Raw genomic sequence first — 72,089 nt, forward strand, 5'->3', positions numbered from 1 at the left:
TATTATCGTTTGACTAAGTCAACAGGTGCATAATAATTAAGCATTAAAAAATTAAGTTTAATTAAAGCTCTTTTTCAAAAGAAAGAAGTCATTGATAGTGCAAAATTCCATGATGGTGATTTTTAAAAATGCATAATAATAATAATAATAATAGTAATAATAATGATAGTAATAATAATAATAACAATAATTATGATAAAAAATTAAGCTTGTATATAAGCTTTGGAAAGTATATATATAAGGTTTTTTTGGGTGACCATCATTGCTGGCCGTGGACAATAATAAAATTCAAAGTTTGGTATTAAGCTTCTTTTAAAGCTTCTATCTTTTTAAGCTTTAAGCATTTAAGTTTGAAGCTATTAAAATCTTAAAGCTTTATAGCTTTTTAAGCTCACACATAAAAAAAGAAACCCAAACTAAATGACGAGATTAACTAAAAGCTGTCGTCCCGCCGACAACAATGAGAAAGAAGAAAAGAGAGAGAAAAAAGAAAATCACTTGTCGTTTTTCTGTATGGAGAGAGGGATGGATTGAAGCCTTTGAAAAACCTGAAGGTCGAACTTGAAGCTCCTCCTTATGCTAATTTCATCTATGGTCTCTGATTTCCCTTGGGCTTCAATAAAAAATAATCAAACCAAAATTGAATTATAAAGTCTGAAATTACTAAAGCTTATATTATTAAAGTCTTGCCTTAAAGATTACAAAACCAACATCTAAAATAGATTCTCGCCTCTCAAGTTTCACATGAATTTATGGACTCAAATGTGAGGCTCGTAAAGTAAACTTGACCATCAATGAAGTACTCGTCAAAGTACCCCTTGGCCATTTTCTTATGTCTCTCTTTTACCATATGATCTTTTACCATATGATCAATGAAGTACCCGTCAAAGTACCCCTTGGCCATTTTCTTATGTCTCTCTTTTACCATATGATCTTTTAAAAGACCACCCATAGTTTTTGTAGTTACTAACAGCTAACAGAGTTCTTGAAACCCTACAAAAGGTTAAAAAAAATTATTGGCTTCTTGCACCTTAAGACTAAGATTTATATTTTTAGACTTAACAAAGCCTACTATAAATATTTACCAATTGTTTTGAGAAAGTTCTTAAGGGTTTTAAACATAATGCATATAGCGATTGAAGGTTGAAATACATGCAAATTTTAGTTTTTGCTATTCAAGACTCTTGTGCGCAGAAAAGTATGTGCCTTTAATTTAAGGATAGTCTTATTGTTTTAAATAATATATTGTTTTTTGCTATTTGAGACTCTTGTGTGTAGAAAAGTATGTGCCTTTAATTTAAGGATAGTCTTATTGTTTTAAATAGTATATTGTTTTAAAGGATAGTCTTATTGTTTTAAATAGTATATTGTTTTTTGCTATTTAAGACTCTTGTGCATAGAAAAGTATGTGCCTTTAATTTAAGGATAGTCTTATTGTTTTAAATAGTATATTGTTTTTTGCTCAACAAATATACTTTTAGTGTATTAAGCTAATTTAGCAAGAAGTTTCGATCGAGAATAGTTTTTTTTGTCGAGTTGTCATACCACACAAGATACGTAACTTTTACTCTCTCTTCCAATTTTAATCTTTCTTTTTTGGGTTCAAAATTTCAAGCATTCGTGGGATTGTTTGGGACCCGACAACAAAAGTGGTAGAGTTTGACATCACTTCCCTGACTTGAAATGCCTACCCAGATGCCTTATCTAGACTTCAGATTTTGTTTTTCTTCAACATGTTCACGAAAATACGACTCCATATCCCAAAGACCAAAGAAGAATTTCCAATTGTAGCCATTACCCTTCTCATGAATACTTTTCCTCGCTAACTCTTCAGACTATATGAGTGTGGCATATGGCATCTTTGTCCATATACAAAACTTCTCACGGTGAATTTCTCATGTTAGAAAATTATACTATTCTATATCTTCATGTACTTTTTATATGTTTTGTACTACATCTATTTTCAAACCAATTAGTTACTAAAACTTTAAATTTACTAATTTGGAATCATAAATTGACATCAACTGAGGTTAGTTTATATTTAAAGACAAGGTTCCACTCATTTAATATTGTTTCGATTTCATACCACATAATCTTGTTAAACATTATTCTTTTATTAATTATTAACATTTTTTACAGTTTGATTCATGCAAGGTATGTTTTTGATTTATCTAAAGTTAAGCTTCATTTAAAACACATTTCATTTCATCTAAGTATTTATCTATTAGTCTTGCGAATATTCTTTTCAAAGTGCCATTTCATGATAATGTCAACATTATTGATGATTCTGAAATAGTCAATTTCATTGCACTATTAACTTGAGGTAGCTAGATTCCTCGTCAAGAAGAGATTAATGAGTCATAACGGCATCAACCATCTTCAAAAATTCATACCGAATGACCAAGGGGCTTTCCATCTTTCTCTTTATAATTCTTTATAAATATTTCTATGATATTTACTTTCCAATATATATTGTGGACAGGAAGCCAGGTCCTTCACACTCCACCAAGAGCCTCCAACTATCATCTCCGATCGCTTCAGCCGTCATCACCGCCACCATCGGTGCCCTCTGATTGCTCTAATTGTCATCACCGCTGCTGGCGCCATCCGACCGCCTTCAACTGCACTCACCGTCGATGCCCTCCAACAGCTCCGACAGCCATCACCATTGGTGCCCTCCGATATCTCCAACCCATTGGGAACTCTAACTACTAGTGGCACTTACAACGTGCATGGCCAAATCCAAGGGTGCTCATGGAGGCAACACCCCTCTCTCTTTCCCAAGGCAAGGTGAGATCCTCTTGAGCACCATCTCCCTTTTCTTGACAGAAGATCTTCCCTCTACACAACATGATAAGGGTTAGGAACTCAAGGAGGAGGACACCCAAGAAGGAGTTAAGGGGAGCACTCTCTCCGGTGTACCACATCCTCTCGGAGAGGATATTTTGGTTGGTAGCAAATTCTCTAGTGTAGCACATTCTCTGTTGGAGCATAGTCTCTCTTGTATAATTCTTTTCGACATTTTGGTGTATAGTGTAATGCTCTTGTGGTGTTTGGTCTATAGTCTTATGCTCTTGTGGTGTTTGGTCTATCTCTTTGTGCGAGTGTGGTGAGTGGTCACAATGGTGGGTGTGGTGTGAGTTCTCGAGAGGCTTGTAGGGATATTGCGGTGTGAGTTCTCGAGAGGCTTGTAGGGATATTGGGGTGTGAGTTCTCGAGAGGCTTGTAGGGATATTGCGGTGCTAGGTGGTGGTCGGAGAGCATGGTAAATAGTGTAGAGGAGCATAGGTCTTGCATGTCTAGCCAGTGAGGTCGACTCATCCTTGTTACTTCCTCGAGAGGATCCACGCCCCCTTTTCCCCAACCCATAGTGTTGTGTCGGTAGTCCTCGAGTTCCCTAGCGAGGACCGGTGTAGTCATCCATAGCTAAGATAAAATTTGGCAATCACGTGGGACTCTCCTAGAGGTCAAGGATAGTCTAAAAAAAATTTCTTTTTCTTTTTTGGTGATTTTTTATCGTGGCGAGAGGAGTGTTATGTATGCACCCGAATACTAGAGCTTCTGGAGGTAATTCACCCCTTTGTTCTCCTCTTCAAAATAGTTGTCCTAGGGTTCTTCCTCGTTCTTCCCTTCCTCTTCCCTTAGCATCTTCCTCTTCTAACCCTATGGCAGCTCCACCAGTACCAGAGTCATTGGCCTCTATCCTTAACCGCGTGCAAGTTAAACTACCAACCCTCAAAGGTACCATCATTGAAGATGCGAAAGACCATGTGCGGTAGTTCCTCACTATGTGTGACTCAATAGGGCTCAACCGAGATGATGCATGCTTGGTCTTGTTCCCAACAACGCTGGAAGAAAGTATAGATTGGTGGTACAGTCAATACTGTGTCAACCACTTTCCAGATTGGACCACCCTCACGCTATAGTTCTTGGCTACCTTTAAGCCTGGGACTACTTCAACCTCATTACTCAAGAGCTCAACCAACTCTCCATGAAGGTGAGGGACTCAGTGGCTCAACTTGTCACAACAAGAAGAGCTAAAGTTTTGGTCACTCGGCTATCCCAAGATCCTGGAAACTACATGCTGCAATTGTGGGTGCTTCGTGCACTCCCTACTCAAACAACTATGAAGATGAGAGAGACCTTTCCACCCCAAGGCACCCTCCAAGATTTCCAAGACAGAGCTACACAACTGGAGAATGCTCGCCTCATGGTGGAGCACAATGCCTCTTGGTCCCCACTTATCCCTGGCATGTCTTTGGCTCCTCCAATCCTCTAGCCCTGGCGGTAGCTTCTACATCCGCTTCCCTAGATGAGCTAGCCAAGATCATGAATGAGCTTAAAGATTTCAAAAGGTCACAACAGGAGGACGCGGCCATGGTAGCATTGAGGAAGGAGATCGAGCAGTAACTCAACGCTAAAGATCCCAAGATGAGTCCATGGTGCTCGATATGTAGTTCCCAAGGCCATCTTCCAAGTGATTGTCCCACCAGGAAATATTGCTCATTTTGCTCAAAGGTGGGCCATGAGGACAAGGAGTGTTATTACCTCAAGGGCCTCCGACTTATGCAATAACAACTTAAGCAAGATGCCACCCCACTTAATCCCTTTGCCGAAGACTACATGGTGACCCAAACCAGTAGTGCTTCAACTTCCGCCTAGGTCCCTAACCACCAACCAAACCCAACACCCTTCTTGAACCATCAATTGTAATGAATAGCTACAACCCAATCCCAAGCTTATGTTGACCTTGTCACCACTAGCTTCTCCTACTTAGCTTCACCCCATACACTTCCCTCCCCTTATGTACAAACCCCTCCACCGCCCCAGGCCACATCATCTCAGTATGGAGCTCAAGTAGCCACGGTAGCATACACCAATACCCCTCATCCCGGAGCAACCCAAACATACAACCCCCTGCCTATGCAAATCCCATATCAAGTAGGCACGCTCCCAACCTATCATCAGTACTACCTCCCACCCATGCCAATCCCACAAACACCCCAAGCCTATCAAAACCCACCCCCGATGGTCTATGTGGTAGCTCCTCTAGTACCTCTAACTGCTAACAACATGTATGGGGCTCGGCCTAACCAAAGGTTCGCCAATCACCGTCCTCCCAACAACCCCACCTGGCCCCTTATATGCTTTTGTTGTTGGGGGAGCGGCCACATTCAAGCTCAATGTACTGTACTAGAGGGCTCGCTCCCATGCATACATTGTCTGGAGAGCCGAGATCACTACACCCGAGATTGTCCTAAGATCCCACTAGTTAACATGGTGGAAGCAGTGGTGCCATCTCCCAAGGGGGACACTCCAATAGTGGCGGCCGTCACCTGGTCCCAAGGAGCCCACACCAACCCCTCCCCCGGATGGTGCAGTCTACCCATCCATTGTGGAGCAAGCTTATAAGGAGGTTGTGGAGGAATTCACTCAAACACCACCAATGGAGAAGGAAGTGGCACCTACCTTGCTCATTCCCCCAACCACCACACCTTCAAAGGCGGATGAGGAGTCTACTCAACCCAAGGTTAATAATTTACATTGGGAAGCAATGTTGGTAGGGGAAAAGGTGGAAATCACCCTTCCTCAATTATGTGGTTTAAGCCAAGAAATAGGAGAGCAACTGCTAGGCTTGGTCCAGCATTGGGTGGATTCGTAACTGGGGGTGAAGCCATAGGTAGTAGTAGTGGGCGATGACCCATGCAACAAGCAAGGGTATGCCTCACCGTCCTAGGAGTGGCTGATCACCGAAGCCCACGGGTGATAGTCTCCGTGAGAGGAACTCAAATTACAGGGGCCATTGTGGATGGTGGTTTTGGTGTTAACATCATGCCAGAAGCTACTAGGAAAGCATTGGGTCTTCGAATTACCGAGCTAGCTCCCTTTGCCAGTCAGAGTGGTAGACTAGAGGGAAGTGATGCCCTTAGGACTAATTAGGCAAGTTCCGATCACTTTTGAGGGATTAGTATTTGAAATGAATTTTGTGGTGTTAGACCTCCCACCAGCTAGAGGGGCCTAGCTTGCTCATTGGAAGGCCTTGGTTGAGGGCAGCTCGGGTAATCCATGATTGGGGCGTGGACAACTTGCATATCCCTAACCCAAAGGGGATGATGACCTTGCCCTTGGAAAAAGGCCGCAATGAGAGTGCAAGGGGCACTGCCCTCCTACATGACATGATTCCCGCAACAGGAATGGCAAGGATTACCATTGGATGAGGCTTGGTATCCATTCGGCTCAAAAGGAGAGGCGACATAACCTCTATGGAATTGGTTACATTCCTATGAGGGGTTCTAGTGAAATATGGTGGACATATTGGAGTTGGACCCAGACCCCATTCAAGAGGTGTCCCAAGAAGAAGATCTCTTAGAAGAAGCAGTAGAAGTACAGGATTGGACATAATTCTTGCTCACTCTAACCTCCTCCTCTGCACCAGTGTCTCAACATGAAGTGATAGAGATCATAGGTCTAGGGGAACCAGAGTTTTCTCGACAACCTAGAAAGAAGGTTTCTCTAGAGGATCCATCAGAGGCGTTGATAACCCTTCCTAGACGCACTCGCATGGAGAGGCAGGCAGAGCACAAGAGATACCCGTTGGACTGGTGGATGGAGGAAGCCTTGCCAATACAAGAGATACCCTTTGGTTGGATGGAGGAATGTATTGGTGACTTCCCTCTAAACATCACCCTAGCCCATGACCCCTTATCTCTCCATCAAGTAGAGGAGCCATGCCCCATCTTAGTGGTAGCTTGGGTCTGGGAGGACCCTTCCACTCTTTAGAGAATCGCCAACTTTTTTAAAGAACACCAAGATGTGTTTGCATATGGACCTACAAGGATCTCCCAGGGATAGACCTAGACATTTGCACTCATAGAATTCCACTTAAAAAAGGCAATTGGCCAATCAAGAAGGGCATTTACCGCATGAATCCAAATATATTCATAAGTGGTGAAGATAGAGCTGGACAAGATGGAAGAGGCCGGTATCATTGTTCCCATTGAGCACTTGGAGTGGTTGTCACCTATAGTGGTGATTCCCAAAAAGAAGACCAACAAGATCAGGATATCTATAGACTTCAGACCCCTCAATCAGTGCACAACCAAAGATGGGTTTCCCTTGCCCTTCATAGAGTGGGTTTTGGAAGATGTGGCCAACCATGTGCTCTATTCCTTCATGGATGGGTTCAGTGTGGCTACAGCCAGGTAGTGATCGATGAGAAGGATTAGCTCAAGATATCATTTGTCCCATAGTGGGGAACATATGCCTACAGGATGATGCCCTTTGTTCTTTGCAAGGCCCCATCCTCCTTTCAGAGGACTGCCACCAAGATCTTCTAGGAGCATTTGAATGATTTCTTATGCATATTTTTGGACGACTTTTCTAACTCAACGAGGCAAAAGGGCATGCCAAGGGTGGTGGTGTTCATGAATTTTTAGGTATCGGGTCTTCGTCTCTTAACAAAAAAAAACAAAAACCAAAAATGTTTCTCACATCTCACTGCCGTCACCCCCCTCTCGCTCTCTGTCTCTCTCTCTCACACCCTCCATGACATCCCCCTCATCTCTCTCTCTCTCTCTCTCTCTCTCTCTCTCTCTTTCACAACTGCCCCTCTCTTGTTCTCTTTCACAACTTCCCCTCCGTTGTTCTCACTTCCCACCCCCTCTCACCAATCCCCCCTTCTCACTGATCAAACAAAACAACCCCCCTAGTATTTTTTCCAAAAACAAAAAAAAACCACAAAAATCCCTCTTTTAGTATTTATTTTATTTCAAAAACCAAAAACATTTCTCTCACACCTCACCGTCACCCCCCTCTCGCTCTCTCTCTCACCCTCCAGGACACCCCCTCATCTCCCTCCCTCTCTCTCTCTCTCTCTCTCTCTCTCTCTCTTCCCTCTCTCTCTCTCTCTCTCTCTCTCTCTCTCACAACTTCTCCTCTCTTGTTCTCTTCCACAACTTCCCCTCCCTTGTTCTCACTCCCCACCCCCCTCTCACGAACCGCCCCTTCTCACCGATCAAACAAAACAACCCCCCCTTAGTATTTTTTCCAAAAACAAAAAAAAACCACAAAAAATCCCTCTTTTAGTATTTATTTTATTTCAATAACCAAAAACATTTCTCTCTGACACTTCACAATCACCCCCCTCTCACTCTCTCTCTCACCCTCCATGACAACCCCCCTCATCTCCTTCTCTCTCTCTCTCTCTCTCTCTCTCTCTCTCTCTCTCTCTCTCTCTCTCTCTCTCTCTCTCGTTCTCTTTCACAACTTCCCCTCCCTTGTTCTCACTGCCCAACCCCCTTTCACCAACCCCCCCTTCTCACCGACCAAACAAAACAAACCCCCCCTAGTATTTTTTCCAAAAACAAAAAAATACCATAAAAAATCCCTCTTTTAGTATTTATTTTATTTCAAAAACCAAAAACATTTCTCTCACACCTCACTGTCACCCCCCTCTCACTCTCTCTCTCACCCTCCATGACCCCCCCCCCTCTCTCTCTCTCTCTCTCTCTCTCTCTCTCACACACACACACACACACACACACGACTGCCCCTCTCTTGTTCTCTTTCACAACTACCCCTCCCTTGTTCTCAATCCCCACCCCCTCTCACCAACCCCCCCTTCTCACCAATCAAACAAAACAAAACAAAAAACCCCCCTTAGCATTTTTTCCAAAAATAAAAAAAACCACAAAAATCCCTCTTTTAGTATTTATTTTATTTTATTTTATTTCCAAATACAAATATTCCCCCCTTTTTGCCTTTTTTCCATTACAAAAAAGAAGTCCCCTTATAGTATTTTTTCCACAAAAAAAAGAAAAGAAAAAGAAAACAAGAAACACGAAAAAAAAGAAAAGAAAAACGTCTTTCTCGCTCTCTCTCTCTCTCTCTCTCTCCTCCCCCCTCCCGACCACCCCCTCTCTCATTAGTGACCCCCTCTCTCCCTCACCTCACTGACCATTCCCTCCCCCTTACTCTCACCTATGCACCCCCCTCTCGCGGACCCCCACTGTCTTGCGCAACCACCCCCCTCACCCCCTCTCACTTGCGCGCCCCACCACCCCCTCTCTCCCTCTCCTTCGCCACCCCACCTCTCTCTTCTCCCTCTCCTTCACCACCCCACCCCTCTCTTCTCCCCATTGACCACACACCCCACCCCTCTCTCATCTCTCCCCACTGACCACACACCCCACCCCTCTCTCATCTCTCCCCACCCCACTGACCACACACCCCACCCCTCTCTTCTCCCCATTGACCACACACCCCACCCCTCTCTTCTCCCCACTGACCACACACCCCACCTCTCTCTCATCTCTCCCCACCCCACTGACCACACACTCGCCCCTCTCTCATCTCTTCCCACTGACCACTGACCACCCCTCTCTTCTCCCCACTGAGACCACACACCCCACCCCTCTCTCATCTCTCCCCACTGACCACACACCCCACCCCTCTCTTCTCCCCACTGACCACACACCCCACCCCTCTCTCATCTCTCCCCACCCCACTGACCACACACCCCACCCCTCTCTTCTCCCCATTGACCACACACCCCACCCCTCTCTCATCTCTCCCCACCCCACTGACCACACACTCGCCCCTCTCTCATCTCTTCCCACTGACCACACACCCCGCCCCTCTCTCATCTCCTCCCACTGACCACTTCCCATCGACCACACACCCGCCCCCTCTCTCTCTCTCACTCGCACACCTCCCCTCACCATCCCCCACTTCTGCTCTCACCCAACCCCACCCTCTCTCCCTCTCACCCTGCCCCCCCTCGCGTCACTCCCCATCGATCCCCATGCCCCCCCTCACCGACCAAGCCCACACTCCCCCTCTGACCGACCCCACACTCCCCCCCTCACCCAACCCCCCCTCTCCTCGCTCTGGCGCAAACCCATTCTCTCTCCCTCTCACCCGGTCCCGTTGCATCACTCCCCACACTGACCCCCACACTCCCCCTCTCACTCGACCCCACCGTCTCCCTCTCTCGACCCCCTCTCCTACTCTCTCTTGTGTAAACCTCCCCACCCGCTCTCTCTCTCTCTCACTCGCTTCCTCTGTCACCCGACCCCCCGACCCCCCGATTGTTGAGATATTGAGCTCATCTAGTGAGGCGGTGGACACTGATGACCCGCCTCGGGGATAGGCCCCACACTTACACCACTGGCATGGTTGGTGAGATCATGGGTGATATGCGGCTAGTGGGATGACAGGCTGTGTGACAGCCATTTTAGAGACTAGCATAGTTATAGCGCCAGCTCATTTAGTTGGGTTCACACTATAAAGAACCCTAGTATGTATTTGGTTGAGTACCTTTTCATTGTGTGTACTCTTATCTTTGTATATGATGTGTTGATTGTTGAGTGAAGAAGAAGAAGATTTTCAGCCTCTCACCTTGTGTGTTCTCTTTTAGGATTTTGTGAGTGCGTGTGTGCTTGCAAGAGCTCAAGCTGTCTTCTCCCTTGCATCTTTTCATGGTATCAGAGCCTGGTTCATGCTAAGGGCTGAGCTGCAAGCAAGAGGCACAGGAAGCGGTATGAGGGTAAGAGCTTCATCTACTCTTCCCTATTTGTGTTAGCGACTACACCTTTGTCAGGAGCTCTACGGGAGGCACCGGCAAACGATCTCTGATGATTGAGGAGCTTTCTTTGCGGGAGTAAAGCTATAGGGCAACTTTATTGTCCAATTGCACACAATTTTTTGGGCCGAAAACGCGTTTCGGGCACGTTAGGACCTCCGTTTTTCGGAAAGCAGACGATTTCGAGCACTGCGGTTAAGTCATTGATTCTATGCAGAACTCTGTTTAAGAACTGCAGGAAGACAGATTGGTTGTGTAGACATTGCGTGTGCTGCAAGGAGGTCAAACAGTTGCCATTGGGTGTATATATGCACATTGAGGTCACTAGTTGTGACATTTGAGTGTAGTACAGTATCGCTGCAGAAAATACATCAGTTTATGCAGGACAAACCAGAGTGCTGTTTTTGGTAAATTTGTGTGTCTGGCAACATGTCAAATGATGGCATAAATCAGATTGTTGCTGAGAAGCTTGATAAGAAAAACTTCCATCCTTGGAGGTTCAGGTTGACAAATGTCCTGATGGGAAAGGGTTACTGGGACTACATAGAAGGTGAGCATGAAGAGGCACCGGAGATTAATCCGACTGCTGTAGATGTGAAAGAGTTCAAGGATTGGAACCAAGGAGCCAGAAAAGTTATGTATTGGCTCTTTATCAGTATACAGAATGCCAAGTCCCCCAAGGAGACGTGGGACACCTTGGTAAAACTCTATGCAACGAATACCAAGGCACGAAAGATACAGTTGAAGAATGAACTTCATACTGTGGAGAAAAAGAGTATGTCTGTGAATGACTATGCATTGAAGATCAAGGGTATTGTGGAATCCCTTGCATCTATTTTTGGCATTTCAGTAGATGATGATGATAAGGTGGAAGTCTATCTACGTGGTCTCGGGCCACAATACAAGGTGTTCAAGACGTCTATTCAGACTCGGGAAAACATTTCCAATTTCACAGATTTGGTGTCTATGTTGATTATAGAAGAGAAGAGCTTGGGTGAAAACCAACAGTCTTCACAAAACAAAAACAGTTCAGAGCAATAGGCCTTCTACACAAGTTCAAGAAGAGAACGAGGTAGAGGAGGCCGTGGACGCAGCCAAGGAGGTGGCCAAACAGGTAATTAGAATTATGGCCAGCAGCAACAACAACAACAGTCCCAAAATTCACAACAACAACAACACGCAGGTGGAAGAGGCCAATTCAGAGGCAGGGGGAGTCAAGAGGTTGTGGAAATTGGCAAAGGCAGTATAATGATACACGTGGATGCTTTTATTGTGGTAAGCCTGGACATGTGCAGGTAGATTGTTATAAGAAGCAGGCTGACATGCAAAATGGGAAATTGCAGCAAAACAACTATGCATCCTCGAGCAGAAACAATGAGGATAATGAAAGGTTGTTTGTTATGTAGCATGTTGTTAATGCCATGTCTGAAAATGTTGAAGCAGCACATAAAGATGATGTATGGTATGTTGATTTACCTAATTTTTATAAACCTTTCTTCCTTATGCTAGTGGATCCGATATTGGTGTAGTCCTTATGTAGGATGGTTATCCTCTTGCATATGAAACTCATAAGCTCAAACCCACTAAAACTAAGTACAACACTTATGATAAAGAAGTTCTTGCTGTTGTCCATGCACTTCATATGTGAAAAAATTATTTTATGGGTTCTGAATTTCTCATTAAAATTGATCAACAAAGTATATGGCATCCACTTTCCCTACCTTTGATATTTGATCATCATATTAAATGGGCATCATTTATTCAAAATTTTCATCCTCTCATTCAATATCAACCTAGAAAGGAAAATTTTGTATAGCGAGCGGTAGATGCATTAAGTAGATGCCTTACCATTGCAAATATTTCTGTTTTCTTGATATGCATTCCTTTGACACTATGCATGATACATATTAGAATGATCTTGACTTTCATGATACATATTAGAATGATCTTGACTTTCATGATGCATGGTTGAAACTACATTTTAATAACTATTTGCCTATTGATAATTGTTTATACCATGATGGATTTGTTTTCTTTGAAAAGTGTTTATGCATAACTCTTCCATTTAGACAAGTTCTTATTGGCCTAATGTAAAGAATGATGTTTCAATTTTTTTTTCTGAATGTCTTGTTTGTCAACGAGTTAAGCGCGACATCATGGAAAATAGCATGGCTTCCTCATGCCATGCCTATTCTTGATCTTGGGAAAAAATTTATATGGATTTTATTACTAGTTTACCTAGTATTTATACACAAAATGATTGTTCGCGACGACCAATCAGCCCATTTGGCCGTTGCCCAAATTGTTGCCCAAACTGAGTCGGATAAGGGGATAGGGGGTAGGGGAAGACTTATCTACCCAGCTGAGATTGTAGGAAAAGAGGGCATTTCTATCTGGATAGTGGAAGACTCATGTCGGCAGGTCTACTTGGGCCCAAAGGAGAGCAACATTACTGAATAGGACAACATGGGAGTTGAATGAGCAGTTCATGAGTAGAGCTCTTGCTAAGGCATTGTACTGTATTGTTATTACTCAAGAATGGTGCATGGGTTGGTCTTTGTCTTGTTGGTCATTATCTTATTCATGTTTCTCTCTACTTATATGTGCTAATTCAGCATTCAATCTTGTGTTACGTTTGGTCCCGTCTGGATGTGGATTACTGTTTGGATTTAGCACAGTCTTAGGAACTAAGCTGCATTGCAGTCATAATCAATCTCCCCGCGCTTTGGCAGATAGGTGGCTCAACGCCTTGGTGTTAGCTTATTGCATTAGGCCCAACTACATTAGTCGCTGCTCCTCCGGGAGCCGACTAGGTGGTCCCGAACCATGTAAGTGCGGGGTCTCGACCGAACTCTGACAATTTTGGCAATCCTGTTGGGGATTTGGAACGCCAGGTAGGGGAGTAGGAAGATAGAGGCTATTTCTAGGTCAGTCCTACATAGTGAGTTTGTAGAGTAAAGCCAGTTGAAATAGGTTTAGAAAAGTGCACACATACTGGTGTCAAGAATGTTCATGAGAGAGTCATAAGAGTACAATGGGGTATGCATGGAGAATGAAGGGAGCTCAAACAAAGCAATGTGGCACTGCTTGTAGATAGGCCGAAGCTGTAGAACATGAAGGACAACTGCATCGTCCAAGAAGACTCTTAGAAGGGATTTCGTACAAGCTAGAACGACAAATTCAGGAGCCACTGAGAAATCAAGAAGGAGATCACCAGGAGCCACAAAACAGGAGGCAGGAAGCTCAAGAAGAAGAAGAACTTGTAGTAGTAGGAAGGATGTCTCTCAAGCACCCTAAGTTCAAGGGTAAGAGCAAGGAGGATCCAGATGCCCACATCTTCACCTTCAAAAGCACATTCCTAGCCACCAAAGCTCCGTTGCCGTAAGAGACAGAGTATTTTGCATGATAACTTTGGGTGGCAAGGCCACCAATTGGTATGCACAATATGATCTGGAGCACTTTCAGACATTGAAGATTTGAAGAAAGCCTTCCTGAAAAGATTCAAGAAAGATAAGGCCATAAAAAAAGTGCTAGAAAAGCTGCAAAGGCTCACTCAAAAGAAGAGGCCTACAAAGGACTATGCAGGTGAATTCTAAGCATTGCTAATGCGCCTAGATCAGCCTAGTAGACTTGCTCAAGCCATGCTAAGCGAGTGGTTTGTGAGAGGATAGAGGGAAAAGCTCTAGACACAACAAAGTGGCCTCATATGACTTGGATGCCATCACCTTCGAAGAAACTTTCGAATCGGATTTGAGAGAAGACACCTCAGAATCAGAGTCCAGCTAGGAATCGGGATACCGAAGAGAAAAAGCCCCAGAAAAAGAAAGGCAGGAAGCAGGCAGTAAATGTCCAGGAAGAACTAAAGGCCACCCTAGCCAAGATTGCCAGAGGACACGTAGGATCTGGACTCAGACCAGATGTCTGGTGCACAAGGTGTACGGATGAAGGTCACATGAAGGAGGAGTGCCAGTTGAAGAACATGTAGCAAACAGTACATATGTACTATCTGCAAAAGAAACAATCACACTGCAGAAATGTGTTTCTACAATACTCGAAAGAGGAATCCGAGAGTGATGGAAAGATAGTAGCAACAAGCCCTACCTTAGATCAACAAATGGTATGGAGCTTGTTTCTACTGCAATGGTCTGTTAGAAATGACAAGGTGTAGAAGCACAATAGAAGACACATGAAACACGAGAGTGAGAGAGAGAGATTGAGCCGAACAAGCTTGACTTGTTAGCAATGAATAGGTGGGTTTACAATGGGGACAGGGGTCACTTATATATCCACAAAAGGGAATTGACCAACCATAGGCCAATAAAATAAAATGTCAAATGGACAAATTATCCCATATGAGCTACAATAATTATAACTGCCCCTTTGTAGCTCATAGTGGGCATAGATGAGTAAGCCAAGTCGATGAAGATGCAACCATGGAAACTCTAGCACTGCAGTTACTGGATACACCTTAGAAAATGCACCAATCAACCTATCTTCACAAGAAAATGCCTTCTTGAGATTCAGCTGCCACATAGAACAATGAACTGTAGACACCTCCACGTCCATGATTCTCCATTCGTTGAACTGTGAACATATCACATCCAAAAAACCTTCGAACAATGAACTAGGAACACATCCTATCCATAATCCTTCTAAACAATGAACTCGGAACACATCCTGTCCATAGTCTGCCAACAATGAACTGCAAACAAAAGCACGTCCATAGTCTTATCACAATGAACTGTGAACAAGAGCATGTCCATAGTGTTGTCAAGCTGTTCGTCACCAGATGCATGTGCTTTGAACCCAGACACACGGTTCCAATGTACCTCTTGGGAGCTTAGATTAGCCCCCTCTCCCGCTCACGTCTCTCTCTCTGGCTGAAGCATGTGAGGGGATTCCTGCCAATATATTAGAAAGCTGCCATCCAAGCCGTGGTGGCCTGAGCCACTTTGGCTTGGTGAGTCTCCTCAGATTCCTTGGTGGAATCACTATTATTGCTATTGTCCTCCTACTTGCCTTTCTTGGAAGTGTCCTTGCCTTTGATCTTTGAGGAGCTCTTGTCCAAGTACGATCCTGTGATGACAAATGACCTTGCTTGCCACATTTAAAGCAACGACTCTTACCCTTCTTTGTTACCTGTGTAGTAAGTGCTTGATCTGAATCCTCAGTTGAACCTAAGACACGCACTTTGCCTTGGGAGAGCAAGACACTTTCTTCTTCTATGAGAAAGGAACTAAGGTCATCAAATTCCAATTACTTATTCTTTGTAACTTGAAGCCGCAACGCTTTAGAGACCACATCATACTCCGATAACTTTGTAAGAACCAAGGCAGTCAGTTGGGTACTGGACAATGCACTATTCATAGCCAAAAGTGGATCATGGATAAGCTTTGCCTTCACAAAAAATGATTGCATGGAACTGTGAGCTTGGAATTTGAGGTTGAACAATTGTTCGAGCAATGTGATGGCACGCATAGTTGAATCTCGATCAAAGAGATCCGCCAACTTGGACCATACTGCATGGGCGGTTTCCAACGTTTGAATAGCTAGAGACACCTCCTTTGTTAGTGTCTGCACAATTGTGGATAAGGCCTTGGAATTAGGAATATCCCAGTCTACGACTGACTTAAGATATTCTTCCTCTTGGAGCCGCATCCATTGGTTGTTGCCGGCGACGACAGGGCATTGGGGTCTAGTCTTGTTGCCGTCCACGATATTCCATAAGCCCTTTTGCTGAAACCATATATTCATCGTCAATCTCCAATGGGCAAAGTTTGTTCCATCATGCTTGTCATCCTTGTTCGTACACGGTGGTGCCATTTTGAAAGGAAGAAGGTTTCAGCCACACTGATTTGCCGAGGATACAAGCACATTGCAAATAAAATCCGTTGATCTAATCAACAACAATTCGATTTGAGGGCTTTGAAGAACTGGAAATCTGTGCGTGGAAGCTCTTGCAAGGAGATGAGAAAGTGGGTTCTCTAAAGAAAAAAACTTTGGAGCCTCTTGCGTGGGAACACCCTTCTTGAAGATAAATTTTAAATCTTCAAAAAAATAAATATGCCAGACGCTCCTCAGAACCTTCACAATCGAAAAAAATACAGTTCTTCTCTGCAAAAAAAAAAAAGCACGCCACTCTTAGCGTTGTCGGACTGTTGTGTGGACAAGGCCTGCGACACTCCTCATGCTCTCTGCTGCTCGTCTTTCTCTCCTCGCTTGGCTGCACGCTTGGTGCTCTTGCGTCCCTTGCCGCCTATTGCCTTGTTACAGATGCTTGCCGCCTACTGCAGCCGGCACTCCTCGCCTTTCCAATGGTCCTGCCCGCCACTGATAGCTGCTCTTCCTTTACAACCGAATGGGCTGCCAGCCAGCCTGCTTGCAAGAAGGCACGCCCCCCACAGTAGAAGCTGCTCTACGGGATTGACTTCAAAAAGAAAACAAACGCAAACTTCCTTGTCTTGTTGGGGACAAACCACACGGGCCCCGGCTTCCTCCTCCTCTACTCTCGTTTGCGCAACACGCTTGACCAAGGATCGTTTTAATGAGCCTTCAGCTCTGATAGAAATGACAACGCGCGGAAGCACAACAGACGACACGTGAAACACGAGAGAGAGAGAGAGAGAGAGAGAGAGAGAGAGAGAGAGCCCAACATGATTAGCAATGAATAGGTGGATTTGCAATGGGTCACTTATATATCCACAAAAAAGAATTGACCAACAGTAGGCCAATAAAATAAAATGTCAAATAAAAAATTATCCCATATGAGATACAATAATTTTAACATGGTCTAGGACATAGACAAAACAACTACCCCATCTTTCAATGCCATCAACAGCAGAGCAGGAAAGGTAAGGCCGCAAAAGGAGGTGAACCCAGCAGGAGCTCTAATGCAATTGTAAACATGGTAAAAACGGACCATGGGATAGGTAAAAAATAAGAAAAGCCACCAGAGGTGACAGCTATGACAAGATCACAAGGGCTTGTCAAGACGTCGACAAGCAGGAATGCTAAGCCGCCGGAACAGAAACAAAAGTTAGGATAGCGGACAGGGCAGTAGCGAGTCTGTGAGCAAATCATCAAGTTGGTGTAGAGTGCACAAGGGATGGTGCGGACAATGTAGGAAAGCCCGCTCCTGGGAGAGAATTCTGAGGAGAATTCAAACAGGACAAACCTGGTAAAGAAAAGGGAAGAGATTGCAATAGGAAAGAAGCCAGTGTGCAGTGGTAGAGGAAAGGATATTGAAGTGCCAATTGGAGCCAATTACAGCCCAAAGCAGCGAAAATGTCGCGACCGAGAAAGGAAATCCAAAAGGAATCTGGATAGGAAAACTAACAAGGAAAAGTCGAGAAAAGGAAAGGGAGGTGAAAGAGGAAGAAGAAAGAATGTACAGAGGCCAAGGGAGGCCCACTAACAAGGAGTCAAACGGCAATTCTGTAGAAGAATATGACCTATGGGAGGATCTCAACAAGATGAAACTGAACAACACACTGGACCAAATGTTGAACCTAGTTCCCAATTATTACAAGCAAAAGGTGCTTTAGGCCATAGACAAAGACTAGAGAGTTGCATCCATTGCAACACAGTGCAGCATAGTGGTTAGTTCCTCTATAAATGAGAGGCCATAGCTTAAGTGTGTGAAACTTATGGCCATTATCAGTTTTCTCTCATAATGCAATACATACTCCCATTGTACAATTGGAAAGACTATCTATAACACGGATTTCGGGTGACGACTACAAAGGGTAGGCGCTAATTGCTAAAGACTAGAGGGGTCTACTCCAAATGATATGCACCGGCCACCACATGCAACGCTAGATAAGTATGCGATATAGGGTAAATATTTACACATCATTAAATAATAACAAAACTAAAATAAACAATATTAGAGAGAAAAAATGTTTGTAACCCTCGTGGTTAACAAAAGTACAACACCATTTGTTATCGAGGCAGCTTTCTCACAGCTCGCACATGTAGCTTCAAGCTCCGTTCGACCAACTCCGTCCGATGCCTCACCGTCTCGCCAACACCACCAACGAAATGCTTAACCCAAAACGCTTCCGGCGCCATGCCCGCTTGCAAATGGAAGTGTCCCACATGTGACCGATCCGTTCATGTGCGAAAACACCCTCGCTCGACCACTGCGGGCTAGGGCACTTTTTGGCTGGACGGAGTTGGGCGGAGGTAGTCATGAGCAAATTGTACCCTGCGCTTAGCACATGGGAGGAACTAGCTTACCTAAACTGACATTGCAGGGGTGTTGGGTGATGTGGCAACCAAAAAAAGGAAATCGTGCATGTGCTGAACGGCTGGAGGAATTCAAGGCAAATTCCTCCAGCTAGCCGAGCTTCTCTCCCGGCCTCTAATCATCTTCGAGAGAGATTCAACGGGCAGTTGCCCTCCTTTTCTCTCTCCCGGCTCAGTCTTCTCCTCCTTCGTGAGATGCTGTGTTGTTGTTGATTTCTGCAGAGGTGCACTTCCACACGGCTGCACTACAGGTTAGTAAACAGGCTTTTTGAGCACCATCGTCTCTTCCCTTCCTTTTTTTTGGGGTTTTTTTTTTGCAATTTTTGATATTGTAACAGGTTGTAGTGGTTTAGTTCCCATCCTAATGCATGCATGCATATGTGTGTGCGTGCACATACACATACACTCACATGGTATGGTGTTGTGTGTGTGCAGTATATCTCACCATGAGCCATTTTAATGTTTGCATTCCCAAATGGGCAAGGGGCACAACTATTAACCAGGACACTGAAAACCTTTCTCATTGGGAAGACGAGAGTGTAGCGTGCACTCAATTGTACCAGAACAGTTCGTTCACCGCGCAATGTTAACTGAACCTTGGGAGGGGCTTCTGAATGAGACACAATCCCAAATACAAGAGGAACACTCTCCCATGTTAGGCACCATGGGCGCATGAGTGGAAATGATACTCAAGCACCAGTACATAGACAAGAGAGGGGGGCAAGAAAAACTAGTCAGGTTACAAAAAGGCCTCGAGCCACCACGAACAAGTCTGATGTGGGATGAGGTTTCAACATTAACACTACTAAAACTATATGAGGAGAGATGGTCCCATGTTAGAAAGGGGAACTTGAGACCAAAAGACTGGGAGAGGTGACAACACAAGTCAATAAGGAAACCGAGGGAGTGTATACAAGTGAACAAGTCCGAAATAGGCTTGACACACTTAGAAAGAAATACAAAAAGGAGAAGGCCAAAACATCTGAGATAGGAGGGGCACGTCTCCAAAACCAGCATAAGTATGTGACTCACTATAGGCTGTCCTATGAGGCATTCCATGACTTGAAAAGACTGGTAGAGCCTCATTTGCCTTGTTCACAAGAGGTTGTGATTGCGAGAGACCCTATTCGAGCGAACTTAGTCCTTGCAGTTGTTCTATGGCGATTTGCACACGAACATTCAACTATAGCAGTTTCTGAGCAGTTCGGTATAGGTGACTCTACCATTCGAAAGGACACGATGATTATTGTACATGTCTTATGCCGTTCATACATGTTGTCGCGAAATCAATTAGTAGTCCTGCAGGTGAACGTTTAGCACAAATCATTTCTGATTTCAAGGCCATAACAACCTTGCCCAATATATGTGGGGCTATTGATGGGTCCCACATTAAACTTCTAAGGAAACCAAGAACTTGGTACTTTCCGGCACAATATGTGTGCCAACATGGCTTTCATAGTCTCCTTTTGCAAGGAATTGTAGATGCAAAGATTTTTTTTTTGGAATATTGTATGTAGTAGTGCACCTGGGGCCACTCATGATTCCACGAACTTCAAAGGTTGCAGGATGTATGGGAAACTTAAATGTTGTGAGGTTCTTGATAGACCTCTAGTGTTTGTTGGAGGCTTGCCTATTAGGCCATATTGGGTTGGAGACTCAGCGTACAAGCCAACTAGCTTTTTATTGAAAGCATTCAAGTCAAAATCTAAACAAGACCTTGCTAAAAAGAATGAGTTCGACAAGCTGATTGCCAAGGGAAGGGTGAAAGTGGAGAATGCTTTTGGAATCCTAAAGAACCGTTGGCGTATTTTAAGAGATTTGAATGTCGAACTACCTTTTGCACCATCTATAGTAGTAGCTTGTTGTGTCTTCTGAGTGCTGCAATCTTGATTTAGCAGAGAAACTTGCAAGAATCTTGAGGATGTTCGATGTGTATAGGTAGATCATTTTCATTCTATTTGATGCTTTTTTTTCATTCTTTTTTTACTTCTCTGTGTGTGTATTTTTGTGCTTTTGTTTGGTTTGTGTATGTATTTTGTTATGTGTGTGCTAGAGTTTGTGTTTCTTTGGCTAGGGATGTGTCTGTGTGTATGTGTTACCCAAAAAAATTCTTGTGTGTGTGTGTGTGTGTGGAGGAATGGACACCCTCAATGTGATTTGGTTGTGTGTGGCCTCCATCAATGAAGTGGGCTCTCATTGATGGTTATGATTCACCTCCCATGTGAATCTGCTTGTGGAGGGCGGGGTTCGAATCCCGGGTGACTTTGACGGAGTGGACTCCCTCGTAGCACGCTTCTAAGCAACTACAAAAAAAGAAGCTCATAATTTTACAATGTGTGCTACTGCTCAATAGTATTGTAATGTATATTGAAGTCTTCATGTGTACTCGCAGGTTTTCTATAGTATTGTAATGTATATTGAAGTCTTCATGTGTACTCGCAGGTTTTCTATTAATCATCCATATGGTGAGACATGGTGTGCTTTTGGTGACATATGGGTCTTTCATAACATACTATGTGTTTTACCAATGGCCGACCGACGTGCATGTGCTGGTGCAAGCGGCAACTCTTTGGCTGGCCCTTACTCAGGCTACCCGACTTGCCCGAACTATGCGAGGGCTGGCGGACATGTGCTCAAAATGGCCGACCGGTCGGAGAATATTCGGAAATCAACCGGCCTATTTTCTCGCCCCATGTGCTAAGGCCATCTGAGAGGGTCCTGCACGCAGCAGCCATGTCTTCTACTGCAGTTTACAGAAGAGAATCTCCATCTTTGCGAGGAGAACACCTCCGTGGTGGTGGGGAACCTCAGAATACACAGGAAGCTGGCTGCTGTGATGATCGATGGAGCTTCTTCATCAAGCCATCTCCTGCACTTTCGTCATGCCAGCGGCCCCAGGTCTCTTCCGTAGAGCTGGATTCCGATGGGGAAAGCAATCTCTCATCGGGGCATGTTTTCCAAAATGGTGGAGGTCACCTGCCCACATTCCAAGTAGCACAAAAGGTGTTTCTTTGGTGTATAATGGCCCTTTGTTGCAGTCAATGTTGTTTCACACTATACCATGGGTGGGTTTTTGGTCTATAATGGGCCTTTGTTTGAATTGGGTTGCTTGCCTACCTTGGCCATGAGCAGGCTATGGTTGTGCAATTTTGCCACTTCATAGCCTGCCCTTAGGATCCACAAACGGATGATGTGTGGTGATGGGTGTACGGCATGTGATGGAAGGGGTATGGTGTGCGTGGCTTTTAGGGTGTATGATGGACCTCTGGGCAGTTAGGGTGGTCACACCATGGCGCATGTCAGCCATATGGATATACATTCCTGCCCATTGGTAGCCAACCCACAGAATGGGCAAGGGTATGGTATACTCAGTTTTGGTCATTCTTTCACACATCTGTTCTGAAACTAGATAGGTACATCTTGATTCTCCGGCAATGCTTCACAAATCAGAGACGCTGAAGAGTGGGATTTCAATAATTCCGGGAAGCAAAGTATGCCATGTACATGCAACGCAACAACAGGTTTCCATATACACTGAAGATGGTCTATCACAGCCGGGCTATATGTGCAAGACCAGCATGGGTTCTGCAGATTCTGAAGCCCAACGGCCACTCAAGGGCAGCAAGTGGGAGGTTGTTAGCTTAGAGGAGGCACTTGATAACTTGGATCGGAGGGATGAGAAGGTCTTCATAAATGATTTTATTTGCATCTTGCAGAAGTGCAGGAAAAAGAAAGATCTAGTTTATGCAAAGCGTGTGCTTGCTTACATTCAAGATAGTGGTCTGGAAGACCATAGGTCTATTGGGAACCACATTGTACCAGTGTTTGTGGATTGTGGAAGCATGCCCGATGCCCAGGAGGTTTTCGACAGGTTGGTTTATCGAAATGCTCATTCATGGACTTCTCTCATATTAGGGTATGCTCAATGTGGGCATCTGCAGCATGCTCTTAACCTTTACCAGAAAATGCAGGAGGATAAGGTGTATCCTAGTAGTTACACACTTGTGGCTATAGTAAAAGCTTGTGCCAGTCTGAAAGATGCCAGAGAGATTCATAATGAGGTTATACAAAAGCGACTTGAAGGAGATGTGTTTGTCGGGAGCACACTGGTGGACACATATATTAAATGTGGGTCGGTTTCAGAGGCACGGGAGATTTTTGACAAGCTGCCCATGAGAAACATTGTGTCATGGAACGCATTGATTACAGGATATGTTGAACAGGGATCTGGTCAGCAAGCACTAGATTGTTTCCAAAGGATGCAAATTGAGGATGTCTGTCCAGATGATATCACTCTTGTTTGCATCTTGAAAGCTTGTGGCAGCATGGGGGCCATTGAGAGGGGGCAAAAAATACACATAGAGGTCACACAAAGGGGATTTGAAAGAGATCTTTCCATTGGCAACACTTTGGTTGACATGTATGCCAAATGTGGCTTTCTATCAGAGGCACAGCAGGTCTTTGACAAGCTCCCGGTTCGAAGCGTCGTGTCTTGGAACGCCCTTATTGGAGGGTACACAGAATACGGACATGGTAAGGAAGCGCTGGAGAGTTTTGAACAAATGCAAATGGAAGGTGTCTCTCAGAATTTCATTACGTTTATTAGTGCCTTGAAAGCTTGTAGCACCATGGCAGCCATAGATAAAGGCAGAAATTTACATATGGAGATTATAGTGAAGGGATTTGAAGGGGATCTTGTTCTTGGCAGCACTTTGTCTGACATGTATGCCAAGTGTGGCTTACTGTCAGAAGCACGACATGTCTTTGACAAGATGTCAGAGCGATCTGTTGTGTCATGGAATGCACTTATTGCAGGATATGCAGAATATGGACGCAGCAAGGAAGCATTAGATTGTTTTGACCAAATGCAACTGCAAGGTGTCTCTCTAAATGCTATCACATTTGTTAGCAGTCTGAAAGCTTGTGGCAGTGTAGGAGCCTTAGACAAGGGCCTAGAAATACACAAGGAGATAGCAATGAAGGGTGTAGAAAGAGACCTATTCGTTGGCAGCACTCTAGTTGACATGTATGCCAAATGTGGCTCATTTGCAGATGCTCAGCAAGTCTTTGACAAGCTTCCAGGACGGAACATCGTGTCATGGACTGCGTTGATTGCAGGCCAAGCTGAGTATGGACTTGATCAGGAAGCATTGGTATGTTTTGAAGAGATGCAACTTCAGGGCGTTTCTCCGAATGCTGCCATGTATGCTTGTTTCTTGAAAGCTTTCAATAGCAGAGGATCCATAGAGAGGGGCAGAGAGCTTCACAGGGAGATCACAGTTAAGGCATTTGAGATGGATTCTTTAGTTGGCAACACATTGGTAGACATGTATAGTAGATGCGGCTCCCTTGCGGAGGCGCAGCATGTCTTTTATAGGCTGCCAGTTCGAGATGTTGTGTCATGGAATGCTCTCATTGCAGGCTATGCCGAGCATGGACCTCTTCAGGGTGTTTTGGAATGTTTTGAGAAGATGCAATTGCAGGGTGTTGGTCCCAATGACGTGACCTTTGCATCTGCTGTGAAAGTTTGTATAAGCATAGGATCGGTAGGCAGAGGCCAGGAGATACACACAGGAATTGTGCTCAATGGATTCGAGAAAGATATATGTCTTGGCAGCAGCTTGGTCGATATGTATGCCAAATGTGGCTCACTTGCAGAGGCACAGCAAATCTTTGATAACCTGTTAGCTCCAAATATAGTATCGTGGACTCTTCTAATTTCAGGGTATGCTGAGCATGGACTTGGTCAGGAAGCACTGAGTTGTTTCGAACAGATGGAGCTGCAGTACCCGTCTCCAAATACTGCCATATTTGCTTCTGTTTTGAAAGCGTGTGGTAGCATAGGTTCTATAAGTAGGGGCCAGGAAATACACAGGAAAATTACATTAAGGGGATTTGAAGAAGATCTTTTTATTGGTAATGCTTTAGTTGACATGTATGGCAAGTGTAGCTCTCTTGGAGATGCGCATGAAGTCTTTGAAAGCTTGCCAGTTAGAGATGTTGTGTCATGGAATGCAATGATCATGGGATATGGCTTGAATCATGAGGGCAGCATGGCTGTGCAATTGTTTGAGACCATGCAAGAAGAGGGCGTGAAGCCAAACGGGATAACATTTGCATGCCTGCTTAATGCATGCAGCCATGCGAGCCTGGTGGGCAAGGGCGAGGAGCTTTTCAAGGCAATGAAGGAGAAGTATGGCATTGTGCCCAGAATAGATCACTTTGCTTGTATGGTTGATCTTCTTGCACGATCTGGACATTTGTCTGAAGCAAAGAGGTTTCTCGAGACTATGCCATGTTCTCCATCTCAGGAGATGTGGGCAGTTTTGCTCAGTGCCTGCAAAACTCATGCAGAAGCAGAGCTAGGTCTGGGATGCTTTAAGCAGCTTGTAAAGATAAACCCGGAATTCGCTGCCCCTTACATCCTCATGGCAAACATTTATGTAAGTGCTGGAAAGTGGGATGAAGGGTTTAAAATAGAAGAGCTTAGGAAACATGCAGGTGCAGTGAAGAAGCCCGGAAGTGCAACCATAGAGGTAAACAAAGAAATGCATGAGTTTGTGGTTGGAAGTATTGAGAGTGAGGAGCTTTCAACTGTTCTGAAAATCTTGACTTCACGTCTGGAGGAACACGGGTATGTCCCTGATATAGATGTGGCCTTGAAACATATCTTTGCAGGAGCAAATGAATCCTGTGACTGAGTCAAACATCTACAAGTCCCATGTTGTAAGTATGTAATAATCAAACAAATAATTATAGATTTATATGTTTGCACTACGTATATGTGGCTTTGAATGCTCCTTGCAATGCCCCCCCCCCCCCCCCCCCCCCCAAGCCATCCAATTCAGATTGCAGCAAGAATGTGGATCAGTCTAGCGCCCAGCCTGCAGCAGATTCCAGCATCCTGGTCACAGTTTCCCCGTCTCTGGGCATACACTCGAGCTCTTCATGGAACTACCCTTCATCTCTGTTTTGTATCTTTCATTCTCATTGTTCATAGCAATTTGGGTCATTGGGACTCAATGTAGGCATGCCAAGCTGTCTAAAAACAGAGGCTCAAGAATTAGTTTTATTTGATTGTGATGCCCTCCACTAACTCTCCACGAGTCCTCACCTTCCCACCCACTGCTAGCCCTTCTCCTCCATTGCTTGTCTCCCTTCCTTCTTTTGCCTTCTATTCACCCTCTTCCTGCTGAGTGGCTCTGCCCCTCGTCAAACCCACCCTCCACAAAAGCCATCATTTGGGCTGAGGATACATGTAAGCCTAAGGGCCTTATTTTTAAGTTCATATTCTCAAGAGCCATATATAGGCTTGCAAACAGCCCATGGTCTAATGTAAGGTATGTGCTTCGGGAGCTCGAGATGTTGGGTTCTAATCATATTGGACGCTTGAATGCACAACATATGCTAATTTTTGCAAACTCGGACGATGCTTAATCGGAAAAGAACCATTATTTGTAAGGATAAAGAAAGAAAAGGATGTTGTATTTGCATTTTTAGGGTGCAAAATTTGGCCCATGAGATCAAAATTTGGCCCATGAGATCAAAACCAATGTACCATGAATATTAAAACTGTGGTGGAAGATGAATATTAACCAAGCAGTGTGGTTTATCTGAGGTCAGTCGTCAATCTTTCAATGATCTGACGGCTCTCTTTTTATCTAATTTTAATGTGATGGAAGCTTTTATTCGCCTTTTGCCTCAATTATGTATTAACAGTTTACCATCTTAGCTACAGGTTTAACGCACGATTATGCTTCTTAATAAATAATTTGGAATCCTAAAAACTTGTGGTTGTGATAGATTGTTAGGCAAGGTAGAGATCATTCTCTTGATTAGCAGTGAAAGAATTGAGTGGAAACATTATTTTTGAATGCTTAATTTATGCCACTTGGCTTATTGGGATTTGAAATTTACTTTTAACTTCATAGTTCTTATTAGCATATTTTGGGATTATCTTATTAATTCTTAATGTAATGGACGGATTCAAACCGTATAAGAATTGATTCCGATTTTTTTTTCTGTAAATTTGTTATTTCATTGTACTATTACCTTTATATTAAAATGGATATTTTCTTATATTGTAGTTTTGACGTGAGCAACTTCAGGTTTAACGTGTCTGAAAATTGAAAAAGAAAGGCTTACCATGTCGACGGTTATTTTTTTCCAGGCAGTTTCAGTGTTTTCATTGTGTAGCCTTATCTTGCCTCTTTATTTTATAATCTATTTTTTCAATATGTTGTTGCTATTCTCTTATCTTTTTGGTTGGATGTATGCAACAATTTGCATTCTTTAGTTTTTTTCAGAAATAAGGGCTTTAAATGAGCTGAAAAAAAATGTTTGCAACGATGCGTGAGGCCACACCTTGAACTTGGGCCAATGGTACATAGCTTAAGAAATTAGAAAGAGAGAGAAAAATGCCTTGCAGAATCACGCGTTGTTGGACATTGTCTTAGAGTCACAATTTCAACTTCCCCATATGGGTGCGCGAGCTCGTCCATCGCATCCTCTCCCCATTGTCACACCTTTGCCAATGGAGTGAAGGTAGAGTTTTCTATGCCTAAATGAAGGCAGAAAGAGGTCGCGAGATGGTTCTCTCGGGGGAAGAGGAAGAAGCTAATGCAAGAGGGATACCTACAAACAAACCTATCTATCATGCATTCATCAAGCAAGCAAGATTCAATAGCATACACACAAGCAACAAAAGAGAAGAGAAGAGCTCACAAGTATTCTATTGCAAGGGAAAGCTTGTCCATTGCTTAGTGTAAAAATGACTTATGTACAAGTGCCTACTTTTCACACTAGGCTGACTAAACTTAAAAATGGTTCGGCCTCTATTACTAGTCTTAAGCACGTATGTACACGGAGTCCTTGGACTTTCCGTATTTGACATTAAGCTCAAGGTAAAGTCACTTTATATGTTCCATCATCGTCTTTAAGTACTCGTTCGAGTGGGTAAGATGCAAAGTATCTTAGATTAGGAGGGTGAAACCATGTTAACCAATGGAGTGGTTAATATACCTCCCTTCCTAATGGTGACCGCGACCTTGTGTCATCCAAGTTCGTAGTGAAGCTGCTGCTACCGGGTAGAGAGGTGTGGATGGCCTAGGATACGCCATGAAATTAGCATGCGAGGCTAAGTGATATGGTTCGAAATCGATCCACAACCAGATTCAGGGCATATTGGTAATAAGCTTTGGGTAGCCCTGGGGATAGGCACTTATCGAGGCAGCAGGGAAAGTATAGGTGATGTAAAAGTTTGTCATGTGAGGCCTTCTTCTGTTGTGGAAATGGCATGGGTCCTGGGAATCAAAAATGATTCATGACTGAATACCATTCACATATAGATTTGGAGAAAGTATCAAACATTCAAAATCAATCTACGCACGTGGAAGGTACACCCAATGAGTGGTAGACCATTCGCAGAGGACTCTGTCACAACAACCCGATCTACCGCAGTCCATTTGTGTCAAAGGTGCCACAAGACACTTGAAGATGAAAAGGATAGTAAGGGGTGTGCACCTCTTCCAGAGCTAGAAGACTCTAAGAATTGGATGCATATCCTTGCTACCTTGGACATTTTGCCTAGACCCATTGGCACAAGGTTTGCTACGAAAGACGGGCAGGAGATTACATCTCTATATATGCTTAGTTCAACATACCTGCCCAATGTCGCCACCCAAGAACTCAAACAAGTTATTGGAACAGATCTATCTAGGGGTACACACCCCTATAGAACTCACAGGCCTAAGGGATTCCCTGGGCGAGAACGATACGTCTTCCCAAATGTTTCAGACACCCATTGGTTGAAGTATGTTGGGACGGTGGAAGCACATGACCACTTCAATGAAATGTGGCAAAAGGAGTTTGCCAATAGCTCCCTTCTGGTCCACACTACCATCTCACGACCACCAGGACCCACTGAGCCCAAACCAAAATCAGAAAAGCTTTGCCACTCAGCGCGCAGAGTAGGTAACAAAAAGTTGGCACTGGCAGAAAAAGAAGCCAAAAGGCTAGTCGATGAAGAAAGTGCCAAAGCTAAAGAGACCAGACGTGTACTTAAATATTTCAAGACCTTCCAGATGGCCAACAGATTTGTCCAATCTGATTTGGCGCAAAGGTCTAATAGTGGGCAACTAGGGACTTCTTATGATGGTCCAACTAAGGTCAAGGAGATAAATCTGGTAGGCTCAGGTGAAGACCCGAGACCGGTGTGTATTGGAGAAGACCTCTCTATAGAGGAAAAGACCGAGCTCATAGCTATACTGATAGAATTCCAGGATTGCTTCACTTGGAAGTACACGGACATAAAGGGTGTACCTCCAGAAGTGGTCCAGCACACCATTCTAATGGTTGAAAGAGGCAGGCCGATCAAACAACGAGCTTATCCAATGAACCCAAAATACTCCAAGATGGTCCGAGAAGAGATCAACATACTCATTGATGGCGGACTCATGTATGAAGTCAAGCATACTAAATGGGTATCACTGATTGTGATAGTGCCCAAGAAGAAGGGAAGAGTTTTAGTGTGCATAGACCTCAAAAAGGTCAATGCTGCTACCATCAGGGATCATTATCCCTTACCTTTCACAGAACATGTGCTAGAACGAGTAGCTGGTAAGGAGGCCTACAGCTTCCTTGACAGATTCTCTGGATACAATCAAGTGCTGATCGATCCTAAGGATCAGCACAAAACAACCTTTACCACCATGGAATGGGGCACATATGCATACCGAGTCATGCCCTTCGGGCTAACCAATGCCCCCGGCACCTTCCAACGTCTCTTGTGCACGGCTTAAAAGGAGTATCTTTAGAAATTCCTCTAGGTCTTTATGGACGACCTTTGTGTCAATTCCTCTTGGAAGAAGCACCCTCCATGTTTGCGCAAAGTGTTAGAAAAGTGCAAGCTGTATTCTTGATATTGAGAGTGGATTAGCAAATCTAAGGAGGATCAAACATGGTTATAGTCATGGTTAGGTCATGATTAGAAACATGATTAAGAATGGATTAGGAGATACTAATGAGACATGGCTTGGGCATAATCATGGAAATACACGAGTTTTTTTCTTCATTAGCAAGAGCCTCTTATATAGGCAAGTAGTACATGACCACATGACATCACCTATGATGTCTTACAAGCATAAGAGGCCATCTCCCCCATGTGGGTATGCCATAAATGAGCAATATTCCCTCTAGGCTATATTTGAAGTAGGCGCCCTTTTGAGGATGTGTCTTGAGTAAAGTAATCAAGGTTATATAGCCCCTTTCAACCTTTGAATGGATTTGGGTGATATATCCAACAAACCCTCCTTCAACCAAATCCATGACAATGCTACCTTTATGATGGCAATTCTAGTTACAACATACAAGAACTAGTTATGATGACCATGCTGGTGCCCGTAGGTCTTATTCCAGTTAGGTTTACAATGCTAGCAATGATGGATGATGCTAGAATACCATAGTAAAGCTTACAATGAGATAGTTATGTTTAGGATGGAGAGGTTTTTAAACATGGTATGGGCTATCCCTTGATTTTACTCAAAAGGCCCATTCTTCTTCGATAAAATTGGCCTCTTCGGAGGCCTCTTCTTGCAGCTCTTCTTTGTCTTGACTTGCGAGAAATGCCTTTTGTGCCTTTTGTTTGAAGAAACAATTTTCTTCAATATGATTGTCCTTGCCGCAGAATCCACAAGTCTTCTTCTTTCCTTTTGTGTCGATGAAGTTCTTCTTCTTGAAGTGTGACTTGTTGTTGGAGAAGTATGCCCCTTCCATTATCCCTATATTCTCTTGCTTCTTCTTGTACTCCTCAAGGAGTGCAGCTTCAATGGCTTCTAAAGTAGGATCCGGAAGATTCATGAGAGTTGACACTAAGTGCCCATATTCATCATAAGGCATGCTTTTCAATAAAACTGCAATGGCATCTTCCTCATCTATTGGTGCTCCTATTGTTGCAAGTTGTGACATTAGGCTTTTCATATAATTAAGATGAGTAGGTAAAGACTCAGAAGCTTTCTTTTCAAGTTTAAAGAATTGGATTTTCAGCCCTATCTTGGAATGCTTCCCTTTTGCCCCAAATAATTTCTCTAAGATTTCCCATGCTTCAGCTGAGTTGTTTGCATTAGAGATATGATGTATGTAGTTGTCACTTAGACCTAATGCAATTATGGCAAAAGCTTTCTCATCCCTAGGTAACCATCCTTGTTCACCATCTCTAGTGGTAGGTTTTTTTTCCTTTCCACTAGCAACTCCCCACAGACCTTTCTTCATGAGAATAAATCTTACTCTAACTTGCCAGGTATGAAAGCCTATCCCATTAAACTTATCAACATGAAATGAGGATGTAGACATGATGATAAAGCAAGGTCTTACCACTTGAGTATCCCTCAAGGGCAGTGTCTAATGCTTTTACAAGATTAGATACCTTCACCAAATAGATGAAGGTTATTTATGAAAAATTCAGACCAGTCATGCCCTCCTAAAACATTGTTTGCTCTTGAGTTGTAGACATTGTTTCTTACCCGTCTCCTCGGCTTTTTGCTTTTCTTCTTAGGCCTCAAATGTTGAATGTTCGATGATTCAGCATCAGATGGTTCAGCCATTGTGATTCAAAAAATGATGTAAACAATATCATCATCACAATATAGTAATTTCATCAAGTATATGGTGACCAATGTGATAAATGCTTTCAAAACAACTTCCAAAAATTGGGTCACTTGGAGTACTTGAAGGAAGTAGAGGCCTAGGTCAAAGCATTTAATGCTTTAAGTACTTTAAATATCAGTGATTTGAGACTAATTTAAGCACAAAACATTGGTGATTAAGTTGAATAATCACCCATTCATTTACTGTTAAGAACTGAAGCTTCAGAGGCTCTGTCAGTCCTACAGCCACCAAACCATGCAGCCATTTGCAATTCTGACCAGATCAGCGTGTTCGCAGCCTACGAGAACCCTTAAGGCTTTGAGGAATTAGAGTATGGTGACGCGATGGCGATGGGACAACGTTTTCCCCCAAATAAAAAGGCGCCGATTTATACTGCAATGCCGTTGGCTCCAGGCGCTTTCTGGCTAATTCCGCCCATCAGCAGCTTCGTGTTTGAGTTGAGAATGGCTGGCTGAGAGCTTGTGGTGAATCTTGAAGTGGGTAATGAGATATTGAAGCTCCATGGACTGCCTATCTTTCAGCCTAGATAATAGGAGAGGATAAGATATGATTAAGTTAATAAAGTGCTAATTAATCCCTAATAAATGAGCTTTGGATGATGTAAAACCTGCTCTGATACCAATTCTTGATATTGAGAGTGGATTAGCAAATCTAAGGAGGATCAAACATGGTTATAGTCATGGTTAGGTCATGATTAGAAACATGATTAAGAATGGATTAGGAGATACTAATGAGACATGGCTTGGGCATAATCATGGAAATACACGAGTTTTTTTCTTCATTAGCAAGAGCCTCTTATATAGGCAAGTAGTACATGACCACATGACATCACCTATGATGTCTTACAAGCATAAGAGGCCATCTCCCCCATGTGGGTATGCCATAAATGAGCAATATTCCCTCTAGGCTATATTTGAAGTAGGCGCCCTTTTGAGGATGTGTCTTGAGTAAAGTAATCAAGGTTATATAGCCCCTTTCAACCTTTGAATGGATTTGGGTGATATATCCAACATGTATCGCATCTCGTTGAACCCACTTAAATGCCAATTTTGGGTTTGACATGGAGTGGTTGAGAGGAACTACACTAAGACCGAGAGAGACGGATTAGCCATGGTCTACATCGTCACAAGAAGTTCCGCCATCATCTTCTACGACTAGGTTTGTTTTCTTCGTAGACCACCAAGCCCTTCTGTACCTGGTAAACAAGCCCTGTATGACAAGCAGAATCACCCGGTGGCTGCTTATATTGCTTGAGTTTGACGTTATCGTCATGGTAAGGAAAGGCTCTCAGCATGTCCTAGAAAACCACATGTCAAGGATGATGATGTACGAGTCACCGCCCTATTCCAACTATGTTTGATTCTTGAAGGGGGTGAGGAGGTGGCACATTTCTTAGCCAATGGATTACCTATAGATCCCCTCCTCAACAAAGACCATGCCCATTTCCTATAGGGTACATGACAAAAGCAGGACTAAATGCTCTCCACGGCACCCCTACCTTCAATCAAACCCTCAGCCATACCCAAAACCAACACTCTGGTGGATCCCCAAGCCTCTCCTACAAGCCCAACACTTCTACGAGGGCAAAAAGGCAAGAAGAAGCTTCACAGCGACACTATAACCCCCATACTGTTGCCGACTTAGTTGACTAATGATATACCCTCAACTTCAGCAACCCCTCCACCTATCATTGTCAAGCACCCCACACAGCTATCTCATCTGGGAGAGGCCCTAATGAAGCAGGTGAATGACCACACCGTGCACACTCCCTCATGAAGAATAACCATAAGGTGGAGCATAAGCTCTTATATTTCACCAGCCCATGCTACAGGGTAGTAGCAGCAGACCCTGCTATATCATACAAAAGCTGGAGCAGATAAGCTTGGGCAGATTGAGATTGCCTACTTTGGAGCCATGGGGGCCGAACCTTTACAACAGCTTATATTTTACAGAGACCTATGATGCCAACCTACACACTGGGGGATGTTCTCAATAATGAAGGCCATTTGCACAGGGTCCAGCTCAGTGTTGAACTTATAAGAGATGCCTTGCATCTCCCTAACCTAGACCAGCCATATGTCAGGCCCACCAATGCCCCCCGATTGACCAGAGGCATTTACAGAGGCAACCCAACAAATATGGGGTGGAGTGAAAAAACTTCACCCAAGAAAATTTGATCATGCCAGCTCGGGCCCTGCAAATTTTGGCTTACTACTCACTGGACCACAGACAGGTTTAGCAGGTGCAGCAGCATGACCACTTTAGCCCATGTGCACCAAGGTCAAATGGTAAATTAGGTAGAGTATATCTTCAAAGAGCTACATGGAGTATGTTTGAACCCAGAGGGGAAGCTGGCAGCGTGGCCACCCTACTTACACGAGTGCTCTATTATGCGGCCGGGTGGGAGGAGTTGCCCCATGCCATTCAGCTAATGGCCCTGATTTTGTCATTACATCTCTGCCCCCCCCACAGAATTGTCCCCACTCCCCACCAGCAAAGCAAAAACACAAGGAGTTAGCAGGCACAAAAAAGGCACCTCTACCCCCCAGTCGAGGCTCAACATAGGAGGAGCTGGCAACTGAAGAAGCACACAGAAAGGCCGCGGAAGAGGAGGAGAAGCACAAACAAGATTTCTTTCAGCAAAGCTTATTTAAGACTGAAGAAGCACACAGAAAGGCCGCGGAAGAGGAGGAGAAGCACAAACAAAGATTTCTTTCAGCGGAAGAGGAGGAGAAGCACAAACACGATTTCTTTCAGCAAAGCTTATTTAAGACACCCCCTCCAGAACATTTCACAGATATCCCCTCTTTCGTAGAAGCTAGACCCTCTTCCCCCCATGCACCTCAGCAAAATATAATCAATACTCTCCGCCGGTGGGCGTGATCAGGCAATTTTCGCTCCAGCCAGGCCTATGCTAAAAGTGTTCATGCAACCCACAGCGACATGCCAAATTTTGCTTTGGGATTTTCACACATGGCGAGGGAGGTGATCACGCAGATGATGGATTGCATCTATCGTCAAGAAGTGGCAGAAGTTTCACAGAGGGAGATCCTTTAACAAGCCAACGTGCTTAACATGCAGCTCTAGGGAAAGTTTGACGAACAGACACAGCAGCTTGGGCATGCCCTCGCTAGAATCACCGACCTCCACAGCAGCAACTCAACTAGGCCCATGCTCAGCGGCGGGGCGGGCACATCATAAACTGTCCGTCATCATGGAGAACCTTGCCCATGAAGCCCAAGATCGAGTGAAGGCTGTGGAGGAGGCCCTTGCACAAACCCAAAGTGATTTTCAGAGATGTAGGGAGATTTTCGAAGATACCCTCCACCAGATGGAGGAGCACCTCAGCAGAGCCAGAAGCCCAAGCAACATAGCCCCCTTCCACCCCCTCTGCTCCCTCCTCCAGCGCTATGGATTGCAAAGTGGATGCTTTGATGGACACAACCACAGAGCTCCCTAACATAGCACTCCCCCCCACAAAGCCCATACCAGCTCCTTGACCTCCACTTCCGGAGCATCCGGCTGAACCTCCTCCATCACAACCTCTACTTGGACGAGCCCCTCTCCCACCACAATTACACGTACCTCCTCACCAAGCTTCCCATCTCCAGTATCACCCTCATCCCCCACTTCTAGTATCTAGGCCTTCTCTCTTTCCACCACCCCCACGACTTCTATGAAATCCCTCAACACCCTCTCCAAGCCATTTCGACCAGCAGCTGGTGTCAACAACTCCGTTTTGGCTTCCCCTCCGACCCAGCAGAGCTTATAGACCTCTCCATTCCGGACGGGCTCTGCCCATACCCTTACCCCTCCTAGATTTCTACAGGGGCTCTACATTATCTACAAGAAATTGGCTGGCATGAGGTGAACAATGCATACCTTTCCCTCTGCGGTGCTGATTCTCTTCCCCCCTATTCTGCCCTCGAGATTCCGCCGAGGGCCTCCTCATCCTATACCATAGGTGCTCCGAGCAGATGCAAGTGATGGTCACCACTGGCATCTGCCAATTCGACGATTCACACGTTGTCTTCCCCATTGCATTCTCCTCCGAAGAAGCTCTCCGAAGAAGCTGAAGAGCTGAGGAATCTTTTTTCAGAGCCCACGGCCTAGTAGATGCCACTAAAGCAGCTCTCGTCCCCCTGATGACCAAGATGGCAGTGTTGACGGCCCACCACAGCCTCCTACCCCCAACCCCATGCTCCTCCTCTCTTGCACCTCCCCTTCCATCACTTGGTTCCTCTTCCCCCCATACCAGCACCCAATCCCCACTATCCCCACCTCCCTCTAGCACATCCACCCTCCGCCTTTTCCATCCCCAACCTTCTTCTCCCCCCATTCAGTTTCCAACACTGCCTCCCTCACCCACCCCACCCTCACCACCCTTTTTATCACTCCAGCTGGGAATGCACATTCCGTGACATTTCGTCCACCTCCACAAACCCCCCACCCCTCTTTGATGCAAGCCTCACCACCATGGGAACATCTGCCCCCCTCGATCACCCCTTCACCCCCATTCCCGACATGACAGCCCTCCCCACCAAACCTCGAAGAAGGCGAGATTCTACCGTTGCTACCACGAGAGCGTGAGATCAACCCTCCGCTCAACCCTCTTAATTGGCAGGACCCCTTGACCGTACGGAGTTCTAGTAGTAGGCAATTGCCATCCTGCTTGGTCGACAACTCCAGATAGAACCACTCGCATAACGGACTGCATGGACATACACATCCTGCACCCTTAACTTGAAGCCAAGAATCGCCAGTGGTGGCGGCGGCGAGAACACCCACCACGGGTGCGTGGAGGATACTACCGGCCACCTGTCTCGATGCTTGCGCCATCACTACAAGGTCTTCCATCGAGCCTTCCCTATCCAACCGTACACTGCGACTTCTTCCAAACCTATTCAATCTAGACCTGCATTAGGGAGGGGAGTATGTTAACCACTCTAGTTAACATTATCTTTTACGTGGCTACACTCTTTGTAATCTATCTTTTGTAACCATGCAATGCGCTTATTGTATAAGAGACATGGGATGACCGAGCTTACGACTTGTGTAATGCCAGTCTCATGAGGAATAGTTTTACAATTGTAAATGGGTGGCCGGCCATTGTAACTATGAGCTCTTGTATATAAGTCATTTTATGGAATATGAAAAGGGACAATCCCATTGGTCTCATTTGAGCTTGCCTCTTCTCTCTCTCTCTCTCTCTCATTTGAGCTTGTAGATGCATGTTAGCTTGTGTCTTGCTTGCTTGTATGTTTGATTGTCGGTGTATGTAAGCAGGGATGGTGATGCCCTCACTTCTTTTCTTCTCTACCCTCTCTTTTCTATCTAACAAGTCCCTTTTGCATACTTGTTGCATGAGGTGAAGGTTGATCTCTCCATAGCTCTCTCCTTCTTGCTCACTACCTAGCCATTGAATCTCTTCTTGGGTGACACAAGAACAGTGACACAAGAAGAGGTGGAGTGAGCCCCTAGTGGCTTCACATTGAGGAGTGAACCCTCTTAGGGTTGGCTAAGTGCAACTCTCCGGACTTTGCATGTGTTTCTCTTCTCTTCTCTTCCTCTCTCATGTCCAAGGTAGCATGTTATCCTTAACACGGTCCCAAGGATCCCCCTCATTTATCTAGATTCATTTTTAGAAAGTCTTTAAAATAAGGTTAAAATATATACTTATAAAAGTCATGTAGTTTATCACTTGTGACAATTACATAAATGAATGATAAAAAAATATAAAAAGTGGTATCTCATAGAAGGTGGATGGAGAAGAAGCTAATGAGAGAAGAAGCGATAGCATACAAGAAATCAAGGGTAAGAAGAGGGAGAGCTCACAAGTATTCTATTATAAGGGAATGAATGTGTATTACTTAATGTCAAAATTGACTTATATACAAATGACTAGCGTTCATACTAGGCAAAACAAAACTTAAAAATAGTCCATTATTGGGCAATAGTAGTCCTAAGAAACTATGTACATGAAGTAGTAGTCCTAATAAGCAACTATGTACATGAAGTTTATCGCTTTCCCATTTGGCAACTTAAAAATAGTCCATTATTGGGCAGTAGTAGTCCTAAGCAACTATATGTACATGAAGTTCATTGCTTTTCCATTTGGCATTAAGCTCAGGGTAAGGCTACTTAATAAATTCCAATGTCATCTTATAAGAATTAGGCTTCCATTACATATGTGGGTAAGATGGCAAAGCACTCAAGATTGTTGCACTGAAGTACATAAAGCCCAAAGAGACTAACTCCCAGACGAGCTCAAGAGTTAAAGCCCATAGAGACTAACTCCCAGACAAGCTCAAGCAAGCTAAAGCCAAGGGAGCCCAAGCGATCTATTAGCTAACCAATTTGCAAAGGACTTTGATATTGCCCTTGTTGCATAATCGATGAGGCAACCAAAGCCCTCACCAAGTTCCATGAGGAGTGCAACCAAGCCATGAGACCAACAGGGCCGCCACCCACCACAGCCTACCAAGACCTCCTCCACCACAAAGAAGGGGCCTACCAAGACCAACGGGGCCGCCACCCACCACAGCCTACCAAGACCTCCTCCACCACAAAGACGGCCTAGTCACCTAGGCACATATTGAATTCCATAAGTTGGAAACCATTTCCTTGGATGATACCCCATTGGAAGGGCACAACCAAAGGAAGCTAGACATGATTTTGTTCATAGGCCACCGACCTCAACACCTTCCCAACCATGAACCGGTCTCCCATGGATACCTTTGCCCTCATCAAACATAGCATGAACCTTTATGTGCTTCAATTCAATATCTTTTATATCAGACCCTGTCTCAACCCCAACTTCAACATCATCTTAGCTCGTATGAGCACACCTCGGCAATCCATCCTCGTAGTACCACACCCTTTTCTTCTTTAACCAAGCCATCTCCTTGTTGGATATACCATAGTCGTATACTCTATTGAATCCATCTGATTGTATCTAATCTCAACACACGTTTCCACTTATTCATGAATTCTACACTCTGCATGGAGGAAGATCACTTTCTCCACCTCATGGCACCACCCAGTCTCAACTTCCCGATCCATGAACTTCACTCAACCATGATAGCCATGAAGACCCTTATTTGTCATCGACGAGTAGTGCTCTACTTTTGTAATGCCCAAAAACCAATACAACCCACACGACATCCTCTGAGTATATCACATAGTCTACATTTACCTCAAGTAAAGCCCTCGCCACACCCACCACCCAAGATGCCACCATTCATACCATCCATGTGGCTTACCTAAAAAAATATTGAAAATGTGGTGTGTAGATACACAAGGAGTATGTATCAAGGGGGGGTGTGTGAACAACCTCTAGTAGAGAGGAGATATTTGAGATATTGTGGAGTTGAGGTGGCATCACTAGTGTCCACTTGATTTGTAACCCTTTGGCTATATTAGAGCTACTTTGGAATGAAGAAGGTACATCTTTTTTGGTCCACCAACTCGTGATCACCTCATTACATACTTGTAGTATCATTAGTGTACTAATCACCTCTCCCTCATGCCCTAAACCATGGCTATTCTCATATTCCATCCACCATAGCCTTCTCTTTGCACATGCATTCATCTCCAAAACCCTAATCTCAAGTTGTTATCAGAGCTAACAAGGTCCTAGGACCTCACCATATCTCCTTCTATGAAGCCATACCCTAATCCATCACTAATCCACCCTTAATCAAAATCTTATCTCCTACAAGCTCCCATGGCAGCTCCACCTCTCACTAGTTTTTTGGTTCATATAGGAGCTATAGGCAACCATTTTCGGTGAAATCTAGCTCATTCTCTTCCACACTAAAGGGTGCAAATTTTCCCTAAGCTCTGGGCCGGTATTGTGAAGCTCAGCCGGCGTATTCAGTTGAACAGTCCGTCGCTCCTCGTCTGCACCAGTTCTTCTCTTGTTGGGCTGCTGTACAAGGTGCATGGATCTAATTCCTCCTACACGGAGTGTCACCCTGAAGTCTTCTACATCCCTACCAAAGGGTTTCTAATTTGGTGAAGTGTGTTGGCCACACCAAGTTGGCCACACCAAGCAAAAGATTAGAGGCCTGTCCTACTGCCATAGCCGACCTTTGGATGTATTGTGGGTATAATTAATTAAAAACTTAACCACTTTGGTTTAAGGATTAACCCAAGACTAAGTGAAATTGGTCTGAGTTTTTTGAAGATTTTTTTGTGGAAGGCTTGCTCAAATACTCATTTGCATCCATGAACCCATGAGAAATCATGGTTTAGGTTGCCTTGTAATTCCTATATTTCACTAGTGGATTCCGTCTTTGATGTGTGCTATACATCTCATCATTGATATGTATGCTACCAAGTTGAATCTTCCTGCAAATCAGTAATGAACATGGCATGTATGTAAGCATCTTCCATGTCAAGGCAAGTGGTCATAAGTCCTTCGTTTGCTAATCATTGCAAATCAGTAAAGCATCTTCCACGCCATAAGTCCTTCGTTTGCTAATCATTGTAAAGGGTAGATACTACCATAGTACCACCGCATAGATGGGGACTTGGTAAGACCCCCTACTCATCATGGCACACGATGAAATCATCAAGTTTAGTGGTATTGGATTCCACACATGGCACTTAAAAATCATGTATGCGTTCATGAAGAAAAATTTGTGGGGGATAATCCAAGGGAGGGACACTCAAGAAAATATTCTAGAGAGAGGTTATTCAGTTATTAGATATTTTTGGATGGAAAAATATCTCTTCTTATTAAAATTAATTCCCCCAAAAGAGAAGTTCAAAAAGAATTTCAGAAGGTGCATTAGAAATAAATTATAATCTGTTCAAAAGGCCTTAGCCTAAGGGTCTAGATTTTTTGAAAATTTTAGATTAAGGTTCCTATGGACCAATAAGAAAATTGAAAAATAAAAGAAAAACCCCCCAAAAATGAGTTAATGTTCACATAAGATGAAGAGTGGACTAAGGACCAAGGAAAATAGTTAAAAAACTGATTTTTGACACCTCAGGATAGGGATTCCCCCTCATGAAGTAGGCATCTTTTTCTCATCATTGCTTTTCAATTTTAAATCATTAAAATTAGATATTTTATCTCTCCTCTCTCCTAATTCAAAATTGGATTCAAAAAGTGAACTAAACTGACCCAAAAATGGTCAAAAATTGACCAAACTGATCTAGAAAATTCTAGAATTAGTTTGCTTGGTTAGAGGCTTATTTTTTCCTATAAATAGAAGCCTTCCCCTTTGTAGAAGCTTAATAGTGTTTTATGCACTCTGTTACTCTACTCCTCCCCCCAGAGCCAAAAACATTGAATTCATTGATAATTCATTTATTTTTGACTATTTCCTCTACAAAGAATTGGTGGCCACTCTTGATCCAAGCAAGAGTAGAACCCTCAATCCCTCAAGCCAAAGGAAAGGTCACAAAACTCCATGTAAGTTAGAAATTCTACTTTTTTTAATTCTATTGTATGGTTTTCTGATTTCTTATTTTTTTAAATATGTGAAATTAGATATTATGCCTTGATGGAAAGGCTTCCCCCTTCTCTTCATTGAATTCAGCCCTTCTTTATCCAAGATGTGTAATCAAATAAATAGAGTTAAACTTTTTGTATTGTTTACTCTTAAAAAAATAAAAATTGATTAGATTATAGTGCTAAATTCATCTTGGGATAAATTCTAAGTAGATTTAGAATGTAAAAGTTGAAAAATCATCAACCATACAAAGGAGGTTATGGTAAAAATCTCTTAAATTTTGTGGAAATAAGTTTTATCTTTATGTTATTCAAAAAGAGTAATCCCCTCCGTTTGTGTATTCTAAAAGTGTTATTTTCATTCTATGCATAGAAAGATGTATATTGGAAATATTTTTATTATAAAAATGTTACTTTCATTAATATTGATTTTTATGCATAAAGTGATGCATAAAAGAATTTTTTTATTATAAAAGTGTTACTTTCATCAATATTGATTTTTATGCATAAAGTGATGCATACAAGAAATTTTTTTAAATTATAAAAGTGTTACTTTCATGAATATTTATTTTTATACATAAAGTGATGCATAAAAGAATTTTTTATTATAAAAGTGTTACTTTCATCAATATTTATTTTTATGCATAAAGTGATGCATAAAAGAAATTTTTATTATTATAAAAGTGTTACTTTCATCAATATTGATTTTTATGCATAAAGTGATGCATAAAAGAATTTTTTCATTATAAAAGTGTTACTTTCATCAATATTAATTTTTATGCATAAAGTGATTCATTAAAGAATTTTTTTAAGTATAAAAGTGTTACTTTCATCAAAATTGATTTTTATGCATAAAGTGATGCAGAAAATAAAATTTTTAGTATTATAAAAGTGTTACTTTCATCAAAATTGATTTTTATGCATAAAGTGATGCAGAAAATAAAATTTTTAGTATTGTAAAAGTGTTACTTTCATCAAAATTGATTTTTATGCATAAAAGAAATTTTATTATTATAAAAGTGTTACTTTCATCAATATTGATTTTTATGCATAAAGTGATGCAGAAAAGAAATTTTTTAATTATAAAAGTGTTACTTTCATCAATATTGATTTTTATGCATAAAATGATGCATAAAAGAAATTTTTTTAATTATAAAAGTGTTACTTTCACTAATATTAATTTTTATGCATAAAGTGATGCATAAAAGAAATTTTTATTATTATAAAAGTGTTACTTTCATCAATATTGATTTTTATGCATAAAGTGATGCATAAAAGATTTTTTTCATTATAAAAGTGTTACTTTCATCGATATTAATTTTTATGCATAAAGTGATTCATTAAAGAATTTTTTTAATTATAAAAGTGTTACTTTCATCAAAATTGATTTTTATGCATAAAGTGATGCAGAAAAGAAAATTTTTAGTATTATAAAAGTGTTACTTTCATCAAAATTGATTTTTATGCATAAATTGATGCATAAAAGAAATTTTATTATTATAAAAGTGTTACTTTCATCAATATTGATTTTTATGCATAAAGTGATGCAGAAAAGAAATTTTTTTATTATAAAAGTGTTACTTTCATCAATATTGATTTTCATGCATAAAATGATGATAAAAGAATTTTTTTTAATTATAAAAGTGCTACTTTCACTAATATTAATTTTTATGCATAAAAGAAATTTTTTAATTATAAAAGTGTTACTTTCATCAATATTGATTTTTATGCATAAAGTGATGCATAAAAGAATTTTTTTAATTATAAAAGTGTTACTTTCATCAATATTGATTTTTATGCATAAAAGAATTTATTATTATTATAAAAGTGTTACTTTCATCGATATTAATTTTTATGTATAAAGTGATGCATAAAAGAACTTTTTTATTATAAAAGTGTTACTTTCATCAAAATTGATTTTATGCATAAATGATTTTTATATCAAAATTAGAGTTCTCTTCAATTTTATGTTTAATTTCCATGAATAATTGATAAATGAATAAGTAAATACTCTATGAGAGAAAAATTCTATCGTTTCATATTCACTCGGATGGTAATGAGAAAACTCAAAAAAAAAACTATCGAAGTCAGAATTTCAGATAAATGATTAATTTATTCTTCATAGGAATTCGTGATTAGTTTAGAAATCAGTTAAGCAAATATTCAATGAATGAAATTCAGAAAAAAAAGAAATTAAAATATCACCCCTTTTGAGAAAGATGGTTCAGGAAGAACTTTACCAGACTCAAATCGTGAATTAGGCTATGACCAAGACCAAACTCCTTCGTCAGTTTCAAGGAAAGACGATGTGATCAGTTTAGGAAAAATACACTCAAATCACCACCAAATCTGAAACTAAGTTGAGACCCTTTGATTTTGATTTGAGGATCAAGGTTACAGAATTCGAGGAATTCTGTTTGGAATTCAGACCTGCGATCTAGAAGTCTTGGATACGGATTTAAGATATACTCATTGTATTCAAAAGAAAATCAAAATTAAAAACTTGCATAGAAACCCTGTTTTCTTAAAGGGCTGTCTTACGCCAGAATGCTGCCAGAATATGTTGTGGAGGGAGCATTTGGTATATGTGTTTTTCTAAGGGAAGTTCGGTTGCAACAACTGGCGAGGAGTGTTCAAAGGATGGCTCACGCGGCAAAAACTTGCCCAGGTCTTGACCAGCCTCGGTATCGACGAAGCGGTCCCTGAGTGAAGTGCCAAGACACCTAAGGAGGATCCTGGAGGGTTCTGACCAGGCGATGCACGGGCGTGCGGTGCTTAGGACACCCATGCGTATGTTGTGGAAGATATATATGTATGATGATGAAAAAAATTATTGTAATCTGTTACTCGATCTCGCTGTTGCTGACCAGTTGGTCTCGACGGAGAGTCCAGAGTGATACCTGTTTTTGAGAAACAAGGAACTGGATGGAAATTTTGAGTTATGATATCTGCAATCAATAACTGTTTGTTCAATGGATCATTTTATAAGTTCAAGTTTTAAAGAGGAGTGTGTGCGTATCTGTTTTCTAAAGCTAAAGTTAAGAAAGCCATTCAATTATGGGTGGGTGAGTCATTGTTTGGTTCTACCGATTCCAGTGGTAGGGTGGTGGCTAACCCATGGGCCGGATGGTAGGCTGGAATCAGTAGAGTTTTAATAATGAAATTGAACAATAGGAATACGTTTAGAACTCGAATAGTTAAATAATAACCTGAAGACTTCTCAAATGAATAGATCAACGGCTGTGCCTGATCTTGAATTAGGAAAAAAGCGTTGATTTCTTCAAGTCAAGTCATTGATAGTTTTCCTTCTATCGGGTTTACTCAGGTGAAGGATATTCAGTATCTTGACCTCGTTAGAAAAATTCGTTAAGAAAATAAAAATGGTGGAATCCTCCCCGTTTTTCGGGCATGGGAAATTTTCCCGGTTTCGGTTTTCGGAATGACCAACCAGCTTAGTCTCGTGCTCGGACATTCAAGGGCGAGGCCCCAAGTGGAAAACCTTGCCCCGCACAAGAGGGAGCTGCTTTCTGCCAGCAAATCGAGAATCCGGTGCGCGGAGGGGGTAGTGGGATCTCACAGCTGGTATCAGAGCGCTGTTGTAAATTTACGAAACAGCAGCAGAAATTGTGTAAAATTTCAAAGTAAATCTGGAAAATAATGGTTTCACTTGTTAAGATTATGTTTGAAATGAACTTAAGAAACTCAAAACTCATAAATTGAACTGGAAATTTTTTTTAGATGGATACCCCAAATCTATCTGGCATTCCTAGTAGGGATATATTAGCCTTTGCATTCGAGCATCTCATCAACTCCGCTACGACCCGAGTACGTAGAGTGAGACTCGCACGTCATTTTGAGGGTCTTTACTTTCCTGATCCTGTAGAGCAACGTCGGTATATGTGGTTCTCTGGGAGGACGATGTATTAATATTAATACCAATCAGTGTTAGAGACTCAGGCAAAATATTTCCTTAGCCATGATCTTGATAAGGCTAGGGGTTGTTCATTATGTAAAACTCTTTAATCATTCACCTAGGAATTTTAGAATTTCTTGCCAAGTTTTTAGGCTTCTTAGCCGCTTTATCCCTAGAAGTAGAATTACAGCACCTCTTTCTGTGATGAATCGTGTTTATCATGGCATGTCTCCTTCGCAGTTTTGCGTCTTTATGCGTATGCGATTGAGGCAGTGACTGTAGAGCCGTGATGCTCTATGTATATATCTGAAACTTTTGATAATAAACGATGTTTTGCAAAAAAATAATTCCAAATTGTTTTCATGATTGTGAATATGGTTAATAAAATTATCAGAGTAAATCTTGTTTCAAGAAATATGAGGAAATAATTATCTGTTTAAAGAATAAATCGTAAATAATCATAAATCTGTTGTCAAAGTTAAGTTGACGAAAATCTTGTTTGGTCAGAATCATGAGGCACGCGGCCCATGCAAGGCAACCGGATCCTCTAACCGATGAGGAAGAGTTAGATCCAGATGTTCGTAAAGCCCTGCACAGATCCCGTGGTGCAAGGCAACTGGATCCTCTAACCGATGAGGAAGAGTTAGATCCAGATGTTCGTAAAGCCCTGCACAGATCCCAACCTGGTCCCTTCAAGGGTGAAGGGGAGCAGTTAGGTGAAGTAGTGGAAAAGTGGATTGAGGCCATGGAAGAGTACTTTAATGTAACTGGCTATAATGAGAGAAGCAAGATATCTCTCGCCAGGTTAAAAATTGTGGAAACAGCCAAGGTCGCATGGAGACCAGGAAGTACTTCAAACTTTCCACCCCGAAAGAGGCAACAAGGCCCAAATCAGAATCAGGATATTGGGAGATTCAGAAGTGAAGGAAGACCCTTCCCACAGAACACTTTCTCAGGAGCCCCACCTCTTTCAAGGATTCAGAGGGATGAGCTCAGAAGTGAGAACCGGTGTTTTGGATGTCAGGGTTTTGGTCACCAGCTGAAAGACTGACGGCCGACTCCTGCCATGTCAAGGGGACACGGAAGTCAAGGACCGAGAAGAGTGCAGAGACCAACCCCTTCGTATCAGCCAAGTCTCGCCAAAATCAAGGCAATCCCAGGAGAACTCCAGCTCAGCCACCATCTGCCTCTGTTCAGAGTAGTCTCAGGACTCCTTCCCAGAACTAGGGTAACCAAAGAGAAAGAGTTCCACCCCAATCTGCACAGCAGCCAGAGCAGTCACAATAGCAGAAGTAGTGGAAGAGGAGAGAGGATAGATTTATGCAATGAAAACCAAGGGCCAAATCGTCAATTCTCGGTCATCCATAATCCAACTGAGTATGAGGGTAAGCTTTTTAAGCTTTTGATTGATTCAGGCAGTACTCATTCATTTATTTCCCCAAGATGCTTGCATAAGCTAATCTTAGAACAGAAATCAGGGAAACCTATGCAAGTTGAATTGGCCAGTGGGAAGATTCTTTTCACTCACCTTGAGACAGATCGTATTCAGTTCAATCTAGATGGTAATGTAACTGACTGCCAGTTCAGAGTCTTACCTTTGGGAGTTTTCGATGGAATCCTTGGAATGGATTGGCTCCACAAAAATCAAGCTGACATACACTCTCACAATGGAACCATTTCCTTCCGTGACCTTCACGGGAACAAAGTTCAAGGAACTGGAATTTTTGGATCCCCAGATCTGCAGTTAGTAAAAGCTTCTAGATTACTGAAAGGACTTAGAAAGAAGCAACTCATTTATATTGTCAAAATGAATCTGGTAGACACAAAGTTAAAGGCTAAAGAACCAGAATGGTTAAGTGAATATGATGATTTATTCCCACAGTAGAGCTAACTAAGATGCCTCCGATTCGAGAAGTAGATCATGTGATAGAATTGACCCTCGGAGCTCAGCCAGTAGCCCAACGCACGTACAAAATGCCAGTTCTTGAAACATCAAACTCAAGGAACAGCTTAGACAGCTGTTAGAACAAGGGTTTGTAAGACCCAGTGTTTCACCTTGGGGAGCGCCAGTTCTCTTTCATAAAAAGAAGGATGGAACGTTAAGACTCTGTGTGGATTACAGAGGTCTCAACCAGCTGATAGTTAAGAATAAATATCCTATCCCTAGAATTGATGAGCTTCTGGACAGGCTAAATGGAGCCCAGATCTTCACAAAGATAGATCTCAAATCAGAGTATTACCAGATCAGGATTAATGATCAAGATATCCCAAAGACAGTCATCAATACTCGCTATGCGCATTATGAATTCACTGTCATGCCGTTTGGATTGACAAATGGCCCAGCTACATTCAGTTGCCTAATGCAGGACATTCTCAGAGAATACTTGGATGATTTTGTTCTTGTTTTCTTTGATGATATTCTGATTTACTCAAAGAATGTAGCTGACCATGAAGCTCATGTTCGAAAAGTTCTTGAGATTCTAAGGAAGCACGAACTCTTTGCAAAAAAGAGCAAATGTACTTTCTCTGCTGACCATGTTGAATACTTGGGCTTTCTGGTAATCCCGTTCTAGAAGTTGCCAGATTTCTCTCTACCCTTTGAGGTAGTAACTGATGCCAATGGTTTTGCCTTGGGAGGTGCACTCATGCAGGAAAGTCATGCAGTGGCCTATGAATCTCGAAAACTTAGAACGCATGAGAGGAATTATGCTATCCACGACCTGGAACTACTTTCAGTAGTCTATGCCTTGAAGTTGTGGAGACATTACCTAGTGGGTCAAAGATTCACTTTGATGGACAGATCATCAGAGCTTAAAGTGGATCTTCACTCAAAAGGATATCAACATGCGCAAAAGAAGATGGATGCAGACCCTACAGGAATTTGATTTTGAAATCAAGTACCGCCCAGGCAAAGAAAATAAGAGATGCCCTTAGTAGAAAAGCCTCCTTGCTTGCAATTACTGTAGCGTCAAATCCTTTGATTAATGAAGCAAGAGAGAAGATCATGCTGGATAGATTCTTTAGCCCTATTGCTACCCTACTTATGCAGGAAAGCAAAACTCCATAGGAGTTGAACCGAGTTTAAGGGTACAGCCTGGATGATGGAATTATGTATTATAATCGTAGGCTATGCATTTCCAAATGATGAGGGGACTAAGGGTCAAATTCTGAATGAAGCCCATGACAGCCTTATTATAGGACATCCAGGTTTCATCAAGATCTACATGTCTGTAGTAAAGAAAAGCTTTTTTTGGCCTGGTCTAAAAAAGGATGTACTTAGTCATGTACGTCAATGTCTGATATCAGAAAGTCAAAGCCGAGAGAGTAAAAATGCCTAGGAAGTTACATCCATTAGACATCCCCCAGATGAAGTAGGAATGTATAAGTATGGATTTTATTACTGGATTACCTTCAGTGCAATCACGTTACAACTCCATCTTCGTGGTGGTAGTTGATAGACTAACCAAAGTTGCCCATCTGATTCCAGTAAAAGAAACCTACACTGCAGTGGATGTGTCCAGAGTGTTTCTCAAAGAAATCTTCAGATTGCATGGCCTACCCAGAAGAATAGTAAGTGATCGAGATCCCAAATTCACGTCAAGATTCTGGACTGCATTTTTCGAAGCAGTAGGAACTTTCTTGGATCTCAGCAGCACAGCTTACCACCCCGAGACCGACAGTCAAAGAGAAAGGGTAAACTAAGTAATCTCGAAGATATACTTCGGTCATGCTGTGGCAAGGAACCCAAGAAGTGGCTAAGCTATCTGCACCTAGTCGAGTTCGCCTATAATGCTTCTTATCACCAAAGTATCGGGATGAGCCCTTTCAAAGCTCTGTAGTATGGACAAGATTGCTTAACTCCATTAACTTGGTCCGACCCATTGATTAGGGTCGAGATGTCCAAACAGATGCTTGACGACATGGAGCAGCAGATGCAGTCAATTCGTAAAGATATAAAAGCTGCCAAGGATAGACAGAAGCAGTATGTAGATATGAAGAGGACAGACAGAAAATTCAAAGAAGCAGATATGGTCTTCATTCGAGTATGCCACAAAAGGAGTTCTCTATCTCTTGGGAAGCACAAGAAATTATCCCTCAGGTATTGTGGGCCATATCTGATTACAAAGAAAGCAGGTGACTTAGCCTATGAGCTTTTTTTGCCTCCTCATCTCAAAGTACATAATGTATTTCATGTCAGCCTACTTAAAAAGTATGTACCAAGTCCGAATCATGTGCTTGATGATGAAATCTTAACTTCTTCAACCCAAGCGCAAGAGGAACTCCAACCTGATGAAATCCTTGATGTTCAAGAGAAGATTCTCAGGAACAGAATTCTGAGAGAATTATTGGTCAAATGGAAGTTCTATCCTTTTGAAGATGCCACCAGGGAGAAAGAAGCTGAATTGTTGCGAGATTACCCCCAGTTTGTGAGATGAGGACATCTCGCGTTTTTCAAGTGGGAGAGAATGTAAGATTTTTCTCCCCACCCCTCAAGATGTCGAGTATCTTCCCCTCCTGAGAATAATAAAAGATCTTGTTTCTACCTATTTTGGCTTAGAGAGAGAAAATATTCTAGAGAGAGATTATTCAGTTATTAGATATTTTGGATGGAAAAATATCTCTTCTTAATAAAATGAATTTTCCCAAAACAGAAGTTCAAAAAGAATTTCAGAAGGTGCATTAGAAATAAATTATAATCTGTTTAAAAGGCCTTAGCCTAAGGGTCCAGATTTTCTAAAAATTTTAGATTAAGGTTCCTATGGACCAATAAGATTAATCCAAATGTATGGAGGAGATAAATTGAAAAATAAAAGAAAACCCCCCCAAAAATGAGTTAATGTTCACATAAGATGAAGAGTGGACTAGGGACCAAGGAAAATAGTTAAAAAACTGATTTTTGACACCTCAGGATAGGGATTCCCCCTCATGAAGTAGGCACCTTTTTCTCATCATTGCTTTTTAATTTTAAATCATTAAAATTAGATATTTCATCTCTCCTCTCTCCTAATTCAAAACTAGATCCAAAAAGTGAACTAAACTGACCCAAAAATGGTCAAAAATTGACCAAACTGATCTGGAAAATTCTAGAATCAGCTTGCTTGGTTAGAGGCTCATTTTTTCCTATAAATAGAAGCCTTCCCCTTTGTAGAAGCTTAATAGTGTTTTATGCACTGTTACTCTACTCCTCCCCAGAGCAAAAAACATTGAATTCATTGATAATTCACTTGTTTTTGACTATTTCCTCTACAAAGAATTGGTGGCCACTCTTGATCCAAGCAAGAGTAGAACCCTCAATTGCTCAAGCCAAAGGAAAGCTCACAAAACTCCATGTAAGTTAGAAATTCTACTTTTTTTAATTCTATTCTATGGTTTTCTGATTTCTTGTTTTTTTAAATATGTGAAATTGGATATTATGCCTTGATGGAAAGGCTTCCCCCTTCTCTTCATTGAATTCATCCCTTCTTTATCCAAGATGTGTAATCAATAAATAGAGTTAAACTTTTCATATTGTTTACTCTAAAAAAAAGAAAATTGATTAGATTAGAGTGCTAAATTCATCTTGGGGTAAATTCTAAGTAGATTTAGAATGTAAAAGTTGAAAAATGGTCAGCCATACAAAGGATGTTATGGCAAAAATTTCTTAAATTTTATGGAAATAAGTTTTATCTTTATGTTATTCAAAAAGAGTAATCCCCTCCGTTTTTGTGTATTCTAAAAAAGTTATTTTCTTTCTTTGCATAGAAAGATGCATATTGAAAATATTTTTATTATAAAAGTGTTACTTTCAACAATATTGATTTTTATGCATAAAGTGATGTATAAAAGAAATTTTTTTATTATAAAAGTGTTACTTTCATCAATATTGATTTTTATGCATAAAAGAAAAGTTTTTCATTATAAAAGTGTTCCTTTCATCAATATTGATTTTTATGCATAAAGTGATGCATAAAAGAATTTTTATTATTATAAAAGTGTTACTTTCATCAGTATTGATTTTTATGCACAAAAGAATTTTTTTAATTATAAAAGTGTTACTTTCATCAATATTGATTTTTATGCATAAAAGAAAATTTTTAATATAAAAGTGTTACTTTCATCAATATTAATTTTTATGCATAAAGTGATGCATAAAATAATTTTTTAATTATAAAAGTGTTACTTTCATCAAAATTGATTTTTATGCATAAAGTGACACATAAAAGAAATTTTTTTTATTATAGAAGTGTTACTTTCATCAAAATTGATTTTTATGCATAAAAGAATTTTTTTAATTATAAAAGTGTTACTTTCATTTCATCAATATTGATTTTTATGCATAAAGTGATGCATAAAAGATTTTTTTAATTATAAAAGTGTTACTTTTATCAAAATTGATTTTTTATGCATAAAATGATGTATAAAAGAATTTTTTTAATTATAAAAGTGTTACTTTTACCAATATTAATTTTTATGCATAAAGTGATGCATAAAAGAATTTCTTTTATTATAAAAGTGTTACTTTCATCAATATTGATTTTTATGCATAAAGTGATGCATAAAAGATTTTTTTAAATTATAAAAGTGTTACTTTCATCAATATTAATTTTTATGCATAAAAGAATTTTTATTATTATAAAAGTGTTACTTTCATCAATATTAATTTTTTATGTATAAAGTGATGCATAAAAGTTTTATTTTATTTTAAGTGTTACTTTCATCAAAATTGATTTTATGCATAAATTGATGCATAAATGATTTTTATATCAAAATTAGAGTTCTCTTTAATTCTATGTTTAATTTCCATGAATAATTGATAAATGAATAAGTAAATACTCTGTGAGAGAAAAATTCTATCGTTTCATATTTACTCGGATGGTAATGAGAAAAATTCTATCGTTTCATATTCACTCGGATGGTAATGAGAAAACTCAAAAAAAACTATCGAAGTCGGAATTTCAGATAAATGATTAATTTATTCTTCATAGGAATTTGTGGTTAGTTTAGAAATCAGTTAAGCAAATATTCAATGAACGAAATTTAGAAAAAAATAGAAATCAAAATATCACCCCTTTTGAGAAAGATGGTTCAGGAGGAACTTTACCAGACTTAAATCCTGAATCAGGCTATGACAAAGACCAAACTCCTTCGTCAATTTCAAGGAAAGATGATGTGACCAGTTCAGGAAAGATACACTCAAATCACCACTGTGAGGTGAAAAAAAGAAAGAAAACCCTGCCTCTATAGCTCTTCCACCTCCCAAACTTGGAAACACACACACGAATGGGGCACCACCAGCCCCACCGGCTGGAACACTCTCTCACCATTCACCACCCACCCACACCATAAAGACAGCTCAAAACCACGAAAGGAATGATTATCCAACAAAAAACATATACAGCATCAACCATGTACAACTCAGCAAATATACCAAAAACCAGGACTCTGGCCAGGATTTACTGCCAAGGGAATACACCCTTGCGTCTGACAACCAAGCCTCTGTCTCCCGGTCTCTGCTTCACTTCAAAGGGCGCCCCACCAGCAACCCTTCTTCACTTCCTCTGTAGCCCGGCTATTCTCTGTCCAACTGCTACCTGCCAAGTGTCGTAGGCGAGCCCCACTGTCTCCAGCCCACACATCAGCACCTCTGCATCCAACACACACAAAAACCCAAGGCTCCCTCTCTGGTCAGCATCCTCTCTGCCTGCAATCATCGCCCACACAAAACCAGCTACTCCTCTCTAGAAGGCGCCCACACCAGCTAACCTTCAACTCAGCACCTCCCACTCTCTGTGTGTCGTGACCAGCAGCTTCGCCAACCACCAGAGCCTTGCACAATCCCTTCAGCACCACGAACCACTGCTTAATGCAGCATCACCTTCCCTTGCATTCAGCCCAAGCCACATCACTTCAGTCCCTACTAACAGCAGCTCTCTCTTGCTGCTCCAATCACCCAAGGCCCACACCAGCCCAAGGCTACTACCTTCAGCCTCTGTTTTGCTCTCCACACTTGCTGCAGTTATCACCAGGGCACCTGCACATCCACACGACTCGTAATGATTGCCTGCACAGCAGCCAACACACACAACACCCACTGCTTTCAAACTAGGCGGCTTCCAACTCTGTCGCACTGACCACACCGGTGCACCCAACAGCTACCACACCAGCCGGCTCTTCACACGCATGGCGGCTCTCTCTATATCCAAAACCCAAAGTAAGGGGACGCCTCCACTGACCCCCTCACCAACCTTCACTTCCCACGCGGCTCCTCTTCACTGCACCCCTGCAGCAACGATACCCGCCAGCTCTTTCATAAGGCAGCGTTACAAGGCCTGCGCCTCTCTGATCTCTGCAACGTTCCAGCAAGCCCCTTCCTCTGCCCGGTGGCCACACCTCAAGTCTTCAAAGCTGCTGCAGCACCTGAGACTTCTACTACCAGGCGGCCACCTCCTTTCCTTTGCTGCGCCTTCAAGCGTCTCTTCAAACAACAAGGCGGCCACACCTGCAGAGCTGCCACAATACCTTGCAGCTCCTCTTCTTCGCTCTGCCTCTGTCTCAGCGTCCTCTTCACTGCACCCGGCTATCCGAACTTTTTGGCGGCCACTTCATCTTCTTTCACGCCTTCCAGACCTTCGCCACCTTCGAGATATTCTACGCTAGCAGCCACAAAAATCTCCACGTGGCCATTAAAACCATTGGCCATGTGTATTATATTTTCATTTGTTTTTTTAAAGCTTAATAATGGCCACACACCCTCAATGGCTTCTCCTTTCCCTGTGTTTTTCCAGAAGATACGGCGCCCATAATCTTTCCTAAACAAGAGCTATCCACAGCCTTCATCAGCATCATAACTACCAAACACGACATTTCCCAGTCGGTGCCCTGCTTTTAGCAACCATTCGCACACCATATTATTGCTATAAAACTTCCAGATCCCAGCATTTGCTCCCAAAAAAAGACACGTGCATATACCAACTTACTGCCAAACCACCCGGCCTGTACATTTGCCAGGGCATTCAGGGCAAAGTTTATTCGCAAACCACGCATCCCATATGTACAAAGACCCAAAATACCTTTCAGATTTTAACCTGACATACTTTGCCCAACCCCTAGCCTGCTAAATCATTTATGATCAGCAGAAAGCATATGACCACGTTTCCCTCCGTCAATCCTTTGAGCATCATACAACGTAACCAACACATCTCCATTCCAAATGATCAGAGAAACACTGTCATCTTCCACAGGCATAATTTTCCATCCCATTTCCCACAACGGTACATCAGAACTTCTGGAAACAAAGCTCCTGACATATACACCATCCTGCCTCATCTCAAGCCCAAAATCACTGATATGGTTAACACCAATATTAGAGAACCAGTGAAGCAATTCCTGCTGAGAGTAAAAACTGATAAAAGCTTCATCAAGAAAAACCTGCTGTGTCATAACATTTCCTTGTTCATCCACATAAGAAGGATCATCATTAAAGCCAGCCACTACAGGCAAAACAAACACCCCTTCAACAGGCACCATTGCCAAAGCATCCACTTCAGTTCCTGTATCCTCACCTTCCTCAAGGCCAGTAAGAAATTCATCTATCACAGCATCCATAGACTCATCCATAGCATCAACATCATTCATAGACTTCTGGTGTTGCTCCTCCTTCATAGCATCAATTCTGGTCATGGCTTTCTTAACATTAATGCACATCTGATCATCCAACTCCGACTCAGGTTCATCATCCTGTAGACTTTCTATATCCCACTCATCCCACAAAGTTTCATTATCCAAAGATTCAAAAGTAGACTCTTTCACATCACATGCATACCTTTGCTCATGATTCACTTGTACCTCCTCGCATTCTTCCTGTATGGCCTTTTCCTATTGGGAAACCTCATCACTAAGCACTTCCTCATCAATAACCAGGGCATCCATCTCTGCATCCTCCTCACTGGATGAAGTATCTTCTGTTCCCTCACTAGTAGTGGTGCTACCAGTCGTGTCATCAACACTCGAATCAGCTTCACTTTCCTCTTCATCACGAACAGGCTTCTGATTATCCATGTTAAACTGCTTCTTATCCCCTCTCCTGTTATACAGAGTAATCACCCCTTTCCTCCAATCCTGAACAGCCTTCACTCCTTTCCTCCAATCCTGAACAGCCTTCACCGCTCTCAGCCATGGTCTTCCCAAAATGATGGGGAATGCACCCATTCCTGCAGGCATAACATGACAATCCACAAGCACCTTTACATCAAAAGCCTGTAGCTCTAGCTCTTTAACCATACCTAAGCATTTGACCTTCTGATGATTAGCCAGCCGAATACGGAAACCAGACGCTTCAGTAAAATTAAGACCAAGCCTCTCCACAGCTGCTAGTGTGATTACACAAATCTGTGCTCCACCATCTATGTATGCTTCTCCCAGATTCTTCCCTTTGTACCATACATTCACCACAAGACATATATCAGGCAACTCCTGGACAGATAACACAGTCACTATTCCTTTGGCAGGCTCCTTCTCTCTCGGATTCACAAGTCTTTTCCACTGACGCTTCAAGTTTGGAGCTAACTCTATCAATTGCCCAAAAGTAATATTAGCCTTCCTTCCAGCCATGTCCACCTGTAAACTATAGCTATCCTGCCCACCCGCTAGTGGAAAATCAGTCACCTGAAACTTCCTACAAGACTTCCTCTTCTGCTTGACCTTCACATCCTCTCCTTCCTTCACTTTACCTCTCTTATTGCTGGGCCTTGCAGCATCCTTGCTTTCTCTTTCCTGTGGCATCCGTTTCCCCAAAGGCATCACATCTGCTTCTGCCTCCTTCGTCAAGGGTGACCACATCTATCACCTTAGTTTTTCCTTTCTCCTCATCTGTCAATCCACTGGTTCCTGATTCACCTTTAATTTCAATTCCATAATCATTTGCCCTGTTAGGAACCTGAGAGGGTAAGGGATACATATCACCTCCCATTCGCTGAGGCTTATCACAATCTGTACTTAGATGTCCCAATTCACCACAATTCCAGCATGTAGGGATAAACCGTCTACCCCTTCCAAAACCACGACCACTTCCATAGCCTGTCTGACCTTCAACCCCTTCTTGATTATAGCCTCTGCCTCGGCCACGTCCACCACCTGTGTTCTCCATCATCTTTAGACTCAGATTCTTCATACAATCCACCATTTGCCTCATATCCTGTTGAAGCCTTTCATCAGAAGCTGTAACAGCTGTAGGTACTACCTTTGTCCCCTGTGGTATGACATTATTCACCTGAACTTCTGCCGGTTGCACTCTTTCCAGCAGGGTTCTCATCGGTACCGCTTCTACCCTTCTCATCTCAGGCCTCACTGCCACTGGAACCATCCCCAGCTGGTTCATCCGTTGTAATTTCCAATCCTTTGATTTGGCAATCTCCACCGCATCCTCATAAGATCTGGGCTTCTTCAATTCAACCTTCCAGCGAATACCTCCCTTCAATCCTGCAATAAAACGATCCTTCTTCATCATGTCCGGAGGTACCTGATCATCTCCCAAAGCCCTACACAAGGTCTCCCACAGCAAAGAGAACTTCTTCACATAATCCTCAATTGGCTCCAATTCACCCTGTATCAGTCCCTGCACTTCATGCCAAACCTTATCTGGATCCTCAATCTTCTTAAACCTGTTCAAAAGTGCAGTCTTCAATCCATCCTCAGTCATCTCAATGCATGGAACAGCAATCCTCAATGACTCCTCATAAGCTCTATACCAAACCCTTGCATCTCCCTTCCAACAGCCGCAATACCTGTGCCTGCTCATTTATGTGGTTGCTTATGCATGCAACCTCCATCCTTTCCAGAAAATCTGCCACATCTTCATTTGGACCACCAAAAAACTCTGGATACGACATCATCTTGATCCCCAAGCTTCACCTTCAATCCCAAGAAAAACCAGAAACACCTTTCTTCAATCTCTCACTCTGGGGCATACACCCTCGTAAGAGAAATCCCTGAGCTATCCTCAGTGGGGGCACCAGAAGGATGTGATGTGAAAAAAAGAAAGAAAACCCTGCCTCTATAGCTCTTCCACCTCCCAAACTTGGAAACACACACACGAACGGGGCACCACCAGCCACCGGCTGGAACACTCTCTCACCATTCACCACCCACCCACACCATAAAGATAGCTCAAAACCACGAAAGAGATGATTATCCAACAAAAAACATATACAGCATCAACCATGTACAACTCAGCAAATATACCAAAAACCAGGACTCTGGCCAGTATTTACTGCCAAGGGAATATACCCTTGCGTCTGACAACCAAGCCTCTATCTCCCGGTCTCTGCTTCACTTTAAAGGGCACCCCACCAGCAACCCTTCTTCACTTCCTCTGTAGCCCGGCTATTCTCTGTCCAGCTGCTACCTGCCAAGTGTCATAGGCGAGCCCCACTGTCTCCAGCCCACACATCAGCACCTTTGCATCCAACACACACAAAAACCCAAGGCTCCCTCTCTGGTCAGCATCCTCTCTGCTTGCAATCATCGCCCACACAAAACCAGCTACTCCTCTCTAGAAGGCGGCCACACCAGCTAACCTTCAACTCAGCAGCTCCCACTCTATGTGTGTCGTGACCAGCAGCTTCGCCAACCACCAGAGCCTTGCACAATCCCTTTAGCACCACGAACCACTGCTCAATGCAGCATCACCTTCCCTTGCATTCAGCCCAAGCCACATCACTTCACTCCCTACTAACAGCAGCTCTCTCTTGCTGCTCCAATCACCCAAGGCCCACACCAGCCCAAGGCTACTACCTTCAGCCTCTGTTTTGCTCTCCACACTTGCTGCAGTTATCACCAGGGCACCTGCACATCCACACGGCTCGTAAATGATTGCCTGCAGCCAACACACACAACACCCACTTCTTTCAAACTAGGCGGCTTCCAACTCTGTCGCGCTGACCACACCGGCGCACCCAACAGCTACCACACCAGCCGGCTCTTCACACGCACAGCGGCTCTCTCTATATCCAAAACCCAAAGTAAGGGGACGCCTCCACTGACCCCCTCACCAACCTTCACTTCCCATGCGGCTCCTCTTCACTGCACCCCTGCAGCAACGATACCCGCCAGCTCTTTCATAAGGCAAGTGTTACAAGGCCTGCGCCTCTCTGATCTCTGCAACGTTCCAGCAAGCCCCTGCCTCTGCCCGGTGGCCACACCTCAAGTCTTCGAAGCTTCTGCAGCACCTGAGCCTTCTACTACCAGGCAGCCACCAAGCGTCCCTTCAAACAGCAAGGTGGCCACACCTGCAGAGCTGCCACAATACCTTGCAGCTCCTCTTCTTCGCGCTCTGCCTCTGTCTCAGCGTCCTCTTCACTGCACCCGGCTATCAGAACTTTTTGGCGGCCACTTCATCTTCTTTCATGCCTTCCAGACCTTCGCCACCTTCGAGATATTCTACGCTGGCAGCCACAAAAATCTCCACGTGGCCATTAAAACCATTGGCCATGTGTATTATATTTTCATTTGTTTTTTTAAAGCTTAATAATGGCCACACACCCTCAATGGCTTCTCCTTTCCCTGTGTTTTTCCAGAAGATATGCACCCATAATCTTTCCTAAACAAAAGCTATCCACAGCCTTCATCACCATCATAACTACCAAACACAACATTTCCCAATCGGTGCCCTGCTTTTAGCAACCATTCGCACACCATATTATTGCTATAAAACTTCCAGATCCCAGCATTTGCTCCCAAAAAAAGACACGTGCATATACCAACTTACTGCCAAACTACCCGGCCTGTACATTTGCCAGGGCATTCAGGGCAAAGTTTATTCGCAAACCACGCATCCCATATGTACAAAGACCCAAAATACCTTTCAGATTTTAACCTGACAACCACCAAATCTGAAACTAAGTTGAGACCCTTTGATTTTGATCTGAGGATCAAGGTTATAGAACTCGAGGAATTCTGTTTGGAATTCAGACCTGCGATCTAGAAGTCTTGGATACGGATTTAAGATATACTCATTGTATTAAAAAGAAAATCAAAATTGAAAACTTGCATAGAAACCCTGTTTTCTTAAAGGACTGTCTTACGCCAGAATGCTCGAGGGAGCATTTGGTATATTCTAAGGGAAGTTCGGTTGCAATAGCTGGCGGGGAGTGTTCAAAGGATGGCTCATGCAGCAAAAACCTGCCCAGGTCTTGACCAGCCTCGGTATGGTAAAAAATGGTGTGCTTCCGGTACGATGGGCGAGGGCCAATGAAGCGGTCCCTGAATGAAGTGCTAGGACACCTAAGGAGGATCTTGGAGGGTTCTGACCAGGCGATGCACGGGCTCACGATGCTTAGGACACCCATGCGTATGTCGTGGTGGAAGATATATATGTATGATGACAAAAAAAATTATTGTGATCTGTTACTCGATCTTGTTTTTGTTGCTGACCAGCTGGTCTCGAGACGATGGAGAGTCCAGAGTGATACCTATTTTTGAGAAACAAGGAACTGGATGGAAATTTTGAGTTATGATATCTGTAATAATTGTTTGTTCAATGGATCATTTTATAAGTTCAAGTTTTAAAGAGGAGTGTGTACGTATCTATTTTCTAAAGCTAAAGTTAAGAAAGGCATTCAATTATGGGTGGGTGAGTCATTGTTTGGTTCTACCGATTCCTGTGGTGGTAGGGTGGTGGCTAACCCCCCATAGGCTGGAATCAGTAGAGTTTTAATAATGAAATTGAACAATAGGAATACGTTTAGAACTCGAATAGTTAAATAATAACCTGAAGACTTCTCAAATGAATAGAGCAATGGCTGTATGTGCCTAATCTTGAATTAGGAAAAAAGCGTTGATTTCTTTAAGTTAATCAGTGATAGTTTCCCTTCTATCGAGTTTACTCAGGTGAAGGATATTCAGTATCTTGACCTTGTTAGAGAAATTCGTTTAAGAAAATTAAAAATGGTGGAATCGTCTCCGTTTTCCGGGCATGGGAATTTTTTTTCGGTTTCAGTTTTCGGAATGACCACCAGCTTAGTCTCGTGCTCGAACATTCGAGGGCGAGGCCTCGGGTGGGAAACCCTGCCCCACGCAAGAGGGAGCTGCTTCCGCTACCACCAATCGGGAATTCGGTGCACGGAGGTGCACGGAGGGGGCAGTGGGATCTCACATATGCCTCACACCTAGATGTGGGGCCTAGATGGCACCAAGGGGGGGTGTTGAAAATGTGGTCCTAGATGCTCAAGGAGTATGTATCAAGGGGGTGTGTGTGAATGTGTGTGAACAACCTCTATAGTAGAGAGGAGATATTTGAGATATTGTGGAGTTGAGGTGGCATCACTAGTGTCCACTTGATTTGTAACCCTTATTAGAGCCACTTTGGAAATGAAGAAGATATCTCTTTTTTGGTCCACCAAGTCGTGATCACCTCATTACATACTTATAGTATCATTAGTGTACTAATCACCTCTCCCTCATGCCCTAAACCATGGCTATCCTCATATTCCATCCACTATAGCATTCTCTTTTCACATGCATTCATCTTCATCTTCGGGCTTATGGTTTTGGAAAAAGGCAAAGGCCTCTTGTGCCTCATCGATGGAGATGCTTGAGATTAGGGTTTTGGAGATGAAATCTCCAAAGGAAATCCGAGTGGGACCTAGTCTTCGAGTAAAGAAGCCCAGTGCAAGATAACCCAAGTGGTCATCAACCTTCTAGGAAAGAAGCCCCGTGCATACCAATTAGGCTCACCCTTCTGACAATTTGGGTAACAAATAAACTACCCAAGAGCCAACCCCAACCCTTGCTAGAAGTGCTTCCAATACCACCCCACCCACCACACTGCTCTCCAATCAACCCAACTCTACACCCCACCTACCACTCTCCAATCAGCCTAACTCTACATCCCACCACCCATAACCCTCCCGTTATCTGTACCATCCTCTACGTCATCCACTATTCATCCCCAAAGCCTAGAGCTTCTCCCCCGACTCAACCACTTGATCAATTGCATCCATGAGCCCCCCACCCGTGAATCATTTCATGTGGGGTCAGAACTCAATGAGGCACCACTACCAACTAGGTGTCCTTGTATATCCATGAACAACAACTCACATACCCATGGTGTGGGATCTCACATTCCCAGGAAAATTCCACCATAACCACCTGGATACACCCTTTGACATTGCCAAAATCTATCTGGTGTGAACCAACACATGGATCACCTATTTGCCTAGTGGAAGATCGACCACGTGTGGCACACCAGAGGAAGCTGGCACTTTGTTAATGCTAGGGACTAACCAACCTAGCCAACATAGGTCATATAGTGGAAGATCGACCACGTGTGGCACACCAGAGGAGGCTGTCACTTTGTTAATGCTAGGGACTAACCAACCTAGCCAACATAGGTCATATAGTGGAAGATCGACCACGTGTGGCACACCAGAGGAGGCTGTCACTTTGTTAATGCTAGGGACTAACCAACCTAGCCAACATAGGTCATATAGGAGTCTAAATCGAGTGGCGCGCACACCCTATCTCTTCAATGATCACCAAATGTGATGGGAATACATGGCCTCCACCTAGAGGCAAGTTCGCATTTGATCTCAAGTACATGCTAAAATAAAAAGAAGGCGATCCTCATGCAAGTTCATCCACATGGAAGGAAAAGGGCCCATCTACAACTACATTGATGTCCACATACCCCTCACCCCCACAAAGATGCACTACGAATGAAGAACTTTAATGACCTCTACTACACCACCAAGGTCCCCGACCATACTGTAGTAGCCACATGATACCAAATGAAGAACTTTAATGACCTCTATTACACCAAGGTCCCTGATGATGTGATAGTGGCAACATGATGCCGCTTCTTCTAGCTCATCAACCTTATCCTTGAGGAGGTGCCCAAGAACGACAAGCAAGAGTGATTGGTCTTGATGACAATGTAGGTCCCAACTTTCACTAGCAAATATATCTTTAGGGCACGGTCAAATACTTCCATGGCCACATTTGAAGACTTGCCAGATACCTAGTTTTGGAAGCCCTTTGAGATCATGCACATCGGTCAAGTCGATGGCTTTCTCGCAAACTTTTTATCACATCTTTTATGAGACTGTGACAGTATCTTTGGAGCCAATGTGGGTTGGTAAGTCTCACCTTGTGCTATGCCCTCTCTACTACTTTCCAAATTCTTTATGGGCCCAAATTTTGGTATAAAATTGCTGTCTTGAGGGTGCCACACACAAGCTACATGCCATGCTACTACTTTCCAAATTATTAATGGACCCAAAGTCGGTACAAAATCCTTGTCCCGAGGTGCCACACACAAGCTACATGAACAAAGAGTTGAAAAAAGGAAAATTAAAAGAGTTGAAGAAAGTACTGTGTTGGAGTTTCACTGAAAGAAGCTTCTACACAGGCATAACTTTTGCCCCATGCTCATGCGTAACACCTACAATATCCACACAGGCTCTGCAATTAATAGACACATAGGCACCACTCTTTCAAACACATGAATTAAGCCTCATCACTGACAACAACCATCTAGGCATATTTTTGGATTGGGGAACTATAGCGGCTGGCCCATGGTACACAACCCATAGCCTAGAACCTCCTCAAATCAAACAACCCATAGCCTAGAACCTCCTCAAATCAAACAACCCATAGCGGCTGGCCCATGGTACACAACCCATAGCCTAGAACCTCCTCAAATCAACAAGAACCTTGTGGCCTCATCTTCGACCACGCTCTTGGTCCACTTTGCACCCTATCCCTAGTGCCTGCTTAGCGCCAAATTCCTTGAGCCATATAGGCCACCCAATCCATTGCAACTATGGGCAAATCCAATTGTTGCCATGCATCAACAATCTAACGATCTTGGCTCCCCAGGAAAAGGGGCATCGAGTAATGTCGATGAAAGCATCAGAGTTAAAGAAAGCAATTGAGTTGGAGAAATCTTTAAGTGGAGAAGTACACACATAGGGGCACAACCTTCCACCCATTTCCATGCACGTCACTTGTATATTTCACTGTTGGTAGCATCACAAATTTTTTTAATATCTTGGTTGGCCAAGGATGCAATCATAAGAAACTGGGGCTGACAACCAAAGTTCATCACCACAAAGGTGTGGCGGTAAGTAGTTCCAAGGATCTTGATTTTTAGATCCCTTAGTAGACCAATAGCCGTGGCTCCATCAGCAAGTTTGACCAACAATGTGGTATCATCCATGGTAGGCGCTCCCCACTTTTCCCAGCATTGTTTGTTGGTAACAATGCTCACTCCTGGTCCCCCATCCAAGATTGCAGTGACTTGGAGACCATCAAAGGTTATTGGCAAGACTACATTGAGTTCATCGCCTTCGAAGTATTGTCCAAGCTTATTTACTCAAACTGTGGGGGTCCCAATTATCTTGTGAGGTATGATGAGTTCTTCCTTGGATTCATTGGAGCTATCAAGCTCCATGGATTCGTACATGCCTGCCCAACAGCTGGCAAAGCTAGTAGTTGCACATGGGGTTGGTAGGCAACGCCTGTGGTAGAGCTCGAGCTAGAGAAACTTTTTGATTGTAGCAGTTAGAAACTTCACGATTTCCCCATTTTACGCAATATGTATAGGAGAGGCTTGGACGGGGTCTCAGATGTGGACACTTTGTGTTGGTATGGTTAGCTCAATAGACCGAGTACCATACAAGATCCCTCTTTGGATAAAGATGGGGTTGACCTCCCCGATCCCGACCTTGGTCAGTCGGTTCTCCATTGTTGGGTCATTTGCTGCATTAATGCAATGGCCAATTGCTCTACATGTTGTCTTGACATGGACTCCTTGCCTTTTCCATTGGACTTTGTGCTAGTAGTCTTGAAAGAAGCTTTTGATGTGCCTTCATGAAGTTCTCAAGAACGTGTTCCTTTGAAATTGTTTTGAAAATCTATAGCACTCCTGCAACATTGCTTAAAGAAGGAGGTATGGCCCAAGGCATACAATGAGTTGTGTAAGGGCACATCATCAAGATCCTCTAGAAATCTCCATACCAATCTTTCGTCAGAGAACTTATCATTGTTGGCACTGCAGCACAAATGGAGATATCTAACTCTATTGATGTAGTGTCTGATGGTTTCTTCTTCTCTCTGTCCTACGCTATGTAGCTACTCCACTAGGCTCCATCTAGTGCCTTGGCAAGAATATCCTACCTTGAAGACCTCTTTTAAAGCTTCAAAAGTGGCCTTGTCCTCAGCTTTCAAGGACCTAAACCATTGGCCATCTTTATCGTCTAGGGTGGGGCCAAAGACACTCACCTTGAGTTGATCTTCTACATGGCCAAAAGCTTTGCAAATTTGATTAAGCATCTCCAAATGTGGGATTGGATCTCCAGTCCCATCAAACTTAGTGATAAGTTTTGAGATGTTAGAGGTTTTATTCCGCTTTAATCTTGGTGCAGGTGTAGGTTGTGGGGGTGTGATATCCACAGCCACCCCCTGCCTATTTCCATGGCTAATCTCAACATTTTTGGTGTTAGCCCTGCCATGGCTGGAGTAAGAGGTAGTTTGAGGAAGGTTTGGTAGAGGAGCACGGCCAAGAGAATAACATACCATTGGAGGCCCATGTCTAATAGGTGGATTTAGATGTGCCCCCTTGTGGTCCCATGTGGTACCCAGAGTAGTAAACTCTTTGTGGTGTGGGTACTGTTGGTATATAGGTGGACTGGGTTGATGTGAAGGGCTTGGGTAGACTCTTTCCCTTTGGTGCGATGTTTCTGGCCCTTGAGATGATGGACCTGGCCCTAGGTTTTGTATAGGTCTTTGGTCCCTAAGGATCAACCACACCTGAAACATGCACAACTCTCCAGATTGGTGGTTCTCAGTCTAGGTCACTTGGCTTTCACTCTACCCTACTTCTGCTCTAGGATCTAAAGATGGAGTGGGCTTGCTTTCTTGTGGTTGGTCCATACCTCTTACCCTGGGTTGCAGTTCTTTTGGCTGTGTGTTTTTTAGGATAAAATTATGGAGCCTCGAAGCAAGGCTTCTCTATGAATGTGTTGGAGAGATATGAGCTTGCTCTTAGACAGATGGTCTATCCATGCACTAAAATTCAGGCTCTCTTATCTCAAGGTTAGGAGTTCCTCGTCTTGTTCTGGGGTGGTCTTCGCTTTCACTGGTGTTGTCAAAGACAAGCACCGTTTGAATCCACGTGGTATTGACCGATGGGTCTGATCTTACAAGCGAGGGAACTTTAGGAGAGTTCACTTCGTCAAAAAGAGGGTTATTTTGCACCAATCTACTCGCTTGTAGGTGCATGGAAATGTGGAACTCCTGTGTAGAAACCCCCTATGAAAAGATTGTGTGTGTGTGTGTGTGTGAAAAGATTTTTTAAAAAAAATGGTACGACCGTACGCTTTCAAAATGAGAATGGAACGGATGTTTACTTTTAGGAGGGCACATGCATGCGCTTTTAAACCGAATAAAGGAATGGGCATTCACTTAGGAATAGGAAGGAACGGGCATACCAAGCCAGGGTCAAGAATGGAACGGTCGTGGCAAAGATGCCCTAGGCATTCGTTTCCAAGGGCTGAAGGGAACGGGTGTTCGCTCTTTGAAGGAGAATGGACTGGGCGTTCGCTTCCTTAATCAGGTAACAAAGGGAATGGCATGGCTATGGCACTTTTGGAATAGCGATTGCATCATCAGATTTAGAAATTCTCAAGATTTGTTTAGGGGTTTCACGGAATTTAAGGTTGTAGGTCTAACATCCACTCAGTATATTCTCTGACCATTCAGTTACACCCACTTGATTGAATGCAATTTATGCACAATTTAATGCAAATATTGTAATTTTAATGCAATTGCCACATTAAGGCTGGAAATCTTACTAGATTTGGTCAACTGAGGAAGGGAACGAGTGTGACAAATGTGCCATAGCCGTGGCTTGTAAAGCGAATGGCTGTTCACTTCTCGGAGGAGCAGTCAACAGAGTGCAATTTTTGCCTGGTTTTTTCCTCAAATTCTTATCGATTCAAGTGTTTTCCCACTGTTTTTTTTTGTGTTTTTAATTCAATAGAGAGCTAGAGCTAGTCTCTAGCTATCTATTGGTGCCTATAATGCATAATTAAGACTAACAAATTGATATTAAATTTTTGATTAAACTAAGATGCAAGCTTAAAAGAAGAAAGAACAGAAAATCAAAGTTTTGTGCATGAATGTTAGGGGTAATGTAAGAGTACTTACTTGCTTCTCCTTCTCTCGGTGAAGATTTGAATGCTCCAATTCTCGATCAACCTCCAATGCTTCGAGTAATCACCATAAAAAACAAAACAACACAAAATCAAACAACCAACAACCAGTGAATTTGCACTCCAATCGGGCTAAACAAAGACACTAGCAAATGAATAGAGTGGAGGACCCTAAGCCAATTTGCATTCCCCAGCAGAGCGGCGCTAAAGATGTTAAGGATAACATGCTACCTTGCACACACAAGAGAGGAAAATAAGAGAAGAGAAACACATGCATAGTTACAATGGTTGGCCGCCCATTTACAATTGGGGGCCCAAAACTAGTCTTCCTAGTCTCTCTAGCTCTATGTACAACTATTCCTCTCATGACCGGCATTAGACAAGGCAGAAGCTCAGTCATCTCATGTCTCTTATACAATAAGTGTATTACGCGATTACAAAAGATAGATTACAAAGAGTGTAGCCACGCAAAAGGTAATGTTAACCAGAGTGGTTAACAGACCGTGTTTGTTGAATGTTGTTGACCACTATGTTGGTTAATGTGGTTTCACTTGCTCAACCCCTACCACTGTAAGTAAGACGCTTTGCCATCTTACCCACTTGAATGAGCCTTTAACATTTGTAAGACTACGATAGAATGTATAAAGTAACCTTACATTGAGCATAATATCAAATACAGAAAGTCTATGTATAGATATTTTCTTACTAGTAATAGAGACTAGACAATTTTTAAGTTTGATCAACCTAGTGTGAAAACTATAGTCTCAATTGTGTTTAGACTATCAAGCTCAACTACTATGGATATCTCAATTGTGTTGAGATATCAAGCTTAACTAGTGCGGATATCTCAATTGTGTTGAGATATCAAGCTCAACTACTGTGGATATTAGTGACAGGCCAGGATGATTGCTTTACACTTATGCTAGTTGCATAGTTGAGATTATGGTTGATATGCCACCAATGGTGGATGATAGGCTGTGACATCCACATTTGGATTACTAGCGTATGGCACAGGTATAGCGTCAATTCATATAGTTGGGTTCACACTATGGATCGACCTTTGTATGCTATAGTAGAATAGTACTTTCCCATATAATAGTATATACTCTTATCTCTTTAGTTTATGGTTGTCAAGAAGAGAGAAAAATAGAAGAAAATGTACTCTTATCTCCTTAGCTTATTTTTGTTGAGAAGAGAAGAAGATAGAAGGAAATTTAGCCATCCACTCTCTTTTGTGTCTTGCTCTCTCTCTTGTGTGTGTGTGTGTGTGTGCAAGGGACTCAAGCTCTCCATCTCCCCCATATTCTCTTTATGGTATTAGAGCTCCAGTTCATGTGAGAGCTAAGGAGGGAAGCAAGAGGAAAGGACAAGGTAAGCCAGGGAGTAGTACATGGGTAAGGGTATTACATCTCTTTCTCTCTTTGATTTTTGAGTAACACCTTTGGTAGCTATGAGAGATACAAGCAGACCTGAAAGTCATTGTCTCAGATTGAGTCATCCTTGCAAGTGAAGAAAGAAGACCCCGTTGTGTGTAGTTAACTTTTTTAAACTACTTTTTTAATGTATTTTGGTGTGATTCGGGTGCATTTCAGACCCATTTTTGGCTCTCCAAGTTTTATGTAGCACTCTATGAAAGTGTTAATTTTGAAATTTGGTTGTAGGATAGTCTATGTAGAGATTCAAAGTGTTATAAGTGTTGGTGGATGTATATTCATATGACTAGTTCACATATAGCTGCCATATAATAGGTTTACATATAGTTGCCATATAATAGGTTTACAGTACCCCTATGTTGGTGATTACATGTTTGCCACAAGTGCAAAAGTTTTTTGCAATCATCGCGGTTGGTAAGTTGCTTGTAGGAAAACTAGATTGTGAGTGAGAAGATGTACAAGAATAACTTCCAAGCATGGAAGTTTAGGATGAGAAACTTCCTCATGTGAAAAGGATACTGGGAGTTTATTTCAGTGATTGAGAAGGAGCTAGAACCTCTAGAAGAAAATGCCACTCCTTAATAGACACATGCTTTTCAACCATAGCATGAGAGAGCTAGCAAAGTGATGTATTGGTATCTATTAGTGTGTTGAATGATATTATTAGTCATATACATGATACAAGAGAACCTAAGGATATTGCATAGGATACCTTGGTCAAGTTATATAGTCCAAGTACTAAGGCAAGAAAGATACAGTTACCAAGAGCTGCATAATGTGAAAAAGAAATAAGATGAGTATAAGTGATTACTCATTGAAAATAAAAGGGCTTGTGGATACCCTCAAGTCTATTGGAGCTCCTGTGTGTGGATGATGACAATTTGGTGTCACTCACATTGAATGGGCTTGGCAAAGAAGATGACTAGTTTAGGACATCAATCCAAACTTGTGAAAATTTCCCAAACTTTGAGGATCTTATAGCCCTTCTTATCACTGAGGAGATAAATACTAGGAGTAAATTATCTTCTAGATATGCAAGAGCAAGCCTTCTACACAAAAACAAGTAGAGGTAGAGACAAATCATCATCAAGAGGCTAAGGTGTAGGCAAGTTCAAAAATTGAAATCATGGGTACAAACAGGTGGAAGGGGCCACTCTAGAGGTAGGGGACGACAGAGAAGCCGAGGTGGATGGCAAAGATACCAAAGTGGAAATAGAATAGAGTGATATTATTCTAGTAAAACATGTCATATAACAAAAAACGAGCGTTATAAAAAGTAAAATGACGTCAAAAGTGGGGAGCGACAAGGGAATTATGCATCTTCAAGCAAGAAACCGAAGATAGAAGTTTATGATGCAACATATGCTTAGTTCTATGATTGCAAATACAAGGAACCCTAGAGATGTATAGTATGCTGATTCAAGTGCCTCTAACCACATGATCAATCATGGAGAGTGGTTTAGAGATATAAAAAATGGAAAAATCAAGGTATATAGAAATAGGTGATGATGCTGCGTATCCTATTATGCATGTTGGTAGGGTGCCATTATGTATATAGGATGGAAAAATAAAGTACTTGGCTAATGTGCTTTATGTTCCCAATATTATAAAAACTTGGTTTTGTTTGGACAAATCGTTGATCAAGGTCTGCAAAAAGTGAGGTTTGATTTTATTTTTGAAAAGGCAGTTTGTAGGTTGCATTTGGAGACTCATTCTTCTTGTTTTATAAGGTCAAATCTGCATTTCAAGGTACATGCTACATGGGAACCCATGAAGTACGTGACCTTGAGATACAAATTGGACCTTATAAACAAAAACAAAGCTTTCTCATTGCACCTTTGCATTCTAGTGACATCATACTTGGTATGCCACATTTAGAAATGAATTCAATCCACATATTGATTATTCCATGCATACTATGGATTTCACACATAATGGTACTCTCATGCAATTAGTTGGTGATCATTCTATTGAGATATATCCATTATTATCCCATACCCAAGCTAAACGTGCACTTTGGAAGCAATCACGTGCATACATGGTTTTAGTTAATGAAGTGCAAGCATATGAAAATAATCTCACTCCTTCTTTGCAAGCATTCATGGCTAAGTTTCAGGATTGTTTTGTAAATGATTTACCTCATACCTTATCTCTTTCACATCCTGAAAACCATACTATAGAGATTATTATGGGTAGCCAACCACCTCATAAAGCTCCTTATTGTACAAATCCTCTTCAATAAAAAGAAATAGAACACCAAATTAGAGAATTATTAGACAAGAAACTTATTCGACCTAGTAGTTCTCCTTTGGGTGCACCTATTCTTCTTGTTGAAAAGAGCGTTAGACAAGCTTAATGGTGCATTTGTTTTTAGTAAAATTGATTTGAAATCTGGATATCATCAAGTTTGAATGACTAGTTTTGACATTTATAAAATTGCTTTTCGTACTCAAACTGGTCATGAATTTTTGGTTATGCCTTTCGGTTTAACCAATACACTTGCTACTTTTGCACGCATGATGAATCATATGTTTCTTGACCATCAGAATTACATCATTGTTTTCTTTGATGATTTTCTTGTCTTCAGTAAGAATCATGCAAAAAAATGAAGAGAATCTTGCATTAGTGTTTTATCTTCTTAAAGAAAATCAACTTTATGCTAATCCGGATAAAAGTCTCTTTTTCCAAGATGAAATTGAGTACTTATGCCACATTGTTTCAGGTGAAGGTATCAAAGTTGATCCAAAAAAGGTAAAAGTCATTGAGACTTGGCCTACTCCAACATGTGTTAAAGAAGTTAGAACTTTTCTTGGTTTGGTTGGTTTTTATAGGAAGTTTTTTTGTAATTTCTCATTGATAGCACTTTCTTTGACAATGTTGCTTAAGAAAGGTCTAGTTTTTTGATGGGGTGAAAACCAACAAAATCAGACTTTACTCAACCGTTATTCCTCGTAGTCATCACTGATGCTAGTGGCTCAAGAATTGATGCTGTCCTTATGCAAGATGGACATCCTTTGGCTTATGAGAGTAGAAAATTGACACCTTTGTATAGTACATCTGACAAGGAGTTATTAGCAGTTGTCCATGCCTTACGCATGTGGAAACATTATCTTATGGGTTCTCAGTTTATGATTAAGACCGACCAACAAAGTGTTAGATATCTTCTTAATCAGCCTCTTATCTCAGACCACCGCCATATTAAATGGGCATCTTTTATTCAAATTTTTCATCCTCTTATCCAATATCAACCTGGTAAAGAGAATGTAGTGGCTGATGCACTTAGTCGATGAGCTTTTATTTCTAACATTTCAGTGCTTGACATTCATTCTTTGCATTATATTTGTGATTGATATGTTCCAGATCCTGATTTTTTTTTATGTTTGGCATAATTTATAATTTAATAGTTGGTTGTCTCTTCATGGTTATTCATATAATGATGGCTTCATTTTCTTTCAAAAGCGTTTATGCATTACACTTCCTTATAGATATTTTATTCTTGAAGAGATGCATTGTCCCCCATATGTTGGTCATCGTGGCATTCTCACTACTCTTTGCACCATAGAAGAATATTTTTATTGGCCATAATTAAAACATGATGTTGCTTCTTTTGTATCGAAATGTGTGACATATCAATGAGTTAAAAGATGCTACGGAAAATAGTATGGGCTACTCATGACTTTTTTTTACCTATTCTCGCAGCACCATGGGAAGAAATTTCTATGGACTTTATAACTGGTTTACCTACCACATCTTCTCGAAATGATATGATATAAATAATTGTGGATAGGTTTAGTAAGCAAGCTTATTTCATTGCATGTCATAAAACATTGAATGTTTCACATGCTGCACAATTGTCTTCACAATGGTTTACCTAAAGTTATTATTTTATATAGTGATTCTCATTTTTGTAATCATTTTTGGATGGCTTATCAAAATTGTCTTCACAATGGTTTACCTAAAGTTATTATTTTATATAGTGATTCTCATTTTTGTAATCATTTTTGGATGGCATTATTTTCAAACTTAGGCACAAAGATTGATTTTAGTTCTGCATATCATCCAGAAAGTAATGGACAACAAACTGAGGCCACAAACAACACTATTTAAGATCTTTTTAAGGTCTTACACTATCTCATCTCCTGCAAATTAGGATCACTATTTACATCTTTTACAATTTGCCTATAATAACACACCTCATACAACCACTGGCAAAGCTCCTTTTGAGATTGTCTATGGTAAGAAACTTCCAACTCCAATTACTAGACTTTCTCATAAAGCTCCAGTGTTTGATGATTTTGCTATGACTCATAATCGTATTTTGGCCGAAGCTCGTGAGTCTATTCTTAAGGCTCAAAAATCTTACACTAGATAGGCTAACAAAAGCATAGAAGACTAAATACTTTTGAAGAAAATGATTTAGTTTGGCCTCGCATAGAAAAGCGCAAACTAAAGTCTGTTGATGAGAAACATCTAGCCATTAAATTATCTCCATGATTTTATGGGCCTTTTAGAATTACTACTGAGATCAATGACAATGCTTATCGGTTGTCCCTTCCTGACCATTGGAATATTCATAATTCCTTTCACATTAATCTACTTT

At 42.2% G+C, this 72,089-nt stretch overlaps 1 protein-coding gene and 1 pseudogene across 1 annotated transcript; both read left to right on the top strand.

Annotated features, from left to right (window-relative positions):
* Positions 1-18,495: 18,495 nt before the first annotated feature.
* LOC147641618 (pentatricopeptide repeat-containing protein At5g27110-like) lies at positions 18,496-25,606 on the top strand. Its single transcript, XM_086794592.1, has 2 exons — positions 18,496-19,080; positions 21,272-25,606. The coding sequence occupies exon 2, from the start codon at positions 22,264-22,266 to the stop codon at positions 25,528-25,530; it is 3,267 nt and encodes a 1,088-aa protein (XP_086650718.1). The 5' UTR covers positions 18,496-19,080; positions 21,272-22,263; the 3' UTR covers positions 25,531-25,606.
* On the top strand, positions 19,965-20,704 carry LOC147641619 (protein ANTAGONIST OF LIKE HETEROCHROMATIN PROTEIN 1-like; annotated as a pseudogene).
* Positions 25,607-72,089: the final 46,483 nt, after the last annotated feature.

The sequence above is a fragment of the Cibotium barometz genome, chromosome 1 (assembly GCF_041138505.1).
Source record: "Cibotium barometz isolate CiBa-2024 chromosome 1, ASM4113850v1, whole genome shotgun sequence".
Lineage (NCBI taxonomy): Eukaryota > Viridiplantae > Streptophyta > Polypodiopsida > Cyatheales > Cibotiaceae > Cibotium > Cibotium barometz.

Excerpts from the sequence above, each read along its gene's own strand:
- LOC147641618 (XM_086794592.1), top strand. The coding sequence starts at position 22,264 with ATGCTTCACAAATCAGAGACGCTGAAGAGTGGGATTTCAATAATTCCG.